The sequence below is a fragment of the Thamnophis sirtalis genome, unplaced genomic scaffold (assembly GCF_051295495.1).
Source record: "Thamnophis sirtalis isolate CommonGarterSnake01/CBP01778 unplaced genomic scaffold, rThaSir2_p1.2 scaffold_15, whole genome shotgun sequence".
Taxonomy (NCBI): domain Eukaryota; kingdom Metazoa; phylum Chordata; class Lepidosauria; order Squamata; family Natricidae; genus Thamnophis; species Thamnophis sirtalis.
The window spans coordinates 3,600,179-3,652,162 of record NW_028261395.1 but is presented as its reverse complement, the minus strand read 5'-3'; the positions used below and the strand labels follow the sequence as shown (position 1 = coordinate 3,652,162).

The 51,984-nt window shown below is 39.0% G+C and overlaps 1 protein-coding gene across 2 annotated transcripts; it reads left to right on the top strand.

Moving 5' to 3' along the window:
* The first annotated feature begins 2,873 nt into the window (after positions 1 to 2,873).
* Positions 2,874 to 43,485, top strand: PCGF5 (polycomb group ring finger 5). Of its 2 annotated transcripts, none has more exons than XM_087702281.1 (10): positions 2,874 to 2,994; positions 19,686 to 19,992; positions 21,309 to 21,405; positions 25,874 to 25,929; positions 26,030 to 26,086; positions 26,524 to 26,672; positions 27,782 to 27,880; positions 29,059 to 29,148; positions 34,071 to 34,130; positions 37,317 to 43,485. In XM_087702281.1, exons 2-10 carry the CDS (start codon positions 19,881 to 19,883, stop codon positions 37,362 to 37,364), a joined length of 768 nt encoding a protein of 255 aa, XP_087558407.1. In that variant the 5' UTR covers positions 2,874 to 2,994; positions 19,686 to 19,880; the 3' UTR covers positions 37,365 to 43,485. The 2 variants fall into 2 exon arrangements, with proteins under 2 accessions (XP_087558407.1, XP_087558406.1); XM_087702280.1 differs by having other exon boundaries at positions 2,875 to 2,994; positions 26,027 to 26,086.
* The last annotated feature ends 8,499 nt before the right edge of the window (positions 43,486 to 51,984 follow it).

Here is a 51,984-nt window from a genome sequence, read left to right as displayed (position 1 = left end):
ATCTTCTATCTTCTATCTATATCTATATCTATATCTATATCTATATCTATATCTATATCTATATCTATCTATCTATCTATCTATCTCTATCTATCTATCTATCTATCTATCTATCTATCTATCTATCTATCTATCTATCAATCAATCATCTATCTATCTATCTGGGTGAAATGAGGACCCAGACTGTGGGGGCGATATGCTGACTCTGTAAACCGCTTAGAGAGAGAGGGCTGAAAGACCTATGGAGCGGTATATGTCTAACTGCTATTGCTATCTATCTATCTATCTATCTATCTATCTATCTATCTATCTATCTATCTATCTATCTATCATCTATCTATCTATCTATCTATCTATCTATCTATCATCTATCTATCTATCTATCTATCTATCTATCTATCTATCTATCTATCTAATCTTCTTATCCTATCAGCCATCTGTCTTTCTCTGTCTCTCTACCTATCATCCATCATCTATCTATCTATCTATCTATCTATCTATCTATCTATCTATCTATCTATCTATCTATCTATCTATCTATCTATCTATCTATCTATCTATCTATCTTCTATCTATATCTATCTATCTATCTATCTATCTATCTATCTATCTATCTTCTATCTATATCTATATCTATATCTATATCTATATCTATATCTATATCTATATCTATATCTATATCTATATCTATATATCTATCTATATATCTCTATCTATCTATCTATCTATCTATCTTCTATCTATATCTATATCTATATCTATATCTATATCTATATCTATATATCTATCTATCTATCTCTATCTATCTATCTATCTATCTATCTATCTATCTATCTATCTATCTATCTATCTATCTATCAATCAATCAATCATCTATCTATCTATCTGGGTGAAATGAGGACCCAGACTGTGGGGGCGATATGCTGACTCTGTAAACCGCTTAGAGAGGGCTGAAAGCCCTATGAAGCGGTATATAAGTCTAACTGCTATTGCTATTGCTACTGTTCCCATTTATTTGTATTCATTTCTTTCGTTCACGTCCATATTTATACATATACCTGTTACCTTGTACCTGTTTGACAAACTAAATAAATAAAATAAAATTCTCCAGATAGTCCTCGGCGACAAAATCATCCATAATAAGCTTCCTTTCTGTTGCTGGAGGAAGAGGCACGTTGTGTAAGTGCAGTGGTTCCTAAACTTGGCAACTTTTAAGACTTGTGGACTTCAACTCCCAGAGTTCTCCAGCCAGAAGATCTAGCTTGGAGAATTCTGGGAGTTGAAGTCCACAAGTCTTAAAGTTGCCAAGTTTGGGAACCGCTGGTGTTAGTGGATAAAGGCATCAGGCTAGAAAACCAGGCGATCCCGAGTTCTAGTCCCACTTTTACACAAAGCCAGCTGGGTGACCTTGAGCTAGTCATTCTGGTATTCTCAGCCCTAGGAGGCAGGCAAGGCAAGCCACTTCCAAAATCTTGCCAAGAAAATTGCAGGGACCCAGTCCGGCCAGCCTCCAGGAGCCGAACACACACATTGATGCCTCCCTAAACTCCACACATTTCTGCTTTGATCGGTGCGTCCTTGGAGTTGACGCTCTGTGGAGTCCTCTTTGCTTCATTCAACTGCTCTGCGGGGACCTTAAAGCTCTACTTTCCCATGGGGGTAAGAAGACTACAACGATAGAGTATCGTCCTAGAGAGAGAGAGAGAGAGGGAGGGAGGGAGGGAGGGGGAGGGAGAGAGAGAGAGAGAGAGAGAGAGAGAGAGAGAATAGAAATGTGAATTCATTTGTGAAGCCTTAACAAACTAATTTTCTTTTTAGTTTGAATGGTTAATTTCTGAACAGATTATCAAAGGTTTTGCTGTATTAATGCTCCCTCCCACCACTTCTGGTTGAGGACGTTGCTGACTTAATCAATATCATGCTAATTAAGCAAATGTAGATATATTTTCCCCAGGAGGAGGAAACTACTAAAAGGACATTAAATGGTGTGTGTGTGTGTGAGTGAGAGAGGGAGAGAGAAAGAAAGAAAGAGAGAGAGAGAGAGGGAGGGAGGGAGGGATCTATCTAAGGGCAGCAGCAGCAGCGTCACAGCGCCTTCATCGAGCTTTACGGAGCATGCGTCGCCGCCGACTACGCACATGCTCTCTTGCTCCAGCGTCTGGACCAGGAAGGGCAAAAAAAAAAAAAAAATAAGAAAAAAAGTGTGGGCGGGGAGGGAGGAGAATGCCTCGCGGGCGGAGGGAGGGAAGAGTTGAGAGCTTGCTTGGGGAGCGCGCGCGCCCGCGCCTGCGCAAGGCGGCGCGTTCGCTCGCGCCCCCCCCCCTCCGCCGCTGGATGCCATTGGCTCTTTTTCGGCTGGTCCCCCCCCCAAAAAAAAAGCTTTGCCACCCCCCCACAAGAAGCCGAAGTTCCTTCAGCGGGGCTGAAGTTACTCCAAAAAAAAAAAAAAAGGCGGGAGGAGGGGGGAGGGGGACTCCGAGCGAGAAACGAAGGGGCGGGGGCAGGGAAAGGCTGTGTGCCCCAGTTTTTTTTTTTTCTTTTGCGCGTCCAATCAGAGAATGAATTGTGTTATAAAAAAAACACACACACACCGAGCTCTGGGCAAAGCGACGCGTAAACAAAAACAACCGCTTCTGGGGGGGGAAAAAGTCCTCCGCTTTCCCTCAGAACCGCCGCGCGCCGCCCGCCCGCTCGTCCCCCCCCCCACACACACACTTCGCCTCGCCTCAGCTCCGCGCGCCGTTCCCGCCACTCCGCGGCGCGCGAGCCTTCCTCACGCAAGAGACTCGCGACGTCCTCCCCCCTCCCTCCTCCGCTCGCTCCTTCCACCCCTCCCTTCCCTTCCCTCCCCCTCCCTCCCCGGCAGGAACTCCTGTCAGCTGAACGGCGGCGGCGGCACCTCACGCTTCCCCTCCCCGGAGGAGTCCGGCTGCTGCTGCTGCTCCCTCCGCGCGGGCTGCGCTCTCGGGGAGGGAGGGAGGGGAGAGAAGAAAGGTAAGGGGGAAACCTTCTGCCACCCCTGAGGGAAGTGGAGGGAAAGGAGGACCGGAGGGGGGGGGAGAGAAAGGCGCCCGGTGCCCCGTCAGAAGAAGAAGTTGAGGGAAGGCACTTCGCGCCTTGCGTCCCGCCGCTCGTCCGCTGCCCTTTTTACGAAGGGGCGGCGAAGAGAGTTAATAACTTTTTATTCCTCCTCCCCCCCTCCGCCCCGCTTAATTCGGAATCGCTCCTAAACGGGTTGACGTTTCCCAAGGTGGGGGTGGGGGGGGGGAGAGAGCGGCTGTTGTGTTGTGTTGTGTTGTGGTGGGGGGGGTGGAGAGAGCGGCTGTTGTGTTGTGTTGTGTTGTTGTGTGTGGTGGGGGGGTGGAGAGAGCGGCTGTTGTGTTGTGTTGTTGTGTGTGGTGGGGGGGTGGAGAGAGCGGCTGTTGTGTTGTGTTGTGTGTGGTGGTGGGGGGGGTAGGAAAGCCGAAGAGACCCTTTGGCTTTAAACTCCGCAAAGGGGAGCCGGCCGAGGGGCGGTCAAGCAAGCCAACACACACCACCACACTACACACCACACACACACACCACACACACACACCCATCCCCGTGGGGGCCGAGGGCGGCCTTGGTGTTGCTGCGTCGCTTCTTCCCATTCCGGATTTTTCTAGCCCAGCCGCCCTCCCGTTCGGCGTCGCTCGGGGTTTTTATTTTGTTTTATTTTATTTCCACCCCGACCCGCAAAAAAAAAGAGAGAGGGCGAAGGGTGGCTGGTTGCTGAGGGGGAGCATCTGCTTTCTCCTTCTCCCGTCCCGAAGGCGGCTGGCTTGTCTTCCGCGTTTTTTGTTTTTTTTTGCTGGGAGCCCCCGTGTTGTTGTTATGTAAGGTGGTCACAAGAGGAGGGACGGCGCAAGTTGCGGCTGGGGCGAAGGGAGAAAGAGAGGCCGGATACCCCCCCCCCCTCTCTCCTGTGTAACTCTTTCCTCTCTTCTTCTTCTCCCTCCCTCCTTCTCCTGTCTTTCTCTCTCCTGTCTTTCCCTCCCTTCCTCTCTTCTGTCTTTCTCTCCCTCCCTCTTCCTCCTTCCTGTCATTTTCCTGTCCTTCTCTCTCCTGTCTTTCTCTCCTGTCTTTCCCTCTCTCCCTTTCTCTCTCCTGTCTTTCTCTCCCTCCTGTCTCTCTCTCTTGTCTCTCTCTCTCTCCTGTCTTTCTCTCCCGTCTTCCCTTCCCTTCCTCTCTTCTGTCTTTCCCTCCCTCCCTCTTCCTCCTTCCTGTCATTTTCCTCTCTCTCTCTCTCTCTCTCTCTCCTGTCTTTCCCTCACTTCCTCTCTTCTGTCTTTCTCTCCCTACCTCTTTCTCCCTCCCTCTATCTTTCCCTCCCTCCCTCTTCCTCCTTCCTGTCATTTTCCTCTCTCTCTCTCTTGTCTCTCTCTCCTGTCTTTCCCTCCCTCCCTTCCTCTCTTCTGTCTTTCTCTCCCTACCTCTTTCTCCCTCTCTCTGTCTTTCCCTCCCTCTTCCTCCTTCCTGTCATTTTCCTCTCTCTCTCTCTCTCTCTCTCTCTCTCTGTCTCTCTCCTGTCTTTCCCTCCCTCACTTTCTCTCTCCTGTCTTTCTCTCTCCTGTCTTTCTCTCCTGCCTTTCTCTCTCCCTCTCCCTCTCTTTCTCTCTCGTCTCTCTCTCCTGTCTTTCCCTCCCTCCCTTCCTCTCTTCTGTCTTTCTCTCCCTACCTCTTTCTCCCTCTCTCTGTCTTTCCCTCCCTCTTCCTCCTTCCTGTCATTTTCCTCTCTCTCTCTCTCTCTCTCTCTCTCTCTCTCTCTCTCTCTCTCTCTCTGTCTCTCTCCTGTCTTTCCCTCCCTCACTTTCTCTCTCCTGTCTTTCTCTCCTGCCTTTCTCTCTCCCTCTCCCTCTCTTTCTCTCTCGTCTCTCTCTCCTGTCTTTCCCTCCCTCCCTTCCTCTCTCCTGTCTTTCCCTCCCTCACTTTCTCTCTCCTGTCTTTCTCTCCTGCCTTTCTCTCTCCTTCCTGTCATTTTCCTCTCTCTCTCTCTCTCTCTCTCTCTCTCTCTCTCTGTCTCTCTCCTGTCTTTCCCTCCCTCACTTTCTCTCTCCTGTCTTTCTCTCCTGCCTTTCTCTCTCCCTCTCCCTCTCTTTCTCTCTCGTCTCTCTCTCCTGTCTTTCCCTCCCTCCCTTCCTCTCTTCTGTCTTTCTCTCCCTACCTCTTTCTCCCTCTCTGTCTGTCCTTCCCTCTCTCTCTCTTCCTCCTTCCTGTCATTCCCCCCCCTCTCACTCTCTCTCACTCTCTCTCTCTCTCTCTCCTGTCTTTCTCGGGTGCGATGTTTCTGGCCCTGTTCGGCCCGAGGAAACCTCTGCACACGCGCAGTCAAAAAAAACAACAACCCAAAAGTGAAACTGGCCAGCCGATCGCGTGTGCACCTGACCCGGCAGGTGCCCGAGTCCAAAGGGAGGGTTTTTTTTTATTAAAGAGGTTCGGGATGTAAACGTCACCTACGGACTGAGGTGTATTGCCACCGTATACCTGTCTTTTTTTGGGGGGGGCGTGGGTTTTCTACCCCGCTCCCCTCCCCCCCCGGGGTGCTTTCGTCATGGAGGAAAATCGATATCGGGAGTCGTGGGTGGAGTTAAAAGAACTCAGGGGCATAATCGAATCCCGCCGATTCTGGGTAAAAGGATTTGTGGATTCGAAACCCCACGTGTGTTTTGCTTGTTAATTCGGCCTCAAAAGGATGACTTGAATGGGTGAATCATCAGTTCCCTGGAAGAGTGACTCACTTCTGCTACGCGCGCCCGCGAGCATGCATGCCTGTTTTAGATTATCTTTTCCCATCTCGGATCGAAGTAGTAGAGGATTAGCATCATAGTGCAGAGGAGAAACATTTATTTTTTAAAGGAAACTGTTCTTTTGGCAAATTACAAATTCCATTGGGAGCCGAACTGCCCTTTTGGATTTTGTCTTGGCATGTTAATTTATCTTAAGTCTGACTAAATGAATATCTTGTCAAGATGACATTAGGTAGTTTGCAATTAGTAGAAGCTTTGAAGTTTATTCAAGAACATACGGTGTTCTGTTTTGTGCCTTAGGGAAAAGGAGAGTGATATGAAACGATGAAATGTACATTTATTTCTCTAACATGTTACACGTTCCCTTTGCTTTTCTTTACAGAAGTTAACTTTGTTGTGATGAATTTTAAGACATTGTGGCGTTTGAGCTTGTTGAAATTATATAAGGTACATTTAATTTAAATGCAAAGCAACAGCTAGCAATGCCCCTTCATCAAGTTCTGTTGTCCTGCTCTTTTAGAAGAGATTCACAATAACAATTTTAGTATGGAACCATTTTAAACAATAGTATTAGTAGTAAGGACCACAGCAGAACATAATAGAATAGCCAGTGTTTATGCTTATATATTCAGGATTTTGAAACTTTTATAGTAAGAGGATAGATATGCAGTCATTTAAGGTTGTATTAAAACATGTTTTCTTGATATGCATGACAGCAGTGCACTTCACTGTACAAACAAAATAATTTTCTTCATTTATTGTTTTGTTCAGAGCCTTAATGTTGAAATCATTGGCAATAAACCAGAGTGGTTAAATGGACTGAAATAAGCTCATCAGATGTGCTGATGGACTCATTCCATTTAAATCTAAGTTACAATTGCAATTCTAAACATTGTGCTATTGGAGGAAATCATCCCGAATTCAGTGAAATTTAACCTGTTTAGCCATTTTCACACTATTAATTTATAATATCTTAGAGCGTTATAAGTGCTATATAGCATTATAGCTATTGCTGCAAAGTTCTAAACCTGCCTTCATTTATAATATATCGCCACAGCATTAGCTGCATGTTCACTATAAAACAGTATAAAATCATTGGTGTGGAAATAGTCTAAATAAACATGCACATGTTAAGCCACACTGAGATTTCTGAGGAAAGTTAGTCACAAATAGTTAAGTCAGCACTAGTAAAGTACTAAGTTTAATTTTCTATAGATTGCTGTTCTTAGTATACCATAGCTACTAGAAAATATGAGCTACAGAATTTGGTGGGGTTTTTTTTTTTTGTTGTTGTTGTTTTTTGAGTTAATGTGGAGTTATATAATGAGTTTATAATTTTATAATTTCACTAAATCTTGGTGAAGTTCAACAGTTTAGGAATTTCTATTGAATATTTCAGAAAGAATTTGTTAGGATGTATGAGAATAACATCATAGCTTGCTTGAACCAAATAAGTCTGGATCTTGTAAATTACCAGGACAGAAGATTATTTGGGAATCCCCTGTTTTATTGTGGAAGAAAATGAAGTGTAGATGAGATATGTCAACTTAACTGAATAAAAGTTACTTAGTCCCAAGAATATATTGCAAGTACAATAAAAAAATTGTATTTCTGGGATTGGTGCCTTTTGTTTCTAATGAAAATAGGAACATTAACTTTTCTTTGCTCTGAATTTACTGCAGAGCACAATAAACCAGTAATCAATCAGAGTGAATCCTTCAGGGGTCTTTCTCTAAAAACTTTTGTTGTCTATTTCTGTCTGTTATTTTATCTCTGAGAGTGCACTCTAATGAAATGCCTGGCATGCCTTTGCAAAGTGTTAACTGTGCAAAAGTGTCAGTTGTGCAAAATTGCTGCAAATTAAGAATGCTTTTAGAAATAGAAATGTTAATAGTTTATTTTTATCAATTAACAAGAAGGAAAATAAACGAAGAGAAATCCAAATCAAATCGATATTTGGTGTGGTCACCTTTGCCTTCAAAACAGCACCAATTCTTACACTTGTATAAAGTCAGAGATTTTATAGAATTAGAGTCAGGTGTATGATTAAGCAATTATACCAAGGAGGTGCTAATGATAATTTCATATGTAAGTTGAAACCAATCAGAAACAGACGCCTAGGAGGCTTAAAACTGGTGGAGAAACAGTCAAACCCTGCTACTAGGGTGAGGTTGTGGAAGACAGTTTCATGTCACAGGTCACGCACCGTGGCAAAACTGAGGACAGGAACAAGGCGCAGGGTAATTATACAGCACCAGCAAGGTCTCTCTCTGGCAAAGATTTCAAAGTAGACGGGGGTTTCAAGGTGTACTGTTCAAGCTCTTTTGAAGAAGCACAAAGAAACAGGCAATGTTGAGGATTGTAGATGCAGGAGTCAGTCAAGGAAAGATTGCAGCAGATGAAAGACGCATCATGCTTCCTTCCCTTTGACATTGGAAGATGGTCAGCAGTATCATCAGCAAGGAACCGACAGAAATCAGTGAGTCCCAAGTACACCCATCTATTGTTCTGAGAAGTCTCCCCAGAAGTGGTCTTCATGGAAGAATTGCAACAAAAAAGCCATACCTCTTGATGTGGAAACAAGGCTAAGCGATTCACTATAAATGAAAACATAGGAACTGGTGTGCAGACAAATGGCAACAGGTGCTCTGGACTTGATGGGTCAAAAATTGAAATATTTGGCTATAGCAGGACGCAGTTTGCTCACCCAAGAGCTGGAGAGCGGTACAATAGTGAGCATCTGCAGGCAGTAGTAAAGCATGACAGAGGTTTATTGCAAGTTTGGGGCTGCATTTCTGCAAATGGACTTGGCGATTTGGTCAGGATCAAAGGTGTTCTCAGTGCTGAGAAGTACAGGCAGATACTTATCCATCATTCCATACCTTCAGGAAGGCATGTGATTGGCCCCAAATATATCCTGCAGCAGAACAACAGCCCCCAAAACACAGCCAATGTCATTAAGATACACCCTGTTAGAGAGAAGATCCCTGAACTTCTCTGTAGCATGAAGCCCAAAACCTCACAAGGCTAAAACTCTGGTTCTGATGACCAACCCAGATTGGATCCTTAGAAACATTATTATGACACACACATGTTTGCCTTCATTTATCAATAAGAACTACCTTCAGTGTAAAGAATAACAAGAAGGTCCTGGAAATGATGGTTTGGCCCCTACAGAGCCCTGATAACATCATCAAATCTATTTGGATTATGTGAAGCGACAGAAGGATTTGAGGCAGCCTACATCCACAGAACATCAGTGGTTAGTTCTCCAATATGTTTAGAAGAACCTTGAAGTTCTTTCAAAAATTGTGCAAGGGTCCTAGAAGAATTGATACTGTTTTGAAGGCAAAAGTCAATCACCCCAAATATTGCTTTGATTTGGATTTCTCTTCTGTCCATTTACTTTCCATTTTGTTAATTTATAAAAATAAGGTATTAACACTTCTGTTTCTGAAAGCATTATTAATTTACAACATTTTTGCACAACTTGCTAACACTTTTGCACAACGCTTTGGATCTGCTGTGATGTAAAGTACAGTTTTTGAAAAAAAAACATTTGATGGCCGAGCCACAGTTAATATACCATAGGTCTGAGAACTGCAAAATATATGTATAGATATAGCAACGTTTTGAGTGGGGGTTTTGGGGGTACATTCTTTATTTCTAAATTATGATAGGATGTTTCCCACTTCAAAATAGCAGAAAACGGTGTTTCAGCAAACATCCAGGAGCTGTAGAAGGGCTAAAAAGATGAATAATATGTATCCAGCATGCCTTTCCCTTTCATTAAACAAAGCAAGAAAGGGTAAGAAGTAGTAAAATAAATTGAAGGCAAGAGATCAGAGGAAATATAATTTGAATGGAATTTCTACTGGTGCATTTTATTAAACTTTATCATGACTTTCTAACCTTACAAATCATCCTTGCTTCAACTATATTCATATACTGTATCATATGTTGCCCTTTCTTCTTAAATTTCTTACCTATCTTTATCAGGACCTCAAAAACTCCATCCTTGTACAAGCGCATTAAAGTATCAACTCTAACATGATAGATTCAGATCTTATTCAGATCCTATAAGAGATAGTATGTAATGAGTTTTGCGATTTAGAAAGCATTTACGCAACATAATTACTGATATATTTTTTCTGTAATTACAACAATAACACTTTTAAAAAAATCCATGCTTATTCTCACCATAGGCTAAAGTGTGGGTAGATAAAATGTTACTGTAACTTTGAACTACAGTAACTAATTTGCATATTCATACCTTTTTGGCTTCTGAACTAATGATCAGGATGTTTGATTTTGCCATTTGCAGGGGAAGTTGTAGCACAAAATATAGAATACAGAAATATAAATAGCAGTAGTTGGTTCTTACAGGCTTGGATACAAATCCATTGTGTGAAAATATCACTAAGTATGCAAAAGTTTGAAGACTTCCACCTGAGTTGCATATTGGCTATTATCATCATCTTTCTCATTTCTCATCTTTCCTACTATCTTCTTCTATTGGTATGTCATGATTTATCACTTGTAGTTTGTATCCTATGATTAATGATTGTAACTATGATTTATGACCTATCAGTTTGTAACTATGATTTATGACCTATCAGAGCCAAGGTGGCGCAGTGGTTAAATGCAGCACTGCAGGCTACTGCTAGATCAGCAGGTCAGCGGTTCAAATCTCACCAGCTCAGGGTTGACTCAGCCTTCCATCCTTCCGAGGTGGGTAAAATGAGGACCCAGATTGTTGGGGGCAATATGCTGACTCTCTGTAAACCGCTTAGAGAGGCCTGAAAGGCCTATGAAGCGGTATATAAGTCTACTGCTATTGCTATAGTTTGTTGTTGTATGTGTGTACACTGAGAGCTTATGCACCAGATTTATAATTTATTGCTTGCATGTACATTGGGAGTGTATGCGCCGGAGACAAATTTGTGGTGTATCTATTGTGTCCTGTTCCTATTCCTATTCTATTCTATTCTATTCTAGTCAGGAAATTTCTCCTCAGTTCTAAGTTGCTTCTCTCCTTAATTAGTTTCCACCCATTGCTTCTTGTTCTGCCCTCAGGTGCTTTGGAGAATAGTTTGACTCCCTCTTCTTTGTGACAGCCCCTGAGATATTGGAACACTGCTATCATGTCTCCTCTAGTCCTTCTTTTCATTAAACTGGACATACCCAGTTCCTGCAACCGTTCTTCATATGTTTTAGCCTCCAGTCCCCTAATCATCTTTGTTGCTCTTCTCTGCACTCTTTCTAGAGTCTCAACATCTTTTTTATATCGTGGTGACCAAAACTGAATGCAGTATTCCAAGTGTGGCCTTACCAAGGCATTATAAAGTGGTATGAACACTTCAGGTGATCTTGATTCTATCCCTCTGTTTATGCAGCCTAGAACTGTGTTGGCTTTTTTGGCAGCTGCTGCACACTGCTGGCTCATATTTAAATGGTTGTCCACTAAGATTCCAAGATCCCTCTAACATTTACTACTATTGAGCAAGGTACCACCTATACTGTACACGTGCATTTTGTTTTTCTTGTCTAAATGTAGAACCTTACTTTTTTCACCATTGAATTTCATTTTGTTAGATAGTGCTCAATGTTCAAGTTTGTCAATATTCTTCTGTATATTAAGCCTATCTTATGGAGTGTTGGCTATTCCTTCCATCTTGGTGTCATCTGTAAAGATTGAGTGAGTTCCCCATTTATCCCCTCATTCAGATCAGAAGAGTACTGGGCCTAAAGCAGAGCCTTGGGGTACTCCACTGCATACCTCTCTCCATGTAGATGCAGTTCCATTGAGGTCTACACGTTGAGTGCGTAACTGGTCAGCCAGTTACGAATCCATCTGGTGGTGATGCTGTCTAACCCACATTTTTCTACTTTGTCTAGTAGTAGGTTATGGCCTACTTTATCAAATGCTTTACTGAAGTCCAAGTAAACTATATCGACGGCATTCCTCTGGTCCACTAATTTTGTCACTTTGTCAAAGAATGCAATAAGATTAGTCTGGCATGATCTGTTTTTGATAAACCCATGTTGGCTTTTGGCTATTATTTTGTTTACTTCTAGGTGTTCGCTAATTCGTTGCTTGATTATCTTTTCCAGAATCTTTCCTGGTATTGAGGTCAGGCCTATAGTTTCCTGGATGTATTTTTTTTTCTTTTTTGAAGATGGGAACCACATCAGCTCTTTTCCAGTCCTCTGGCAGTTTCCCGGTGCTCCAGGATCTCTGAAGATATAGTTCAGTGGTTCTGAGATCTCGTCTGCCAGTTCCTTCAGAACCCTGGGGTGTAATCCATCTGGTCCTGGTGATTTGAACTCATCTAGGGTAGCCAGGTGCTCACTTACCATTTTCTTCCCTGTTTCAATTTGTGTTCCTAATCTGATTTTTGTGGTGCTGTTTTTGATAGGTTGGACTGTTTTATCCCTTTGTGTAAAGACAGATGCAAAACATGAGTTAAATAGTTCTGCTTTCTCCCTGTTGCTTGTCACCTTTTTGCCACTTTCTCCCAGCAATGGACCAATTCTTTCCTTAACTTTTTTCTTGTTTTTAACATGTTAGAAGAAGCTTTTTTTTGTTATTTTTTTTACTTTTGTGGCAAGCCTTTCTTCATTGTGAGCCTTAGCTTTCCTCACTTCATCTTTACAGGCTTGGGCTATTTGTTGATATTCTGCCTTAGTTATGTCCCCCACTTTCCACTTTTTATATATATCCTTTTTTGTCTTTTAATTTGTCAGTGAGTTCTTTATGCAGCCATGCTGGTTTCTTTTGGGAGCTGTTATTTTGCTTCTTCATTGGTATTGTGCTAGGCTGAGCTTTTGTAATCTCATTTTTCAAAATTTCCCAAGCTTCTTGAGTTGTTTTTCCCTTGAGGATTCTCATCCATGGAATTCTTCCCAAGCTCTCTCTAAGTTTATTGAAATTAGCTCTCTTAAAGTCCAAGACTCTAGTTTGACTTTGTTCTACTACTTGTGTTTGCATAACGTTGAATTCCAGTATTGCATGATCGCTTGCCCCCAAGGTTCCTGTAGCTTCAACACCTTCTATCATTTCCTCTCTGTTAGTGAGAATTAAGTCGAATATGGCCGATCCCCTTGTTCCCGTCTCTACTTTTGGGGAAACAAAGTTGTCTGCTAGGTTTGTTAAGAACCTGTTGGATCTTTCACTTTGTTTGTTTCCCAGTTGATGTCAGGGTAGTTAAAACTTACTTAAACTTACTTAATCTACACGACTTGAACCTCTCTTAAGCAGTTTAATTTGGTGGTTTGATTTATTCTGTTTGTACCAAAAATAAATTATGCTGTGTGAAGAAGAGCTTTTTAAATTTGAATTTCTACAATTTCAATTCAGTGAATGATCTGAGATTCTTAATTATTTTTCTATATGATACATATATGTACATTTATGTACTGTGTATATCTTACTCACACAACCCTTATATGTCTTTTTTCCTTCAAAGTTATAGCTTCCTAATCATTGTAATCTTCACCATTATATTATGAATTGCTGAAGCTGTTTAATCACTGAATGAATTTTTCTGCCTTTTTTTAGCTCTTTGTACGTTTTGAGATATAATAATCAGAACTGTTCTCAGAATTAAGTACAGCTATAATCACTCCCATAAAATGTATTATTATTCTACTGTGTGTTTACATCGGATACATCATACTACAAAATAAGAGAATATACCGTAGTTGTTTCAGTGTGCCCAAGAGCATACTGGATTATTTAGGAAAAAATACAACACTTAAATATATGAGTGTGTTTTAAATGTATGGATGTGACAGCTTTTATCAAATTTCTATGCTGAACAAAATAAGTTTGAATTATAAATGGGTCCTATTTTAGAAGGAGAAGCAAAAAATTGGAAATCAGTGTGCTAGTCCTGTTGACTTACATCTTTGTTATACCATTGTCACTTTTGCTGTAATAAACAGGTCATCACAAATTCTCCCCGCCCTCAGGTCACCCCAAAAGTTGACTGAAAGAATGAAAATTTTCAGGAAAAAAATGTTTCTCTTTCCCATTACACATGCTGATCATTAATATATATGAACTGATTTCTTAAAATTGAGAAGTACTTGTGTATCTATTTCTGTATCACATTCCTCTTAAAATGTTGTACCCTTACCTTGTAAAGACTTAATTTCAATTCTTGTTGTAGTAGTCTATAACTGTACAGGAGAAAAGAAAAATCACAAGAGAGCTGCACATATAGCAAATCCAAGAACATGTCTAGATATCATCTTAATGCAAATCAAAGAATGAAATTGAGATTGAAAGAATACAGTAGAGAATGGAATGAGGCAGGATGAGGCAGAGCTGAGGATCCTAATAACTCTAGGTTGCAGACAAGCAATCCCTTCCATAGAAGTTCCTTCAGTTTTATTCCTGCAGATTAACCTGATGCTAGATCTAAAATGGTATTGTCTTTAAAATGACTTTAACATGGAAGTATACATAGCAGTGTCATTCACATATTGAGTTCTCTTATTGTTAAAAAAATATTTTTCAGTATCCCTTTTTGATACTTTAAGGGATGAGAATAAAAAGAATTTGTGAGGAGAAGTTTCTTGTTGACCATTGCTGGATTTGTGACGACAAAATATTCAAGATGCAATTAAAAAAAAACATAAATACAGCTTGGATTTGCTCTAGAAACTAGATGGACAGAAATGCAATATTTTATTGGGAAAGTGTTCTGCAATCTAGAGATCTAGAGTGCGACTAAAATCTTAAATAAAATTGCATCTAGATTTTTAAAAGTGCTAAAGATATCTATAACATTACTATTTTAGTTCATTATTTTAGTCAGGAAAATAGTTTTGATTCTTTTGTCATTATGTCTATTTTATTTGCCATACTTAAGTTTAATGAGTGTTTGGATTGGCATGGATTTTCAGTGCAATAAATAAACATATAGAAATCTCCAGGATTAGGACAATAAGTTACTGTTTCTTGCTTGTAGAGAGGAGAAGAGAAACGGAAGGTCAGGTTTATTACAAAACATTTTGTTATCTTTAATGTTCCCAGAATCATTAATCTGATTTACCCATAGATTTCTTAATTCCTCCCAATGGCCATATCTGGGTTCCATATTGATTTTTATATCAGAGAATAAAATGGTATCACCAGAGAAGGTCAAAAGTAATTACTCAACAAAAGGCAAATTCCACAAACAAGACTAAATTGAAATAGAAATAACATATTGTAGACTGGCCAGGGTGTGTATGTGAAAGGTGCATAATTAATAAGTATGAAGAAAATATTGTAAACGTTTATACAAAATACCACCTCCGCCTTAAGTGTACATCCTAGTCACTCCATAAATAAAACATGATGCGCAGGTTTCTGTCTTCATGATTTTTATGGCTTTTCAAAGAAGTTGTTTTTGTGGAAAAGGGAAAAAAATAGGTTAAATAAGTTTTCTAAGATTAAAGATTCATACACTATGCTATTTGTGCTAACTACAACAGCTTCAAATACCTGAGGCTGGAAGGCTCGGAGCTATTATTCATTAATTGTAAAAACTACAGTACTGTGAAGATTCCACCCACTTCATTAGAAACAAGGGATGCATCATTGTTTGAAGCACATCTTGAACCTTTTTAATGCTGTGTGAAAATGGTACATTTTCACATGTTTGAGCAAGCAGAACTTTCCCAAGAAGTCTTTTGCTTTAGGTATGAGATGTAGCCTACGTTGTCAATTGTATGCCAAAACCATGCCTACGTAATTCAGGAATATTAATTCACACCAAGAATACTTCGCAGAAAGAGTTCAGTTTCCATTTTGTGTCTGTACACATGTGATCCCTGAATAAGTATGTTTTTGAAAAGTGACGTGCGTCAAAACTAATGTGGTTGGGAAATTATCACTACTGTAGAGTAACAGTTTGGGCTGGGTTTGTTCAAAGAAAAACATATTTGCATGCTTGCAGTAATACTCTGCAGAATGTATCTCAATCATACTAGGATGATGAAGTGAAGATGATCAATTCTAGTTATAAGTTCAACAGGTTTCCTGTATAATGCAATTGGTATTATGTTATTCTAAGCAGTTTGGGGTGGTGGTTAAGGCATCATTCTGGAAACTAGAAAACAGTGAGTTTTAGAGCCGAGGTGGCGCAGTGGTTAGGGTGCAGTACTGCAGGCCACTTCAGCTGACTGCTATCTGCAGTTCGGCGGTTCTAATCTCACCGGCTCAAGGTTGACTCAGCCTTCCATCCTTCCGAGGTGGGTGAAATGAGGACCCGGATTGTTGGGGGCGATATGCTGACTCTGTAAAGCGCTTAGAGAGGGCTGAAAGCCCTATGAAGCAGTATATAAGTCTAAGTGCTATTGCTGTTGCTATTGCTAGTCCCACTTGAAGCGGACGATAAAAAACCCACACCAGGTAATACCTAATCAGAATAATAGCTGGTTATATATGGATGAGTTCAATGTTTATTCAAGACCTTCTGATATATAAAACACTAGAGAAATGCTCTTAATGATGGGTTATGAATGGGTATTGGTGCATTTAAACAATGTTATTAAAGACTTGGAAGCCCAACAACAAGATAAGTCTGCTTTTCCTAAGAACATTTTCTTTGAGCAGTCAAACTCCCCTTTTCAAAGCAGCAAGATCATAAAACTGTCCCCAAACTCCAAAGGCCACTAATTTTAGCACACCTCAATGCACTTTCCACACCAGTTTTGCGGGACCAGTATAAAAAAAATCCATATGAGTTGACACTGCACCCCTGTGAACAAGGGGCTATTGAAACTGCTTACGTCCTACTATACTGTAACTTCTATAAGGACTCTGATAAAATACCCAGGAAACATTGATATTTTTATGTACAATTGCTATTATCAGAGCACCAAGAAAAAATTTCTTTGTAGCTAAATTTTGTTATACTGTTTACAGTATTAAGCTGATTTTGATTATTACCAACAATCCACCAGTAATTGTAACATATTATTATTATTTGATGTCTCTTATTTGTAATGCTGTTCTGTGACATAATCAAAATTATTATTAGGCACTTTTAAAAGTGTAGGATACTGTTTCTAAATCTATGGATTGCTATTTGCATGAAATTGGAACTGAAATACCCTATTTTACTTGGAAACAATGTATGAGTTGCTTTACTGTGAATGTATGAGAGGATGTATTTATTTTACTCCATTGTAGCATATATAATTGTTCAGATTCACCTACCCCGTTGTGTTTAAATAGTTACATAAAATGTCATTATTTAACAATAGGCTATTGTTGTTTGTAGAATTTATGTTTGTATAGCAATAGCAGTTAGACTTATATACCGCTTCATAGGGCTTTCAGCCCTCTCTAAGCGGTTTACAGAGTCAGCATATTGCCCCCACAGTCTGGGTCCTCATTTTACCCACCTCGGAAGGCTGAGTCAACCCTGAGCCGGTGAGATTTGAACCGCCAAGCTGCAGATAACAGTCAGCTGAAGTGGCTGCAGTACAGCACACTCTAACCACTGCGCCACCTCGTATTCCTTCTCCTGCATACTAGTATTTCATCCAGAACTGCGGAGTATCTTATGGTGCCACACACTATATCTAGAATGACTATGGATTGTCTAGTGGGTTCAGCTTTGCAGGGCACTACTTTAATTGCGGAGTTTGAGCTAATTTCTAATTTCTGGATTTAGACACGGTTAACCTAGACTTGGATGCAAAAATCTAGAACATTAGATAGCAGGAAAAAGTTTTCTGTAACTGCTTATTTGTTACCACCCAAATATGGGAGCTCTACCTGAGAAGTAAAGAAAGAAGCTGCACTTTCTACAGTTGTAGAAATTGATACTCCCACAATTACAAAAAGACCTTTTTGGGATTAAATCTGCAGTGTCCTAAAAGAAAGATATTCATACATGCAAACTCACTGGGACTTTGGACCAGTTATTCAGTCCCAGTCCAACCTATTTCTCAGGTTTCTTGCGGTGGGGAAAAATCAGAGGAGGAATGCTATGTGTGCTATCCACCTTTATGTTCTTAGTATTGTCATCTTTGATTTATTTATTCTTAAACCTGCCATTTCTCCAAACATTTTAATCTTCTTCATAACATGTTCAATGTTCTCTAATGTGTCTTGTACAATCAATGCCAAATTTTTGGCATGTGGGCTTAATTTGTAATTATGCACTCTATTTAATAATTCCAACACTAAAATAAATAATAAAGAGGGTAAAGGACATCCCTGCCTTGTTCCCTTCTAGATTTCAACTAATTTTGAAAAGTCTGCATTCACCATGATTTAACCTCTAGGTAACTAATCACAGGAGGGAAAAAACTTTCTCTAGTCATTTGGTGATTTATAACTAATAAGCTTACATTGTACACTTATGTGTTGAATTCTATAAAGAAAGAAAGTTAGTATTCAAAAGTAATAAATATATGAAGAAAAATAACTTTTCAGTTACATATAGTTATGTTTAAACTAGATTATAAAACTAAGTATCTAGATGTATTTTGTTTTTTAGCTGAAATTAAATATTTAAAAATCTCAATTAGGAGAGTACAGAGTTGCAATCTACAGGAGCATTAACAAAGCACCTTTCCTGGATCATTAAAGCAGCTATGTCTTTTGCCATCCTCACATAGCTAATTCCTAAGTTGCTTCCTCTGGTCTCTGAATATTATGAAGCATTTCTTTCAAATATTTGTATCAAATGCATTACTACAAAATGAGAATTTCCAGCCCAGAATTGAAAAAGCTCAGAAGGTAATCCTCTAAAAGTCTGTTTTTTATAGTTACACAGCAGCTGCTTTTGCAAAACACTCTTAATAGTTGCTTTAATTTTTATTGCTTAAAAAATAACATTAGACATAAAAACTAGGGAAATATAAGTAGTAAGCAATTTTGCTGAGTGACTGTACCTATGATTACTACCGAACAAAATGTTTTTCATATTACTGTTGTGGTAAAACCAGATGTTTTGATCAAAAGTGTCACAATTTTATATTTGATTTTGGGAATGAATATACATTGAAATTTTCTTATTTTCCTTAAAATGAAAGGGGAAAAAAAATCTCCCCTCTTAATTTCTTAATAGCAAATTATTGTAAACCTAAGGAGGAGCAGTGTTCTCAGACCAACCTACCGAACAAAGTTGTTGGGAGGAATAGGAGGAGGGAGTACTATGTGCATCACTTTGAGATACTGTCAAAAAGGGAAATTCTGTTTCAAATGAATAATTAATTCTGTATAATTGAGTCACCAGTTGATTTTCAGCAATTAAAAAAGGGTTTAACAGAAGTTTGATTGATATGCCAACAAGTCATTTTTAACCTCTTATCAACTGCATAGATAGATTTTCTCCATGGTGATCTAATCAGTTCGTTGAAGTCTCCCAAGGACACCTGTGGTAAATCTATCCTCCTCCTCCTCCTCCTCCTCCTCCTCCTCCTCCTCCTCCTCCTCCTCCTCCTCCTCCTCCTCCTCCTCCTCCTCCTCCTCCTCTTCCCCTACTGAAACTGGTGATAACTGTCAGGTAGAAGCCCGGTCACATTCCTGGTTCAGAGTCTTGGACCATAAGTGACCCGTGGAAGATGTGAACTCCCCCATAGAGGCTACCTATGAATGGCTCAAGAAAGGAATGTACAATCTCCCCTTCCAGGATCTCTTGCAAACTTCTCTCTGTTTGCTGCTGTGGTTTTCAGCAGTCTGGGATAGGATAAAAGGCAAGCTAGACTGCAATGTGGGCTTGCGTTTATGTTCTTTTTTCCCGTTTCTCCTCTACTTTTCACTACAAACTCTTGCAGGCAACATTATTCTTGTTTTAATGAGCAGGAAAAGGTCGGGGAAGGGGTGGGGAAGCATAACCAATTCCTCCTTTGTATGTGTCTCTCATTTCCTGGAATTTATTTGTTTCCTTGACTTGTTCATTTCAGGGCTGAAAGATGTCTAACGCTAGAAAGAAAATGGAGTTCAGCATTGTCACCCCTTGAGAATCCAGATCCTGCTCCAATGCTGGGAGATGCCCAGCTGCAGCCAGCAGCGCCTCAGCTCCTGTGATCCCGAATCTCTTGCCTTCCAAAATCCACATCTCAAGTCTGATCACTTTATTCTGCCTGCCAGTACCACAAATGGCTACCCAGAGAAAGCACTCTGTGAAAGATTTCAACCCATATATCACCTGCTGCATCTGTAAAGGGTATTTGATCAAGCCAACTACCGTCACTGAGTGCCTCCATACTTGTAAGTAGGGATTTCTGAGTCATCCTTTCCCCCCTATTTTAATTAATGCTCATTAATTAATTAAAGCTTTTGCAGTTGTTAGATTAAGGCTCGTGGTTTAGAAGCCATTGATGTTTAATATTTACTAGAACATGGGTCCCCAACCTTGGCAACTTTAAGCCTGGCGGACTTCAACTCCCAGAATTCCCCAGCCAGCAGAGCAGAGCTGGCTAGGGAATTCTGGGAGTTGAAGTCCGCCAGGCTTAAAGTTGCCTAGGTTGGGAACCCCTGTTCTAGAATGTATTTCGGTATACATTGCCTGTCACATACAAGATATGCTTGAATTATGAATTAATAGAAAGGAGTTGGAAACCATGAAGGGAGTTTTAATATTAGGACCATAGTTTTATTTATCTATTTATTTTATCCTACATTTATTTATTTTGTTGTTTATTATAGTTTTATCCCATCTTTATTACTTTATAAGTAACTCAAAGCAGTGAACATATATAATGCTGCTTCCTCTTCTTATTTTCCCCACACAACAGTGCTGTGGGGTGCATTGGGCTCAGTGGTGTGTTTCTACCGGTTTGGACCGGTTTGGCTGAGTAGGTAATAACTCAGCTGGCCATGCGCAGAAGCATTTTTTTTACCTACTGTGTGCGCTCGAAGCACGTCCCCGCGTGAACCGGCAGTAGAAGAAGTCGGAACCCACCCCTGATTGGGCCGAGAGGTTGGCCCCCAGAGTCACCACAGCTGGCTGTCAATGGCTTTCATACCTGGTTTTTAGCCTGGTACTTTAACTAGTAGAACAAACAGATATGATAGCAAGAGACATAGAGGATCTGTGTGGATCCAGATGTTCTAGGAACCAGAGTCCTTTCAGCAGAAAATGGAATGTGGGAGACATACGGTAAATGAAAAGGGTACATTTGCGAGTATTTTTAAAATATCTCTCCCTCACATGTTAACAACAGCCATTGTAAAACATACAGGTATTCAGGGTACCTCCTTCTCCTCCAAGGATATTATATGAAAGCATGAGATTCAATATTTAACGCTATAAAAATAGACATAATAAATCACATAAACTGTCCAGTGCTAAATCAGGCATAATTCTTTCATAACTTGATTTGACAATCTTCAATGCTTTAAAACTTCATTGCCAGAAAGGTCTTGAATCTCCAAGCTCAAGTATTTGGGTTGTCAAATAACATGTGGAAAATCAAGATATATTTTCTAGTAGATCTTGGGATATTAGACTTCCTTAAAAAAATCAGTAGTTTGCAATTATTATTTACATATTTTCCTAAAACACATCTTATCTGATTTTGCAGTCTGCAAGAGTTGTATTGTGCAACACTTTGAAGACAGCAATGATTGCCCCAGATGTGGCAATCAAGTACATGAGACCAATCCATTAGAAATGTTACGGTAAGGGGTTATTTTAACAGATTTAATAAATTATTTAATAAATTATTTCAAAGGAAAACAGTTCATCAACAGTGTTATGAAATGGTATAAGACAAAATATACCTGTATATCTAATGCTGAAATTCCAAATTACCAACATGTTAAATAATTGAGAATAATAGAATTGTTCTTGTCACTTTAACAAAATGTTAGTCAATCAATCTTGTTAAATCGGTTATAATTAAAGTTTACAAGACACATTTTAAATTAGTCTCAAATATTACAAAAGGATCTGCCTTGTTTCAATCAACTCAGTTTCAGTTTTACAGGTCACAAATCATTAATTTCTCAGGTTTAAAATATCGCCAACCAATTTTCAATTATACTGGAAAAATTCCTTTCTTTACACCATCTAAATATTTTGCTTTGCAACTATAGTAAGGTATGGTTCCATAATATGATACGTACCCAACTTTTTCACCTTCTCTTCTTGCTGAACTCTGAAGCTGCTTCTCACCTCTCTAGTTTTTTGATGGCTTAGTTTCTTGATATGAGCTTAAACATTACTGGGTATCATCACATATAATGAAAGTTTTTCCCTTTCTTCCCATCCGCCATGCTTCAGATGTCCAAATATCAGGAGCAGCAGGAAAGCAAATAGCTTTCTAAACTCTCTAGCAGTCTACTGAATAACTGACTGACACACACTTATACTGCAGGGTTCCCCATAAATATGGTTCGCTGACGGGACTATAGCACTAGCAACAAGAGATATAATTGTTTTTTAGGTAAACAAAACTTAATGGTAGGAAGCATCATGGACAATAAATACAAACATTCTAAACAATATGCTCATTATCAAAAATAATGAAGCTTCTAGGAAGAGGGTAGATAGTGATGTGGAATGATGGGAAACTACAATAACATGGTAATGACTGCTGCTCCGTGTTTTTCCTTGGTTGAAGGGGTTAAAGAAAAAAAGTGATGTCTGTTGTTTAGAAAAACAATTTAATCTCACAAAAGAGCAAACACAATGCAAGGAAACACTTAACTATAAAACCAATTGGCAACACATTAATGTGTTAAAAGCTTTACTAGACAATTTGTGCCCATTTTTTTCTGCTAGCTGGATGAGTGAAGGAGCCAGAAGGAGGCAGGAAAGGACGGGCACACAGCCCTCCCATCTTCCTTTGCACCACATAACCTAGGTTTCTGGAAAGTGTAGTCAGGAGTGGGGGAGCTGAAGCGGCCACAACTTTCCCCAATTTCATTCCCATAAGAGTCATGGGTCACAGCATTCTGTAAGTTAATCCATTTTAATTATCTTGATTCAATAATTGTTGTCCTCTACCTTCCAATTTTATCCAATTGAGTTCAAGAAAAAAAAGAAGGAAGGAAGGAAGGAAGGCAGGAAAGAAGGAAGGAATTATTTAAGTATCAATAATTGTAGCTATTTTTAAATTAAACTAAGAATTTTATCTTTTGAGGTCTTATGAATTTCCAAAAATACAAATGAATGTTTTCCAGTGGAAGAGAGGGAGTGGTCACGTGTGGGTATTCTCAAAGCCTGATTGGTGCAAAGACTGAGTGCAAACTTCTTAAATACTCCTGCCTTCCATTCTTTGGTCTCTTCTTCCCTGGTGGTGTCCGGTGATGCAGCGGACAAATTGAAACCTGAGGATAAGCACGCAGAGCTTACCTTGCAGAAGAATTTCAATGCCACGGCCTAGGCCATTAAGTCCGCGGCGGTGGCCTCATATTTTAATCGCACTACGGTCATGTGGCTCCACAGGCTCAGGATCGCATTCCGGTCCAGGACAAGCGCCTCCACCAGGACCTGACCAAAATTATTGCGGCTTCCCAGTTCTCTGCTGATGTGACCTTGGACACGGTCAAGTTCACGTCCAGCGCCTTGGCCACCTCAGTTACTTCCCGCTGCCTGTTATGGCTTCGTAACTGGCAGATGGATAACAAGGGCACGGATGCCCTCCAGAGCTGGTGGCCTCATGGTCTTCTCTATGCCTTCCCCCCGATTCCCCTCATCCCAGGGACCCTCAGGAAGGTGGTAGTGGAGAGGGCGCTGGTCATTGTCGTGGCCCCTTATTGGCCCAGGAGGCCCTGGTTCGCGGATCTAGTCCAGCTGTCAGTAGCTCCTCCGTGGAGGATTCTGATTCACCTGGAGCCCCAGTGGCTCCATCTCCGGAGGACAGGTTAGCCTGAGGAAGGCTAACCTGTCCTCTGGAGTTATCCGCACCATCGAGGCTTCTAGGCGCCCATCGATGACCCAGATTTACAACTCCACCTGGGCTGCCTTTGTTAGGTGGTGCTCCCCACTTAGCATTTCTCCTGCCAGGGCCACTATTCCCAATGTCTTGGACTTCCTGCAGAAAGGCCTGCACAATGGGCTGTCACACAACACCCTGCGTCGTCAGGTGGCAGCTCTGTCTTCGGTATTGGGGGGGTGTAGGGTCCTCCTCCCTCTCTCATGTTCCCCTGATCAAGCGTTTTCTTAAGGGGGCAGCTAATATCAGGCTTCCCCCTATCCATAGGTTCCCTACATGGGATTGCCCCTAGTTCTCAGGGCCTTGACGGGGGCCCTGTTCGAGCCTCTTCGGTCTGTTCATCTGAGGTTCTTGTCCCTTAAGGCGGTCTTTCTGGTGGCGATTACCTCGGTCTGGCGTATTTCAGAGCTGGGCGCTCTTTCATCCAAGGATGACCTTTGCCATTTTCACCAGGATAGGGTGGTTTTTCGTCTTGACACTACCTTTCTCCCAAAGGTGAACACCCCCTTTCATAGGGTGCAGGAAATCATCCTGCCTGATTTTTGTCCGGGTCTGTCTAGTGATAGTGAGAGGCTCTGGCACCGTTTAGACATTCATCGCGCTTTGTGCATTTATCTCTGACGGACTGCGGGGGTCCGCAGGTCGGAGGCTTTATTTGTCTCCTTCCAACATAGGACGTTGGGGGCCAGGGTGTCTTCAGCTACCATTGGCCATTGGCTGTGACAGGCCATCGTGGAGGCCCATGGGGCGGCGGGTTGTCCCGTCGGGAATAACCGCCCATTCCACTAGGAGTGCCGCGACCACGGCGGCATGGGCCACTAGGGCTCCCTTTGAGGATATTTGTCAGACCGCTACTTGGGTGTCCCCAACACCTTTCATCCAACATTATCATCTGGATGCGTTCGCCTCGGCGGATGCTTCCTTTGGTCGGAGGGTCCTGTAGAGGGTGGCAGCTGATACTCCCCTTGGGCCACTCCCTCTCTTCTCCTGAAAAGACACGTTCTGGTAAGACCAACGTTCTTTTTCTTGTTGAAGAACTATGCTAGTCTAAGATACAAGGAATTTTGTGTGTGTGTTGTGAATGTATGCATGTGTATAATTTTATTCTGACAATATAAGTATTAAAAGTGGAAAAATTACATATAAAATTAAATTCTTGGCTTTGCAATTATATGCTGCATCAAAGCATCACACCACCTGATCTTTTCCTTTATGTTTTCATCTCCTACTGTTACTATTTTCTCTCTGCCTGAGAAAAAATAATAATTTGTGTTATGCATGGGTATCAATGCGAAATAGCCATGGAGTCAGATATTTGAATATCTTCTCAAAATCTCTGTATCTCTTTATATTTTAAATCTCTTGGTATTTTATTATTTTTCTAGTTCAAAGTAGCACAAGGAAAGAAGTGTGAGAGTATAAACTGGTGGCTTGAATCAGGGATTTATTTATTAAGAACTTGTTTATGAATTCATTTATAAACTTGTTCTGTACACAGCTAGCATATACTCTACATCCTATTTTTACATTTTGATCCCCATTTGTTCTTCAGTAATTTTAAGAATATAGATATTCTTGGCATTAATTTAAATACTTGTGGATTGAAAGTTACAATATACATTGTACTGCTCATTGTACTTCTAAGCATATTTATAAATAGCTAATATCATTACTAAATTGTGAATACAATTTAGAGTCATTACAATAAATGACAATTCAATTTCATGGGCTTCAGATTCTGACAATATCATAAAGCAAGTCTATTGGTTCTAACCTAGTAAGATAACAAGACAGATATGTTTCTGGATGGGGTCTTTATGCGTGCGTGCGTGCGTGCGTGTGTGTGTGTGTGTGTGTGTGTAGAGTTCTTTCTGATTCTATGTTTCAAAAGAGCAAGGATGAATTTAGAATTAATTTAAGATTGTTGCCATTCAAAATTACAGAGCAAACAATAGAGACGCATTAGCTTTATGGAATAAAAAATCAAATTAAAAATATTGCTATCTTATGGAGTACGCCTCTTCCCTACAGAACAGTCATGGAGTTTGTAATCACTTTCAGAACATTTGCTCAAAAAGAAATTGAAAATAGATTTAGAATAGCTCTGTTATTTCCCATTGAAGTTCTATAATGTATGCCTGTAATGTATGTTAACATATGAATATATACATATTAAGTATTTTCAGTTGTTGGTTTTTCTTTTCCAGGCTGGATAATACTTTAGAAGAAATTATATTTAAGCTGGTTCCAGGACTTCGAGAGAGTATGTTTTTGCTCCTCTTAACAAGATTATTTATTTTGGTAATCCCGTTGCATTATTAATTTTAATTACAAATTTGTTTTTTGTTACTGAAAACTAGAAGAATTGCACCGTGAAGCTGAATTCTGGAAGAAAAACAAACCTATAGAAAATGGAGGAGGTATTTACATTTATTTCACAATGTAACATTTTAATTTCCAACTTATTAAAATGTCAGCCACTGTAGTCTTATTTTTCACTTGAATTTGTTAATAAATGCAAATATGTACATCTTATTGAAGGAACAAGCCATCCATCATCAGTAGTGCCTCTATTTTATATAACTTAAACTTTAAATAATTAAGTACTTCTTCAGAACATTTTCTGCCTCACCTAAGTTTGAAAAGCAAAAGTGGAATTTCTCTGCTTATTGATGACACCTTCTCCCACATTCCCACTCAGAGAAGTTTCTTGTAGAAGTTGAACAGCAAGATAAATAGAAAACAGCTGCGCCAAACAAAATGGAACTCTCTCGGCACTGCTCCAGTGAGATTCCTGAAATCGGTTTCAAGAAAAACTTGCCCTAGATTGCTCTCTGTTCACTTTTTTTTGTTTCAGAAGAAAATGCAAATTCTGAAAATGCTAAAGATGGTGAAAATGGAGATGAAAACCAAGAAGATAAAGATTATCACAGGAGTGACCCACAGATTGCTATTTGCCTGGATTGTTTACGTAACAATGGGCAGTCTGGTGATAATGTGGTAAAAGTGAGTTTTGAAATCTTTATACATGTCTATGGAGATTCTCAGTCCTCCAGGTCATGGTTGTCCCAAAGAGGCCTTTTTCAAGAGGCAACTGGACTTTCTGCTTTTTCTTTGAAGACGTTTTGCTTCTCAACTGAAGAAGTTTCTTGGACGAGAAGTGAAACATCTTCAAAGAAAAACCAAAAGGTCTTGCCTCTTGAAAAAAACAACTTTGGGACAACTCTTTATACATTATTAATTAATAGAATGATGCAGGTATATAATAGGTATGATATAAACAAGTACAATTTGATACTTGAAAGGTGATTTTCTATAATTCAAGGAAACCCAAACTAATTTCAAAATTTTTCCTGCAGTTCTCCTACCTGAGTCTTCATTTCGCTGTTAAGTGAGCTAATTTTAAAGTTCTAAATATAATTAAAAATTAAGAAACTCTGATTCTCTGTCACTGTAGCCGGTACTGTTGAACATTATAGTACAATAATATTTGCAGAACCTCAAATTCTGTACCTCTGGATTAAAAGAAAAATATCTTTGGTAAGCAGAGGAATAATCTTGCTCCCAACTGGTTTTTCTGTTACTTAAGAGATTAATGGGATGTACATTTTGTCATATAACACATATTAAATATTTTTCATTAGACATAAATAACGTACCAAATAAGTCATTACATTCAGTAAATTTAATCTGTATAAAACCGTTCTTGCATATCAGCAGAAGATATTATATATTGTAGCATTGGCTAGCATTCAAGCCGGTTTAGACTAACGGTTAAGGCACCAGGCCTTAAGACCCTGAGTTCTAGTCTCCACCAACTGGAAGACCCTGAGTTCTAGTCTCGCTTTAGCCATGAAAATTGGCTGGTGGTGGGCCAGTCATCCTCTTTCAGCCCAACATACCTCACTCACAGCTTTGTTGTGGGGAAAATAAGTGGAGGGAGGTGTGTTGGGTACGTCACAGTCTTGAGATGTTTGTAAAAAATAATAAAAACAAGGTACCTATAAATAAATAAATGCAATTGGTAGGTTATCAGATTAGGTAAGTAGCATTTGGAGTGCAAGCAATTCAGATTTTAATATCTAAGTTTACAGTTTTTGTCTCTTATTCTTTAGGGGTTGATGAAGAAATTCATCCGGTGTTCTACACGTGTAACTGTAGGAACCATCAAGAAATTTCTAAGTGTAAAATTAAAACTTCCAAGTTCTTATGAGGTATGATGTTCTATCAGCCAAAGCAGTAGACCCTGTCCTTTGACTAAGTAAATTTAAGCGATCACAACTTTAGCTACCTAAACCATTTTTCCTTGCATTGCAAATATGGAATGTCATATAGCACATTAATAATCTTTTTTTCCTCCTTAGTGAAGTCTTAATGATACCTATTCCAATATAAATTGGCATTCAATTGCACTTTTAAATGTCATAATCCAATTTATTTTATTGAAGGGGGTCAATCACCAAGAAAGAAAAAGAGCAGACTATTAGGAGAAGATTTTATAAATGAATTCCATCTGAAAAGTTTTCACCTGAAAAATTGTGTAGTATATTACAATCCAAACGGAATAGAAAATCATACTACAAGGCATGCAGCTCTGATATTAGATGGAGATTTATTTTAAAACAATTAAATGCGTAAAGCAATTTTCTTATGTTGTATATATTTACGACTGTATTATTTGGATCACAATTTACTTTAGCATATATGCTTTGTATGCTAATGGCCTTAGATTCTGTCCTTGAAAAAATGATTTAAAAAATAATTTTGCTGGTTATGTTAAAGACCATGCTTGAACCCCTGGAAAATTATTGCTTCAGTGCTGAACTGGATGTCTAAAATACTGTAACATCATTTTTTAAAATGTTCTTACACCAAATAAGAAGTTTTAGTTTTCTCCTTCCCTCATGCAGAAGTTATACTGCATATAAAACAGCATAAGATAATTTCCTAATTTGCACATCCATCTTGCCATAAAAAAAATACAAGTATATAACTCTTCTATCCATTGAAAAACATCTAATGATTTAATATAAAGACCAAATGAATCCCAAAATAAATATATGGGGGGGAGGGGCAGGGACCATGCAAATGTATTTACAAGCTGTAATGGATGTTCTATGTTTTAAACACTTTATTTTAAGCTGCTTGTTTAGTTGGAAAATACAGTTTGTATTTGGGAATAATAATTAAAATCTATTAAGTAGCTAAAAGTCATTTTATTTGCATTCTTCTTGTTCACTAAAAAGCTATTTTGCATAAGAGTAATCAAGCTGTGGTAGGCTTCTCATCTCTTTTTCTCCTTATATATGAATGATTCTCTTTTAGGAAAGATGAACATAGCTCTAAGAATACTTCTTCAAATAACTGTTTTGTTTTTTTTTTTGTTTTAAAGCTGGATGTACTATGCAATGGGGAAATCATGGGGAAGGATCATACTATGGAATTCATCTACATGACAAGATGGAGACTACGAGGCGAAAATGTAAATGAAATAAGTTTTTATTGCTTTTAGTTTATATATAAATATTTATATTAATTATAGGGCCTTTAGCTATACATTATATTAATTATATTCCTTTTAAATAGCAATAGACTTATATACACCGCTTCATAGTGCTTTACAGCCCTTTCTAAGCAGTTTACAGCATCATCATATTGTCCCCAACAATCTGGGTCCTCATTTTACTGACCTTGGAAGGATAGAAGGCTAAGTCAATCTTGAGCCGGTAAGACTTGAACTCCTGGAGTGAGCAGTGAGTTAGCCCTGCAGTACATTCTAACCACTGTGCCATCATGGCTCTTAAAAAGTGTGTGCGTGTGTGTGTGTGAGAGAGAGAGAGAGAAAGAGAAATAGAGACAGAGAGACTCAAGAGAGAGACAGACAGAGAGACAGAGACTGTCTTCCTCAATCTTGGGTCGTTTCTAGCACCACAATCTTCTGGACACAGAGCTCTGGTGGTGCTAAGTTCTGCTGGAGCCACTGAAGGAGGGCCTTCTCTGTGGCTGCTCCGGCCCTCTGGAACGAGCTCCCCGTGGAGATTCGGACCCTCACCACCCTTCAGGCCTTCCGCAAAGCCCTTAAAACCTGGCTGTTCCGACAGGCCTGGGGTTGACGAGTTCCCGTCCCTGCTCGAACTGTGTGGTTGTTGATTGCTTTTAAATTCTTTTGTAGTTGCGTGCTTGTTGTTTCCCCCTTGTCTGTATTCCCTTCCTTTGATTTGTGAGCCACCCTGAGTCCCTCCGGGAATAGGGCGGCATATAAATGCAATAAATCCAAATCTCCCAGCTTAGAGATCACAGCTCTGAATGCTGCTTCCACCACTGGGACCACATTGGCCTTTACTTTTCCATATCCTCTCCATTTCCTCCTTTAGGCCCTTGGAACTTCTCCAGTTTCTCATACACCATCTTCCCGATGTTGCTGTAACGTGGCACTGCTACACCTAGAAACAGGGCTTTTTGCCGTTTTACAAGTATATCTTGTAACAAATGATGAGCTCCTTCTTCTGTTTCTCCTCCCTGTGAAGCAGGAGTGTGGCCTGGGATTTAAAGGAGATAAACTGCTATTTAACTATCTTTAGAGCCAAAGTGACGCAGTGGTTAGGGTGCAGTACTGCAGGCCACTTCAGCTGACTGCTATCTGCAGTTCAGCGGTTCTAATCTCACCGGCTCAGGGTTGACTCAGCTTTCCATCCATCCTTCCGAGGTGGGTGAAATGAGGACCCTGACTGTGGGGGCGATATGCTGACTCTGTAAACCGCTTAGAGAGGGCTGAAAGCCCTATGAAGCGGTATATAAGTCTAACTGCTATTGCTATTAGACAGGGTTAGGCCAACTTACTTCAACTTTCCTCCATCTTCAATACTGCAATTTAAATAGCCCTTTATAAGCAGTATGGGGGACGTGGAATGAATTCTTGCTTCCATGAAAAATAAATCCTTACCTTTCTTCATTGAAAGAATGCCAAAAAGACAATTGATTGTAAGGTGTGCAAAAAACAAATATACTAGTATAGCTGATATACTGGAGTTATTAAGGCCCTGATTCAACAGCATCTAGATCAGTGGTTCCCAACCTTTTTTTGGCCATACCTCACCTAAGCATCTTTAAAATCCTGATGCCTCCCCCCACATATAATGCTTACTTTACTCAAAAAGGGAACTCTACTCACGTGTAGGAAGCCTAAAATGCCATTAACTTGGTTTAAACAAAGGTTCAAATTGCCTCCATTAAAAAAAAAGCAAATTGCCCCCCTGTGGGGCATAAGCTCCACGTTGGGAACCACTGATCTAGATTGATTCAGAGAATTATCTAAGAAAATTATTAAAAGGAATATTTAACAGGAATATCAGCAATAACCAGAAACAGACTACCAAAGTGCTTTTATCAAGACTTTGATAATCAAAAAAAAACACCCCTGTCCAAACACTTTGTGGTTCTTGGTGGTCTGTTTCTGGTTACTGCTGATATTCCTGTTAGATTTCCCTAGATTTTCTGTTATCACCAGGCAACAGTTCAGATAGATAGAAGAAATAGAGTCAGTAATTGCCAGAATTTTCCTAGAGTGGTGAGAATTACAAAGAAAGAGGCCATCGTCTTGTCAAACAACTCAGTCTGTTTTCATAAAGGGACGTTGGCTGATACACAACTAAAATTCCACCAAATTCGGAGATCTCTAGGCTAGACAAGGCTAGGATTTGTCATGCCTCTGTTATCCGAAGTCAGGAAAACCTTGACTTTTAACAGGTGGGTAAAGCGTATAATATTCTTAGCAAGTTTAATATAAATATAAAAGGATTTAGAGGAAGGTTGCTGACCTTAGTGACATCTTCAATTAAGGGTCATAGAGCAAGCAGTGGACCATCTCTGAGATGCTAGAAGAGGCAATGCTAGTCTAGCTGACCAATAGTTTAATTTTGTTAGTTTTTAGTTTAACCGTTTGATAGTCCCTCCAAGACCAGTGGAAAACGTTAAATATTTTGATATGCACTGCTGATTTCCAATAGCTAAACTGCATGACTTCTAACCTGCTATGCTATCATGGTATGGTATAGCAGCATGGTATATAATATGTGAAAGTTAATTGAAACCATCATGCCTGACGCAGCATGATTAAAAAAGCCATTAATGTCATATTGTAATTGTTATTTCTTGCTGAAAAAAGAAGTCAGAAATGAAATCCTGTTGAGGAGTTTTGTTTGTCAAGACTTCGATGGGCAAACTTTTCTGCCTGATATCCGTTCAGATAGATAGAAGAAGTAACTGCCAGAATTTTCCTAAGGCAGTGAGAATTACAAAGGAATCCTCAACTTTGAAGCCTAGGAATGATGTGTTTTTGAATAGCAAGAAGGCAATAAAAAAAAAGTTTGATGCTAAGCTTTTACAGAATCAAAAACTGGGGAAAAATTGAAGGGGGAGATCTGCTAAAAGAGAGAAGGAACTATTTCAAATTCCATGTGGCTGTTCAACCACATTGTTCTTCCGCACTGGAAATATTCTTAAAAACCTCAATTTTTGAGAGGAAAACTGCCATTTCAAGCTTGAAATGAGGTCATCTCAAGATAAGAACAGAGAAGGGCAGAAGACTATAGGAAAACTCATGGTGAGGTTGTAATGGCTTGTTTCCAGCTCAAAACAATCTGAATTTGAAATGTGGGGCATATCTGTACTAAACAACATTTCTTTTTCCAAAAGCCTAGTTATTTAGATTGCATTCAAGTGCCTGAAATTCACAAATCTACCGTTTCAATAATAGGAATTGTAGATAGCACTTTGGTATGTATTATGAAGAAACTTCACATGTTATTTTGGTAAATGACCCAGATAAATTGGGAAAAAAAATATAGCAAGAATCCAATTAACTTTGGGGTATAAAAATCAACTTTTTAGATTTCTGAAAATGTCATTTTAAAACAGTATTATAACTATAGATATATAGTCAAAACAATTGTGACTAGGAAGATAAAAAAACTCAGGTACAAAAAAAAATTATTGTCTGGTCTAGTTTTTCATGATAGCAGTTCTGTAGTATGGATATATATAGGTCAGTTACATATTTCTATATCTGCTAACTTATTTTCTCTTTTAATTAAACCTATAGTTTAACTCTCTTCAATGCATTTTGTATGCTTAATAATTATTTACATTTTATCAATGCTTTTGAATATTTAAATGAATCTAAGAAAGTTGGACAGTCTGCAGAATAATAATTCCCATTATCTAACATGGGATGGGAATCCTCTTTGGAACTCCAAATGTTGTTAGTACTGAAAACCATTTTAAAAATACATCTCTTAAAAATTACATAACTCTGCATTTTAACAATAGTTATAAATAAGCTAGAAATAGACGATTACCAATTTATGAAAACTGTTATTTTACTGAATTCACAATTGGTGTAATTAATGGTAACGCTAATTAAATTTGTTTGCATAGTTTTTGCCTGCAAAATCTCTGGCAATAGAGATTCCAATTTTTTATTTTTTTTATTTTTTTGCAAATCTTGTTGCAATGTCTCCCTTTGTCTCCCTTTGCCTCACTGCTGTTCTTATTTTCATTGTGTTGTGTTTTTTTAATGACACCTCGCTGCCTTAACAGCATTCATATAAGTCATGGATACTTTAATTCAAATGAGATTTCCAATATCTGTCCTGCCATCCACCTCCAATTATATCTTGAAGATTATTGGTTTGTAGAGTATCCATGAGTTGTTGTTTTTTTTGTAGCCAGAATTGGGAGAACAAGAAAGCGGCACATTGGGGAGGTGTGTGTGTGTGTGTGTGTGTGTGTGTGTGTACATGAAAAGAAACTCGGTGCCTTGAGTTTCCTCAAAGCTACATTTTGCTGGAGATGTCATTGGCACATCTGGGAAAACCCGAATCTGAGAGTTTCCAAGTTTTCCCCCACCCAGTTGAAAGACCCAGACCCTGCCCCATACCCACATGTCCATAGCTCAGTCCAATTAGACATCATCCCAACAGGAGACATCTTCCAATCACTCCCACCCAGGTGCAGAGGCAAGTTGTCCTTGACTCTTTGAGAAAGGAATGTTGTTATGGCTATACTCCCACTAAGCTCCATGCAATCCCCCCTCCCAGTTTCCCACAGTTTCAATTATGGCAGGTCTGAAGGTCCAATTCAAAATGATGACTTCCAGGCCTGACACATACATGTATACATACATACATACATACATACACACACACACACACATACTGTTATAGATTCGTAAACATTGTAACTAATGTTATATGTATAATTAACATTATAGATTCTTTAAAAAAATTCTGGCAGCCATATAGCTCATCTCTTACGGTTGAATATGCAACTATTTTTTAAATGATTGATGATCAATGTTCAGTTGTGGATGCCTCTTATCTGATCAGAAAATCATCTCCTTTGCAGTTTCGGTGTCAGAACTGCTCCTCGTCACAAGTCTGCTCACAGGATGGCTCTTTTTATCAGGTAAGAGGCACTCCCCGACTGTACGCATTGTAGCCATTAAGACATTATCCTTTGAAATTCAGTTTCGGTGGGAGCTGAATGTGTCTTTCATTTCCTTTTGGACTGCGTTCTTTAAACTAAATTTAATTATAAAGATTGGAGCCTTGGGTTTTTGTCTGAATGTTTACCTAGATTTTTTTTTTTAAATGCATGGGGCAAGCTATATTCATTAAATGTATATCTTGTGTAGCATGCTATAGGCTCTTCATGGGCTCCCAAATTATAAAACCAATTTCGTAAATCAGTTTGAAATAAAGATAAGTATGTTGTAATATTACAATAATTTAGTTCAGATTTTCTATGCTGTTGATTAATTGTAGCCTTACAGTAAGGTAATGTGCATGAATATTAACCCAGGTAAAAATATGGTTAATTGCAAGTTGACAGTCTTATTTTTTGTAAACTAATCAGGCTTAATGCTATCAAGTATTGCCTTCTTTGAAGCTTTGCTAACTTTAGCAATATTCTATGTAACTCCATTTATATTATCATGACCTCATAATGCAGCAATAGGATAATCTCTGAAATTATTTTGTGTCTACAATCATGGGACATTAGGATTCATGAATAGTGCTATAGATATTTTGGGAAGTGAATATGATAAAAATAATGTATTATTTTCATGCATTATGGCTACACTATCTTAGTTGAATGATTGGGCGTTATGAATATTTGGTTTCATAGTTTGGAGCTTCAGGGGATAAAAAGTTTAGGATTTTTAAAGTTATTTTTATAAAGTATTAGAATTATCCTGCAAAAATATTGTGTTTTATATAGCAACTGTACTTTTAAAGAAGGAGAGTTAGTCCACAATGCCATGGGGTATTAACCTTTGTCATAATGGGTTTCCAATCTTAAGCATTCATAGTATTTTATGCTGCCCTTCTTTTACAGAGCTCCAATTTACTTTGCTCCCCTATTTTATATAACCAGGTATATATATAGTAAGTCACTCTTCCGTGGGAGAAATTGAAAAAGCATTATGATCTCTTTATGGCGAGAATGTAAAATGCAGTGTTATATCCAGCATTAGAATAAATGTGTTTGAGCAAGATCTGTTACACATTGCCATTGAGTTAGTCATGTAAGTATTTTCTAGTAGAGAAAATAATAGAGTGCTCTGCAGTTAGGTGAGGGAAGTACAGCCATAATTCATGTAAATGGACAGTTGCATTGGGGGAAATACTGCATATCACTGCATTGACACGTCCTTGTATTTTCAGATTATATCCCTAAAGAATGGGAGATTGTTGTAAGGGAGGTATGACTATGCAAATGTTGCTACAGAACATTTCTCATCATCCCTCAACATTGTCAACATTGACTGGAGATGATGAGAATTGGACTTTAGCAACAGGTTGCATATACCTGATATGGGGATGAAAAAGATCAGGCCCCAGTACATGGTTAACAAACACTGTTCGGGAATTAATTTCCTTCGGCAGTGTTTTTCAACCTTGGCCGCTTGAAGGTGTGTGGATTTCAACTCCCAGAATTCCACAGCCAGCAAGAGTTGAAGTCCATACATCTTCAAGCGGACGAAGTTGAAAAACACTGTAACCTAAGGTATTTTTTAAAAAAAATTCCTTGGTTTTCTGGGATGTGGCCTATTTGCAGCTGTTTCACAGGAATCTCCAAGGGAAGGTAAATCAAAGAAATGTCACACAGCCACATGCTTTACATGCTTGTGTCTGATGCTGAGAGGCAAATACGGACGGCAGGTTTTTTTTATCATGATAGCTCCTGACATTATCTTTGCATCATCACATTGTATAACAGGTGAATTATGGTCTGCTTGGGAAGTTTAAAGAGAGCACCCTTAAATGAAGATTAGGCCCAATCAGAATAGATATATTTTAATGCAATCAAGGACAACACTAACCTCAGTCCATACTGTTACTGCAAGGACAATTATTAGCATCAGTAGGTTATTACAGCCTGGATACCACTTCTTAGCTACCTTATATCAGGGGTGGGTTCCTGCCAGTTCCACAAATCTACAGTGCCGTTTAGAACCGGTTCCAGCTCCCTCCCCCCGCCCATCCGCACATCATAGCAGTTAGACTTATATACCGCTTCATAGGGCTTTCAGCCCTCTCTAAGCGGTTTACAGAGTCAGCATATTGCCCCCAACAACAATCCGGGTCCTCATTTTACCCACCTCAGAAGGATGGAAGGCTGAGTCAACCCTGAGCCGGTGAGATTTGAACAGCCGAACTGCAGAACTGCAGTCAGCTGAAGTAGGCTGCAGTGCTGCATTTAACCACTGCGCCACCTCGGCTCTCTCAAGATGAAGAGTGAGAGGAGGAATTCTGGGAGTTGAAGTCCACGAGTCATAAAGCTGTCAAGTTTGAACATCCCTGGGGGGTTTTTTTCCTAAAGGGTTAGGGGTGCAAGGGTCTTGTAACTTGACAGCTTTAAGACTTGCGTGCTTCAAATGCCAGAGTTCCTGAGCCAACATTTTGCTTGCTAAGCAAGAGTGTTGTTAAGTGAGTTTCACCACATTTTACAACTTGGCCACGCCCACCCAGTCACATGACTGCTAAGCCACTCCCACTCAGTCATGTGGCTGGCAAGCCACTCCCACCCAGTCACGTGGCCGGCAAACCACTCCCACACCTACAGAAGAGGTTCTAAAAAATGTTGAAACCCACCCCTGCCTTGTATATATTCTATTGTTTAATTTTTTTAAAATTGGTAGTCTCTTCCTATTTAATGATGGTACTCTTATGTATCCATAGAGAGAGTTAAAATGACTTCAATACTGAAAATAACTGTTTCGGGGACAACTTCCCTGCCATCCTTATAGAGGGCGATTGCTTTCTTTAGCCTGTCCAGCAATCCTTCCATAGATAATGAGGAATTGCTTAGGGAAGGAAAGGGCTAGTGAATTCGGATTGTTGAGAACATGGCCAATTTGTTTTTCATTTTGAGAATATTGATTGGTTTATTGATGAGCCAGGCTGAGCAACATGAGAGTTTAACTTACACGACTCTTATTACACTTGTGTTATTTTGTTCCTCTTAACATTGATGAGGAAGGACTTACTAACTAAATTCTGTTGAATCGTTAAGTCATTACACTGCTTGTTTGTTTATGTTCTACTTGCTATTACTGTTTCTGTTCTGTTTTCATTGTGGTTTTAGTCTTATCCCATGGTACTCCAGTATCGACCCAGAATTGACTTCAGTTAAACCAAAGGGCCAGATTCTACTGAGATTAAACCTGCACTATGTTGTTTACTCATCGACAGATTGCACAATGAATGGATGTGCCTGGATTTGGGGGGGAGGAGATGGGGGGAAAACCACTCGAATTTCAACCTGCGAATATGGACTTCTCTTCAGCTGATCAATTACTTTGTCCCTGCTGTTAAGAGTAAACCAAGTGCCATTCTGCAACTGAAACATTCATGATATATTTGTGGCATCAAAGACTGTAAATTATAGCCAAATCATTAAATGTATAGTCAAGAATCGGATTCTCTTGAATACTTGCTTTGCCTGATCGAAAACTTAAATGGTTCCATAACACCGATTACATTAGAAAAAATAGCTGTCTTCTATTTCTCTTGTGGTATTGTTTTTTTCCCCCACCACATGTACTGTTTTACTGAAGAAAAAGTTGTTTAAAAGTACTGTATAAAAAGGTTAAAAACTATACCTTTAAATATTTTGTATATAATACATGTTTCGGAAAAGTGGTTATTTTACCACTACTTTGACTTGTTCAGCTTCTCATAGAATCTGATGTAGTTCACTCATTAATATGCAGTGATCATTTAACAGTATCTGAACAGTTAGATTTTGTATCAAAGAAGTTTAGAACATCCAGACTGAATTGAACTTGGCTGGTACAATATCAAATGATCTCCTTTCAAGAGTACACAAAACTTATTTAAAGTTTTGATTTGGAAGTAATAGCACATTGGTACATGTGCAGCAGGGTAAAATAAGAGTTTTTAAAAGAAGAGATATTTTATTGTAATTTAACTAAAAAGAAAAATTATTGCGAAAACTTTATTCTCAGAGTGTTGGTTATATTTTTAATTATTGCTTTCCCTTTGAAATTTGGTAATAATACTAGAAAGTTGTGGGTTGGAATTGGTGGTCTTAAATGTGTTGGATTACAGCCACTGGAATGGCATCTGCTTCTGTATTCTTTAAACATATTCAGTAATGTGCATCAATACATTATAAAATGAGCCAGTTTAATTGCATCGCAGGCACAGTCTAGTTTTACCAGGAATCTTGTTATGAAATGGGTTGTCAAGTGTGAAACTCAAGTAAATTTGAATGGTTACAAAGCTATCTGACCAAAACTACTGGCTGTTCAGGGTGTTTTTTTTTTTTTTCCATAACAGTAGTGTTTTAAAATATTAATGGTTGCCTTAGGTATTATATGTGAATTCTTTCTTGTTCAATAATGTTGTGCTATGGATATTACTTCAGAAATCACAATGTATTGTATACTGTTTTTTCTCGTCTTCCATTACTTTTTTGCAGTTAAAAACGAAGGTAACAGTCAAATTTAACAATTTGTACAATTTTTAATAAACATAATTCTTTATATAGTAAATTACATACCATAAGACAAGTAATTCACTCTAGAAAATTACTAAGTTTCGGAAACTAAGCTCAAATACTGTATGCCTTCCTTGTAATACAGGGGTCTTGTAAGTAAGAACATGTAAAGTAGATCATTATTTCTAGAGGGAAAATGTGCAATTTGCACCAGGTCAAATCCCACGCTAATAGGCTTGGTACTAAGGTTCTAGTCCACAGTAATCAGCTGTAGATTACAATACTGTGCAATGCTTGTTATGCTTGGGGCCAGCGCTTTCTGACGAATATAGAGAATTCTCAGTTAAATGTTAAATCATCTGTTAACTGTTCTCAGCTCATTGAAAAAGTATCATTTGTACATGCTTCTTTTGTTAGATGCAGTAGGTTGGATCCAAATGCCATTTTCAACTCTTGCCTAGGGGATTTCTCTTTTCTTTTTTTGTCTAGTTAAATGTGCCCCTTGTCATACCCAAAAAAATATAAATGCCGCTCCCTTCCGTTTTCAAAGCAGCTGATAACATGGCTTTTGAAGCGACTTTTACATATACGAAACTTTGGGCCCATGAAACTCATTCTGTGAAGTCAGAATTTTGTCTATTCTGATTGGATTTACCCATTCTGCTTTGTTTTTGTCATCACAAAGTTTGTTTGGTTTTGGCTTAGCTTATGCTGTGAACCCCTGTGGGTTGTAAACTATGACTGATGGCTTTGAAGACATAATTAACCCAGCCAGTTTGGATTTATCCAATAAATCAATCATGTCATAACACCGAAGAAGTCGGATCTAGTTGGGGACCTGATTACATAAAAGTTGTACATAAAGCTCTTTCAGTCTTCAGTTTAACATGTATATAATGACAACAGATTTCTTAATGCATTCAGTGTCTTAAGAGTAGCTTTGAATATTCCCTTCGAGCAAGGGGGTAAATGATGTATATGTGAGTTGTGGGTTTTGTTCCATAATTCTGGATAACACCCAAAACTGCAATCCCCATATTCCTGGAATAAATGACTATGAACCTAAAAATATGTATGTCTCCCCGTGGAGAAGATACATAGGGCATTACTTTCTACTTTATCCCACACCCTAGGAAATGGATGCATAGTTCAAATTTTCAGGGCTTTTGGGCGAATCTAAATTTACCTGCTCCTAAGACATCTTTTCAGTACAGATCAGTCCTACAGAATGCCTTTATCACTTTCTTTTTCTGTTTTGCAATTAATTGAAAGATCTTCCATTACTGCTGATCAAACATGGCTAATTCATCAGCAATGAGGCTTATCTGTCCCAATACTAACAGGAAGCATCTAGTCTTTTTCTCATGTCACCACTCTTGTCAGGCTGAGCATTGTTAAAATTAAACATCCATGCAACTGTAAAATCTTGATTTTGCAATTACGTATGTGCACAATTTCTGTTTCAGGTTTCCTCTGAGTAATTATTGCTTTATCTTGTCTCATTAGAAGAAACGTATTATTCCATAGGTTGATTCCAACTGATCCGTATTACATTTCCAACCTCCTATTTCTTCTTATATTGTAGTGGAATGAAGCATTTTGTCCAAATCCACCAAAAATATTTTCTGCTGTACCTAGCAGGGATTTTCCCTTTTGCTGTACAATGCTGACCATATGAAAACAAATATTTTGGGCTCTGAATTAAAAAAAAAACTTTCAACAATAATTCAATGAATTTCTAGATTTCAGAACCAGCTTATTTCATTTTTGTAATATGGTTTAACCATGATTAGTAAGAGATTTTCCAATTGAGTTTGGGGGGGGGGGGAGCATAAAAGTCCAAGATATGACTTCTCAGCTGTGAAAGTAAAAGCCTTAATATATTTCTTGCACATCTAACCTCTTTGTGGCCTAAAAACTTGCATTTCTGATACAGGTGCATTGTACCTCTCTGTACACTGTAGATGCTTATTGTCAAAATTCACAACTTGTTAATATAGAGTTTAGAGAATCTGAGCATTTCCTTGTAAAACATGAAGAGAGGCTTTTATTTAGCCACTTAACCAAAAATCCTTTTACTCTTAACAATAATTTTCCACAGGGCGACACAAAGGAAATGGAATTATCAATTAAAAGCAATAAAAAAAAATTAGTTGGGGAGTGGGTTCCCTTTTCATCGATATCCTTATTCACTTTAGATGCTTGTGAATGTAGCACATGTGCTCAGGCTTATTTCGAAATACGTCCTTTTCTCTGAACAAGAGGAAACCCCAGGAAAGAGTCTTCAGCAGGGGTGTCAAACGCGCAGCCCGCGGGCCGAATGCACCACTGGGCGCTGACCATGCCCACGCCTCGTTTAGCAAAGGGGGGGGGAAAGTCGTATCATGTGACTCGTGATGACGCAAGTTTGACACCCCTGGTCTACAGGGCGCGCCATGTGACCTGATTGTAAGGTGACTTTACCTATTTGCATCATATGCCATGAGGCCATTGATACAAGTTGCATGACCACATCATGTGTCCAGCGATGTTTAGGTGTTGCTGTGACCTGTAATGTACATTGCTGCTAAGGAGTACCATAGTTCAGGGGAGAGGCTAAATCTTTTTTAGGTAAAAAAGTCTCGAAATAATTTTACATCTTCAGTTTAAAAACCGAGTTCTATTTAGAAGTATAGATATCATATTTCCCTACATTATGTGGAGACAGTACCGAGTTGATAGAAAGCACTACTGTAAAACATTTTGTTATACTGTATTTTAAAAGAGAATGTGCTTGCTACATTGAAGCAAATGTCTTTATTTAAATGTTACAGTTTAGATTTATCTCTCTGCACAAACACAAATGTAGTATTATTTTTTTTTGCTTTTGTTAATATATTTTAGCTAGCTAGCTGTTAATACATCTCCAAGTTACCTTTATGACAAGCGACCTGCCATTTTTAATGAAAGCTCATCTCAAATTCTTGCATGGTGCAATTATTTTAAATAAACTATGAAAATCTATAAAGTATTAAAATATTCAGTTCTCCAAGAGAGAAAGCTGGCGCTTGCCGTTATTTACCTGGAAAGTACTATGAAGGCTGGGTAGGAAGACAAATATTCTGATTATTTTTGAGTTACTAAAAACAAAGTAGATGGAATATGCAAGGGGATCCACTGATTTTGTATGTGTGATAAGCAGATTGTAATAATGTAAAAGAAAAAATTTCAAAATGTCTAACATTCTTTTAAAAAATTACAAAAAGTTATTTGCTTCAAAAATATTCCCTCCTTTCTTGTTTCTTTCTTTCTTGTTCTTTTTCTTTCTCACTCACTCTTGGTCTTTCTCTCTTTCTTTCTTTCTTTCTTTCTTTCTTTCTTTCTTTCTTTCTTTCTTTCTTTCTTTCTTTCTTTCTTTCTTTCATTTTTACTTCCTGAATTGTTGGATTGAAATTTGAGTTTCCTTAGAATTGATCTTGCTAATCTTTTTTAAGGCCTAACTTTATAGAAATAACTTATATTTTTATTAAAATATTTATATGAATTGAAAGTAAATGCTGTGTTAGAATCTCCCTAAACTGCAAAGCATGCTTGTTGTAAGTACTGGAGTTATAAATATCATGAAAATACTAGTTTGGAAAAGGTTGATTAATCATCACCCTCTGATTTTCCGTGACCTTTCTGGCTTGTGGGAGGGGGTGCAGAGAATCCATTTTCAAAGTAATTCTGAGTAACACCGCCCCTGCGCCCCCACCCGCCCAGGATTCAGGAAGTACAAATTTCAGATTTCTGTTTTTATTGTTGTTGGCTGTAATTTATTTAGCCACTGAACCAAAAATCCAATATATTCTTACTCTACAAAGCACAAAACTGAACAAATTGTTAGCCTTTTAAAATAATTATGGTTTCACGATAACCTATTTAACACGTGATAAAACATTAGTATTTGCTTTGCATATTTTTACTATATTTTACATTAAAAGTGATTTCATTAGCAACTGTCCTATTTGCAGGTAAGGTAATGTTGGGTATTAATTTCCCCCCCAAAGTAATTTAATGGAAATTCTTAAAAGGACGCTGTTTTTTTTTAAATATTTTCTTCTAAAAGTATCTAAAAAGTTATGAATAGGCCTTTTCAGATTTTAACAATCAGCCATTTAAAAATGAAGAAATGATGCTATTCCTTTAAAAATATATATTCCAGATAACCCCTGGAAAATAAAATTGGAAATAAAACATGCATAACTTCGTGGAGCTAAAAAACATAAGATTGTCTTTTTATGTTCCAAAAAATGACAAAAAACATGTAGTAATTCTCTTTGTACTTCTTTCTGATTATCTCTATAAAATCTCTTGCAATATACAGACCTTAATGCACAATATTCCATTGCTATATCTTTTTTTTTAAAGTTGGAAATATTTCACAGAGGTGGGGTTTTTTTTTGTCAAAATTAGTAATACCTTAAGAAACCTTTTTGTGGTTGTAAAGGTTAGATTATGAATATTCAAATTGAAGTGAAAAAAAAGGTCATTATTAATGACTTGGTGTCTCCTACTTGTTGAAATATATGTATTTTTGTAAAAGAAATGCACTTGTAAATATTCAATCAACCTATGTTTTGTTTTGGAGAAAAAAAATGTTGCTGCTTAGGGAATTACCTAGAAATGGTATTGCGTTGTATTCATGACAAATTCATTATGTTCCTGTCTAAATAGTTACAGCAGAACTAGATGCGTTTTATATATGGACTTAACCCAAATATGTCTTGAGCATGCCACAAGAGTTTGTCATTAAATTCACCTAAAGGCAGAATATATATTGGTGCCGTGTTTTCATCTTCCTTCATTGGCTGGGTGGTGTCTTATAATTTTTGTCATTGTGACATAACAAGTTCATTACGAGAGCTGCAATCCAGAATAATCGCAGCAAGGGATATTTTCAGTGGGCAGAGTCTAAAAGGACTTGCAATAGGCACACGGTAAAAAGAGAAAATCAAGGAGATTGATTATCAAAATGTTATCACCAATGCCCCGAATTCTATCGCCAATAGACCAGCCCTCTATTGTGGAGTCGTTGTACAACTGAACACTTAAGCAAATATAGATATGGGCTTTTTCTAGAGCCCAATTTCATGCCTTCAGCTCTACTGGAAGGAAGATTTCATGGGACTCCTTATTCACAGAGACTTTGCAACAATTTTAATTACCGGTAGTTATGCTGTTTTATTTTCCTACTTTTTTCCCTTAATTAACCAATTGCTATATTAAACTATTTCTCTTTTTACTGGACTCTTTTATTTAAAAGCTGGTCAGAGTAACTCTTACTTAACATGGTTGCTCCATTAATAAGTCTGCTATTACGGTTCATTGCACAGTCATCCAGATATTCAGACTGAATTTGGCCTTTTTGTCTCCCTATCAAGTCCTTACAAAGGATATTATATTCGTTATATACTGGCTATCAACCCGCTGTCCTTTAGACTGCACTGATTGCTAATATCAAGAATATCTATATCACAAGCTGCTGATAGACACCCCAACCTGTACATCCTATATGCTGCAATATGCTTCTAACTCATTGGATAAAAGTTATAAAAATTAAGTCAGGCAAATGATTTGTTGCTTTAACATCAATCATATTGAAAGAAATTTATGAATTATGACACTTAACCTGCAGCCTATGACGAACATTTTTCTGGCCCTTTTATTTTCTGTATATTTTGTGCTAAATTATTTAGATCGTGTGTAAAAAAAATCTCATTTGTAATGGCTTTAACAGAATATGTCTGTTGGGAACAGGCATACTAAGATATCTCCATATGAACTGTAGAAACTCAGAAATACTTCCATCTCGGAATTGTTATTTTTCACGCGCCGCTGATTATAGTTTAATTTGGTTTCATGTACTCTTTGCCCATTTTTATTTTTTCTGAAGTTGAATATTTACATCTGAATGCAAAAGTCCACATGGGCTTTTCAGGATTTCCTATTACAGAGTCCCTACTGAGGGTTAGAAACATTGCAAACAAGAAAGCACAACTGGAAGGACTACCAAGCCAAGGAGTTATGTGTGGTTTTTGATGAGTCTTCTTGGTCTATTTTATGTGATGCCTTTAATAACTTACTAGGTATTTTCCCCTCCCATGGAATTTTATTATTTTAGAAATGCAGATGTTGAGGCTTAATTCTAAATACAGAAAGGAGAAACAGAAGAACTTAAAAGAATTAGCAAATGAGCCATTAGACAAAACACACTTTGACTTAGCAATGCAAAGAGATGTAAATATTATTATATGAGACAACTAGTGAAGCTAACAGAAGTGGATATATAGTTCATAAGCATTGAACTTAGTGTAGAGTTCATGAAATATGGTTAGTACCTAAAGGGGAAGTCACTGTTAATTAAGCTCAACATCTGGTGATTTTATGGACATTTCCCTGCAGCTTTTGAGGCTAAAATATAGAACACTGCAATTCACTGTAGCAGTGTACAGTAAGTACATGATTACAAGTGAAACTCGAAAAATTAGACTATCGTGCATTTATTTCAGTAATGCAACTTAAAAGGTGAAACTAATGTATGAGATAGACTCATTACATGCAAAGCGAGATAGTCCAAGCCGTGATTTGTCATAATTGGGATGATTATGGCTTACAGCTCATGAAAACCCCAAATCCACAATCTCAGAAAATTAGAATATTACATGCAATCAATAAAACAAGGATTGTACATAGAACAATATCGGACCTCTGAAAAGTATAAGCATGCATGTGTACTCAGTTCTTGGTTTGGGCCCCTTTTGCAGCAATTACTGCCTCAATGCGGCGTGGCATGGAAGCTATCAGCCTGTGGCACTGCTGAGGTGTTTTGGAAGACCAGGATGCTTCAATAGCGGCCTTCAGCTCATCTGCATTGTTTGGACTCATGTCTCTCATCTTTCTCTTGGCAATGCCCCATAGATTCTCTATGGGGTTCAGGTCAGGCGAGTTTGCTGGCCAATCAAGCACAGTAATCCCACGGTCATTGAACCAGGTTTTGGTGCTTTTGGCAATGTGGGCAGGTGCCAAGTCCTGCTGGAAAATGAAGTCAGCATCCCCATAAAGCTCGCCAGTGGAAGGAAGCATGAAGTGCTCCAAAATCTCCTGATAGATGTGTTGACCCTGGACTTAATGAAGCACAGTGGACCAACACCAGCAGATGACATGGCTCCCCAAATCAACCCAGACTGTGGAAACTTCACACTGGACTTCAAGCAGCTTGCAAGTGTGTGCCTCTCCATTCTTCCTCCATACTCTGGGTCCTTGGTTTCCAAATGAGATGCAAAAGTTGCTCTCGTCAGAAAAGAGGACTTTGGACCACTGAGCAACAGACCAGGTCTGTTTTTCTTTAGCCCAGGTAAGACGCTTCTGACATTGTTTGTTGTTCAGGAGCGGCTTGACAAGAGGAATACGACATTTGAAGCCCATGTCCAGGATCCGTCTGTGTGTGGTGGCTCTTGATGCACTGACTCCAGCCTCAGGCCACTCCTTGTGAAAGTCCCCATCACTTTTGAATGGCCTTTTCCTGACAATCCTCTCCAGGCTGTGGTCATCCCCGCTGCTTGTGCACCTTTTTCTTCCACACTTTTCCCTTCCACGTAACTTTCTATTTATGTGCTTTGATACAGCACTTTGGGAACATCCAACTTCTTTTGCAATTACCTTTTGAGGCTTTCCCTCCTTATGGAGGGTGTCAATGATGGTTTTCTGCACAACTGTCAGGTCAACCGTCTTTCCCATGATTGTGATTCCTACGGAACCAGACTGAGAGACCGTTTAAAGGCTCAGGAACCCTTTGCAGGCGTTATGGCTTAATTAGCTGATTAGAGTGGGACACTTTGAGCCTAGAATATTGCACCTTTTCACAATATTCTAATTTTCTGAGATGGTGCATTTGGGGTTTTTCATGAGCTGTAAGCCACAATCATCACAATTATGACAAATCACGGCTTGAGCTATCTCGCTTTGCATGTAATGAGTCTATCTCATATATTAGTTTCACCTTTTAAGTTGCGTTATTGGAGTAAATGAACTTTTGCACAATATTCTAATTTTCTGAGATGGTGGATTTGGGGTTTTCATCAGCTGTAATTGCACGTTTTGTCACAATTCTGACAAATCATGGCTTGAACCATCTTAGCTTTGCATGCAATGAGTCTATCTCATATTATTAGTTTCCCCTTTTAAGTTGCATTACTGAAACGAACTTTTGCATGATATTCTAATTTTTTGAGTTTCACCTGTATATGAAGAACATTCAAACATGTATTGCTTTGATTCACAGATTATTGTCCTCTGGTTTATGTCCTTCATCCAGGAGCTCAAAATAGAGTATAGGGTACCTTCCTGGTTTTTTTTCCCAACAATAACCCTGTGAGAGATGATGGGTTGGGAGACAGTGACTGACATGACGTCACCCAAGGATCTTCTGTGACGGAGGCTGGAGTAGAAGCTTGCTCTTTCCTTCTTAGTCTAACAATGGCTGTCCAGCATTTTCTTACTGAGCATTAATGGTTTTCCAAATCATGTCACAAAATCAGCAAAACCAGTTTTACTTTCCTGCATTTTCATCAACATTCTTCTTGATTTGCCCAGCTGATTGATCTTGGCTGTAACAGCTACCAAATGGTAGTGGATCTGGCTATTTGAGAGACCGCCTTCTGCCAATTACCTCCCTGCGTCCCATCAGATCGCACAGGGTAGGCCTCCTCCGAATTCCATCCGCCAGTCAGTGCCGACTGGCGACTACGCGGAGGAGAGCCTTCTCAGTTGCAGCTCCGACGCTATGGAACAATCTCCCCGTGGAGATCCGCACCCTCACCACCGCCCAGGCCTTCCGCACGGCCCTCAAGATCTGGCTATCCCGTCAGGCCTGGGGATAAAAAATCTTAGTTTGTCCCCTCCCGAATGATGAATGAATGTTGTGCTCTATTTTTAATATTATGTATTGTCTTATGTTTTTTGTCTTTGTACCCCCTTCCCCGTGTTTTGTAAGCCGCCCTGAGTCCCCTCAGGGAAAAGGGCGGCCTATAAATTATAATAAACATTCCAAACATTCCAAACATTCCAAATAATGTATCATGAAGGAACCGAGCCCTCTTAGGCAAAATGCTCCATCTGCTGGCCAATTTATAAATGCTTAACTCGTTTTTTTAGTTCTATTTTGATGTAATTTCTACCGAAGGAAAGTTTGGTCTTTAACATTTTCGAGGCTGTACCTTGAAGAAACCTCTGTAGGGCTTCTGCAGCCCACGGTGGTGTCCTGTTTTCCTGTGGGGACAGCTTCTGACAACATCTGTCTTTTGATTCTTGAGCTTCAGTATTTTAGTTTATTCTGAAAGCAGGGCTTGTACAATACCTGAAATTTACATGCACAGGATTCAGGACTTGGAAGCTCCTGTTTTATTTAATTATTTATTTTTGGAAAAGTTTTATTGTTTTAATTAAACAGAAACACACACACACAAAAAAAGAATCATCAACTTAAGACTCTGGCTTCCGAATGGCAGATTCCACTTTTCCATACTTTTCTCAATTTTCTGGAAAACAAAAATCTTTAATTGTCTTTGGTGGGATTTAGTAACAAATAGAAGGGAGAATTTGTTAAAATCAAAAAAGAGAGTTTTAATTTAAGCCAAAAAAAAATAAGGTGGTAAAAAATAGCGGGGGGAAAATCAATCCATTCACTTCAAGCGGAGAAACAGGAAACGTTGCAATCACTTCAATCCACAAAGTATCGTTACAAGAAAGAACAAAAACTTCCCAAGGCAGTCCAATAAGAATTAAATTTGCCGCTTTATTCTTTTACTTAAAGGACTAATTTATCTTTTTTTTTAAAATTCTTTGGGCAAACTTTCTCAGAGTAAAAAAACAACTCACCCGATGGACTCACTTTCACTTCCTTCCGGAGCCGTCTCCAACTTCATCAGCCTGGGGGCTGCCTGTTTGCCGCCGGCTTGAAGCGCTTCCCTTGGGTCAATCAGGGACTTTGCGGTGTCCCTGAGACCAGCAAGGCTTTGTCTTCCTGATCACCGTCTCTCCGGGACGGTTTGGGTCCTGCTGGAACGTCCAGTGGCAAAAGTGTCAACGGCGGTCTCGGACTGTCGAGACCGCACGTTGTGTTGGTGCAACGTTGGCTCCTTCTCGAAGCTCCTCTTTTATGATGTATCCATTTCACACAAGTTTTCACCTGGTCCGCCCATTCTGCTTAGACTTCTGGATGTCGGCTGACCCTTCTGTCAGCATGATGGGACAACCGGAGAAGGATTTTGAGCGCATGTTTACCCACAATAGGGGCACAGCTGCCATGTGGAAAAGCATTTGATTGAAGATTTACACTCCAGCATGTTCACAGTCATATCAACTCAAGTTTACTGCATGTCATTAACTATCCTATCCAGGGAAATCCACCAACATTTTTACAATCAACCATTCCAGGAGAAATGAGGGAAGAATATTGCCACGTTATAACAGTTTGAAAGGTAAGCATAGATATGAAGAATTCCACATTCATTTAAATATGGTTTGAGTGCCAAAGATTGGAAATCTGTGCTCGAAAAACTTCTTGGTATGAATCCTATACATTTATTAATAAAGTTATGCGCGTCTGTGTGTGTGTGTGTGTACAAGTCTAATTTGTGCAATAATTCTGTGTTCCACAACATTTTCATATTTCCTTCATTAGTCATCCTAACATTAATTCAAGAGAGAATAAATTTATTGTCATCTTGTTAGATAAGCCACCCAATTGTTAAAATCTGGAAAATACACAGGGCCCTGAACATTTGACATTGGACAAAGTAATAGCAATAGCAGTTAGCAATAGCAGTTAGACTTATATACCGCTTCATAGGGCTTTCAGCCCTCTCTAAGCGGTTTACAGAGTCAGCATATCGCCCCCAACAACAGTCTGGGTCCTCATTTTATCCACCTCGGAAGGATGGAAGGCTGAGTCAACCCTGAGCCGGTGAGATTTGAACCGCCGAACTGCTGAACTGCAGTCAGCTGAAGTAGCCTGCAGTGCTGCATTTAACCACTGCAGTCCACCCACATATCTATGTGTTTCTAAAACTCTTGTCTGTTTATCATAACGGCAACACCTTATCAACAGAGATAATTCAAACGGGCTAATTTACAGAATTAAATTAGGCTACAGAGAACGCAGCGTCTCAGTGGCTAAGATGCTGAGCTTGTCAATCAGAAAGGTTGGCAGTTCGGCATTTCAAATCCCTAGCGCCGCGTAACGGAGTGAGCCCCCGTTACTTGTCCCAGCTTCTGCCAACCTAGCAGTTCGAAAGCACGTCAAAAATGCAAGTAGAAAAATAGGAATTTTGGTGGGAAGGTAACAGCGTTCTGTGTGCCTTCGGTGTTTAGTCGTGCCAGCCACATGACCATGGAAATGTCTTCGGGCAGAGCTGGCTCTTCGGCTTTGATACAGAGATGGGCAGTGCCCCCTAGAGTCAGGAATGGCTAGCATTTATGTGCAAGGGGAACCTTTGCCTAATTTACAGAATACCAGGACCCATTACTCTCTGGGAAATAAAATTTGGGGAATTATTTTGCTGGTTCTGCACTGCTGCTGGGGAAGGGGGGAATTCTAACATCTATTGTCACTAGTGAATCTCCCCCCACAGGTCTAACTTTAGACATTGTTATTACATATTTTAATTGAGAGAATTAAGAGCCCTCTTGTATAAATAATTCTGAAAAGCTGAGGAGGAACATTTTTATATATTAAGCTATTTCCTCTTATTTTAATGGGACTTTGTACCGACCTTTTTATGAATGACGAGTGCAGAAGGATCCTTTTCCAAATGACATCACTGAAAGCTTGCCATTACAATGAGGCATTCACAATACAGCATGCCAGGACATGTGCAAATCAAAATGAAATTATGAAATGACATATTTTTTTCCACCAAAAAGGGAACATTCCGTGCCAGAACAAAGTATACAGCTATTGCTCAGACCAGCATTATCATTCATTCATAACAGAAAAGAGAAAATAAATAAAAAGACTGTATAAAGAGTTCGTGCTTTTAAAAAAGAGAATATTTGGGGAAATAGTTAAGAACAAAGACACCTCTTGGGATCTTTCTCATCCACTGCAATCATCATCTCTTTAACTGGACATGCAAAATAATAAATCTTGGCTTGTCAATTTGGAAATAGAAGGATTACAGCCCTATCTATTGCTCTGTGCCCTATTGTCAAGTCCTCTGATATTTTTGGACTATAACTTTATAACATTGCCCTATACTTGGTGATACATTGCCCTAACCCACGCTGGCTAGGGAATTCTGAGAGCTGAAGTCCACAAGTCTTAAAGTTGCCACAGTTGAACACCCCTATTCTCCAAATTCCACCAGGAATTCTATAACAATTCAGCTTGGTTCCACCACAAAACCACATTCGACTAAAGCGCGCTCTACGAAACCGCTTAGCTGACGTCATCACAGGGCGACAACAGCATGGAGACAGAAGCACGCTGTAAACGCTAAACCTAAAATTAACCCCTAAACCTAACCCCCCCTAAACCTAACCCTAAACCTAACCCTTAACCTAACCCTTAACCTAAACCTAACCCTAATCCTAACCGTTAACCTAACGCTAAACCTAATCCTAACCCTTAACCTAACGCTAAACCTAATCCTAACCCTTAACCTAACCGTAACCCTAAACCTAACCCTAAACCTAACCCTAAACCTAACCCTTACCTTAACTTGAATCGGCTTGCTTTCAAAGCGCTATTTAAAGCGCCCTTCTTTCTCCGCGCTCGCTGTTGTCGCCCTGTTGATGACGTCAGCGACGCGGTTTAATCGGGCGCGCTTTAGTCGAGCGCGGTTTTGTCGTGCCACGATTCAGCTTAGCTTCTATGTTCTCAGATTGCTAGGTCTTCCATCACATAGAGGTAGTGTTTATTTATTTATTCATTCATTCATTCATTTATTTATTTATTTATTTATTTATTTATTTATTTATTTATTTATTTATTTATTATCAAAATTTATATGCCGCCCAATCCCGAAGGACTCCGGGATTGCTTGTGTTGCTTGTTGCTTCTTCTAAATTAAACAATATAGGAAGAAATCCAGCTTTTTATTCAATAAGATGATTTCCAGGAAAAGTGTGTGGAATTGTTCCCTTCAGAAAAGTCCCACTCATTCCAAGGCAGGATCCATACGTAACATTAATTAACAGAGCCGAGGTGGCGCAGTGGTTAAATGCAGCACTGCAGGCCACTTCAGCTGACTGCAGTTCTGCAGTTCGGCTG

What these genes read in the sequence shown, in the direction of transcription:
- PCGF5 (XM_087702280.1), top strand. Translation starts at nt 19,881, where the DNA reads ATGGCTACCCAGAGAAAGCACTCTGTGAAAGATTTCAACCCATATATC. An exon ending in AATCCATTAGAAATGTTACG is followed by an intron (nt 21,406 to 25,873) that starts GTAAGGGGTTAT and finishes TTTCTTTTCCAG; the next exon opens with GCTGGATAATACTTTAGAAG. An exon ending in AACTTCCAAGTTCTTATGAG is followed by an intron (nt 27,881 to 29,058) that starts GTATGATGTTCT and finishes TTTGTTTTAAAG; the next exon opens with CTGGATGTACTATGCAATGG.